At 40.7% G+C, this 72,089-nt stretch overlaps 2 long non-coding RNA genes across 2 annotated transcripts; both read left to right on the forward strand.

The window, feature by feature from the left end:
- Positions 1–8,875: 8,875 nt before the first annotated feature.
- LOC118912730 (uncharacterized) lies at positions 8,876–24,580 on the forward strand. The gene is made up of 3 exons (XR_005024889.2): positions 8,876–9,953; positions 11,072–11,164; positions 24,249–24,580. It is a non-coding gene; the product is annotated as an uncharacterized LOC118912730 (long non-coding RNA).
- A 23,629-nt stretch (positions 24,581–48,209) lies between these two features.
- LOC118912731 (uncharacterized) lies at positions 48,210–71,402 on the forward strand. Its single transcript, XR_005024891.2, has 4 exons — positions 48,210–48,296; positions 48,605–48,756; positions 54,149–54,226; positions 71,169–71,402. It is a non-coding gene; the product is annotated as an uncharacterized LOC118912731 (long non-coding RNA).
- The last annotated feature ends 687 nt before the right edge of the window (positions 71,403–72,089 follow it).

The raw sequence follows: 72,089 nt of genomic DNA on the forward strand, positions 1-72,089 counted from the left end.
TAAACGCTTGACGTCCAAAATATATAAAGAGCTCACATGCCTCAACAAACAAAAATCAAATAATCCAATGAAAAAATGGGCAGAGGAACTGAACAGACAGTTCTCCAAAAAAGAAATACAGATGGCCAACAGACACATGAAAAGATGCTCCACATCACTAATTATCAGAGAAATGCAAATTAAAACTACAATGAGGTATCACCTCACACCAGTAAGGATGGCTGCCATCCAAAAGACAAACAACGACAAATGTTGGCGAGGCTGCGGAGAAAGGGGAACCCTCCTACACTGCTGGTGGGAATGTAAACTAGTTCAACCATTGTGGAAAGCAGTATGGAGGTTCATCAAAATGTTCAAAACAGACTTACTATTTGACCCAGGAATTGCACTCCTAGGAATTTACCCTAAGAATGCAGCAATCAAGTTTGAGAAAGACCAATGCACCCCTATGTTTATCGCAGCACTATTTACAATAGCCAAGAATTGGAAACAACCTAAATGTCCATCGATAGATGAATGGATTAAGATGTGGTACATATACACAATGGAATACTACTCAGCTATAAGAAGTGGGCAAATCCTGCCATTTGCAACAACATGGATGGAGCTGGAGGGTATTATGCTCAGTGAAATAAGCCAAGCAGAGAAAGAGAAATACCAAATGATTTCACTCATCTGTGGAGTATAAGAACAAAGGAAAAACTGAAGGAACAAAACAGCAGCGGAATCACACAACTCAAGAATGTACTAACAGGTACCAAAGGGAAAGGGACTTGGGAGGATGGGTGGGTAGGGAAGGATAAGGCAGGGGAGGAAGAAGGGGGGTATTAAGATCAGCATGCATGGGGGGGTGGGAGAAAGGGGAGGGCTGTACAACACAGAGAAGACAAGTAGTGATTCTACAACATTTAGCTATGCTGATGGACAGTGACTGTAAAGGGGTTTATAGCGGGGACCTGGTATAGGGGAGAGCCTAGTAAACATAATATTCTTCATGTAAGTGTAGATTAAAGATAACAAAAAAAAAAAGAAAGAAAGAAAGAATAGGGGGATTACTCCATGATAGGATAAAACTAACTGTAAATTGATGATAAATGCATGCTTTAAATATCCTTAATTTTGATCACTTAAAGGGTGTCAGATGATCGGATATGGAGGTACACTTTTCTGATAATATTCCTTTCTCTTAAAAAAAATAAAAAGCAGTTCGTGTGTGGTGACCTCCAATGAGTTCTACACAATGGTATAAAGGTCAGATCAATGTGTGGGCAAAGGGTCTGTTTGTATTTATACAGAGGATGAAAGCCTAATTTGGCTGCCCAGAAAATGAACTAAGATACAATATGAAGAAGAACTTCCAACATCAGCACTCTCTGGAAGAGTCATACCAGAAGATGATCATCAAAAAACCTCAACAAAGATCCAGGCGATGCTGCAGTTGTAGCTGCATTCATCCCACAGGTTCCTGGACTTGCCATTGGAATGAAGAAGGAGATATCTAAGCTGGCCTGTGCATACAGTAAAACAACAAATTTGACTGGATCTATACTGTTGGAACTCAACCATGAATTAGGAGAAGTGCAAATTGTAGCGCTCCAAAATCTTACGACTACAGAGTATCTACTGTTAAAAGAACATATGGGATGTGAACAGTTCCCAGGAATGGGCTGTTTTAATCTGTCTGATTTCTCTCAGACTGTTCAAGTACAGTTGGACAATATCCATCATATCATAGACAAATTTTCACAAATGCCTAGGGTGCCTAACTGGTTTTCTTGGCCTCACTGGAGATGGCTGGTAATTATAGATCTGCTCTGGTTATGTATCTGTATTCCTATTATGTTAATGTGTGTGCGCAATTTAATTAGTAGTTTAAAACCTATACATGCTTAAATTACTCTACAGGAAGATATGTCAAAGAAATAATCAATCTTCCCATGTTTTCTTCCGTCTGCTACCTCTATAGCTTTTCTTCTTCCTTCCTAATTACAACCCTTAAATAGAATTCGTGCCTCATATCGAATTTACCGAGTATCATAATTCCTCCAAGTGCTAAAGATAACCTCAAGACAAATGCTGGGCATAGAAGCCACAGGGCATAAATCTGCAAAGAAGTAAAAAGCTAACCTTTTCAAACAATATGGCTTCTCTCTCACTTACCAACTTTACATCTCCTTGTATGGCCCCGGAAGAGGACTGGTTAGCCAGAGACGGGTAAGATTCCTCAAGGGAGGAACAACCTAAGACAGGCACAGTCACAGGGGGCCATCTGGTGAGAAAATGGGGATCAACAGAGGTGAGGCTTAGAACCTCACCCCCCCTGTTCTGAGAGAAATCTTCTGCATACGTGGATGTTTTATTGCCCTTGTCTAGCTTGGATTAACACATAGTCTACAGGCACACACCTGATCATCTACATTTGCTCTCTTACAACACTAAACTGTTTTCTACCTTTATCTTGTATCTACCTACCACTTCAGCATTTTATTAAAAATAATAATAATAATAAAGGGATAAATGTGGGATCCACATATAAATCAAGTATAAAAAATCAAACGAATATTCATTTTTGACCTGGTTGTTTATAGTTCATAATGCGTGATCAAAACCGAAAGTTTCTGTGATGACTGCCCTTGTACTGTTCACCATGTAAGAACTTATTCACTATTTAAGAATTTGTTCACCATGTAAGAACTTGTTCATTATACTTCAGAAGATTGGAGACTGTTGAGAATTAGGCTTGGGGTTGATTAATGATTGTGTATAGAGTCCCCTATACAGAATTTTATTGTTGTTAACAAGCATTTGATAAATAAATATAAGATATGCCCTCTCAAAAAACAAAACAAAACAAAACAAAAACACACCTATTTCCTAACTCTGTCCATTGAAATGATGTAAAAATAAAGATTGACCCAGTAGCAATGAAAAAAAAAAAATCAATGCCATGGGGTAGACAGCGCATTCTACTCTTTAAAACTCCTTTATATATGCACTCATCTTTCCTCTCACAATTGCTTGGTGAGAGCAGGCCATGTGTCCCCTGAATTCTAAGTCATGGGGGAAGGAGATCTCTCTGTATTTGATCTCCATCTGCAATGAGGAAACTGACACTTAGAAAAATAAGAAAATAATTTCCTCACCTATTAGTGAGAAAGTTCATTGAAAAGATTATGTTATGGTGACAGATCAAAAAAATTTTTATTTGAATTCTCCTCCCTGTGTTTTGTATACTAGTCAAAGTTCATTTTGATGAATAATAGAAACCATTTAGTTAAACTTAAACAGAAAGGAATTTGTCAAATGGGAACTGGGTTATTCATAGAATTCACAGAATGATGAAGAGCCGAGCTCTGACAGAAAGAGGAATACACTTATTTCAATCACACATGGCGCTGACTTGAGTTTTTATTGAGTTACCACAATAGAGAGGTTGACTTGGGAAAAGTAAATAAATGCAGAGTTATAGAAATAGTTCCATTTTACTGATTTCCTAAAAAGTTCCTTTATTAGAGAATCAGTTTTGACCTGCTACTCTTTTGTCTACTTTCATAAATGTGTAACCCTCACATTGTGTCCAATATGGGAACACCTCAGGGGTATGCACAGATATACACAAAACTAGAATAACGCTAAATACATTTGTTCTTACAAATATAATGTTGGAAAAAATTCCCATAATTTCTATGTGTATTTTTCAATCTTAACCTGAATAATTTACGTTTTCTTAAAAATGGGTGATACTTATCTTTGGACCAAACTCTACCAAAAAGTTTTTGTGGGGATGGCTCTGTCTCTTGGCACTTTCTGCTCTTTTATTGACTAAATTATACTGAGTTAATTAGTCAGATAAGTGACTGGAAGAAAAGCATTTGAGAAATGGGATACAGGATAAGTACATTTTGAAGGATGAGAGGTAGTGAGTCAGTATAGTGGGTCAAATCTAGTAGGTTTCCCATAGTGTTGGGAAACATCTTTAAGCAATCATCAATCACTGTCATTTATGGAAAAAATCCCCAGCGTTTTCCTTCGTTCTAAAGATAATCTGAAACCAATTTGGTTCAGAACCTGTGATGTCCAATATGGTAACTTTTAGCCATGGGTGGTTATTTAAACGTGTATTCAAATTAATTAAAACTTGAACAAAATAAAAAAATTTAGACGCTCATTACGTCAGCCGCATCTTAAGTGCTCAGGAACCACAGGTGGGGCTGCCACATGGGAAGTGTAGATATGGAACATTTCCAGCATTATGGCACTGGCATGGCAGGAAATGTGAAGAACTTCACGAGAGGGTAAATAAGTGCTAAAGGAGGAGCTGGACAGTCACTGAAAACAGCCAAGAACTGATTCACACTTGACCTTGACAGGGCCTGAGGTTTTATTAGACATGAACTTCTCTGCCCTTCCAGGATGCTCAGGACTGATCACAACACAGCCAGACTTCCCCAAATTAGTCATTTCCTTTTCCATTATTACCTGAACTCAACACTGAAGCCTCCACTGAAGCAATAGAGCTGTGCTATTACTACCTTTCATATAAATCACTTTTGTATATTTCTTTATGAGATGTCAATTCAGCCCATCTGTATGCTCTATAGACAATTCCCACTGAATATAGTCAAAAATATCAAGTAAGCATATTTTCCATATTCTCCAGAAGAAAATTCTTTCCACCAAACTCTGAACATCATTTGGGTTAACAGTTAATATATTACTATAGCCTAGCATTTTCATTTTAATGCTGAAATCTTTTAATTGTGTGTTTAAAGTAAATGGAAAATAGGGCATGGGATCCATGGGTCTTACTTCATTTTGTTTGCTGTTCTAGCTCATTCTTGATTTTCATATGTGACAACCATTAATATTACACTTTAATTGAATCTCACTTTTACTTCCCTTTTTATGCTCAGCATTACTGATTTTTAAAAACCTTCTGAATTAATTTGCCTTGGCATTCAAAGGTAGAATATTTTGGCTCTCATAGTAATTACAAGTATAAGAAATGAAGTCATCTGTTGGTTTTAAGGGCTTTTAAATTGAAAATAATTTCCATGTGGCTGAGTTAGGTAGGCATGATCTCCACACTCATAAAGATCCATGCGGCTGAAATTACGTGTACATGCCTTTAGATAAAATGGAGAGACATGAAAATTTTACTACCACCAACATGAAAATTAGCAAGGATGGATCACCTTTCCAGGACATCTGAAGGCAAATTTCCAATAATGAAGACATTAACAATCAAGATTTGGATTTAAAAGTAAAAAGAAAAACATCTAAAATTTATTAGCACTTACTATCTGCTAGATACCGTATTCAGTGCTTTATATATTATCAAATTAGGAGTTGGCAAGCTTTCTCTTTAAGGAACTGGTTAGTAAATGTGTCAGACTGTGTGATCACACGGTCTTTGTCACAGCTACTCAGCTCTGCACTGTAGCACTGAAATAGCCAGAGACAACACTGAACACATGCTGATGGTTGTATTTCAATGAGCCTTCATTTACAAGAACAGTCAGCACACCCCGAATTGGGGCGCAGATTCCCGACCTTTGATGTTCCTTACAAACTAGTTCCTCCTTACATTGGTGAATGAAACCACTCTCCGACATTTCATCGAAACCAGAAATCAGGGGCCTCCTTGATTCTTCCTTTTGCATGAAGTTGATCCTATAATAGCTTAATAATTAGATATCTTAAGTTAACACATTCCCTTGAAATAAAGACCACGTTTTTCTAGATTCATTTGTAGATGGGTAACCGTCACCATGTTCTGAGATCAAGTAAGAAGTAGGCAGAAGTCTCATGTGTGACTTCCAGGAAGTATTCGTAGAGGAGGGATGCACAACCCTGTTTTCTCCTTTTTCTTTCCCTGATGCGTGGAGATGAGTCAGGATGCCCACATCTGGAGGAGCCGTCCTGAATCTTGGAAGGGAATGCGCATGTCTGAGGATGGAGAAACAGCAGGATCCGATCAAGGAGTCTTGGTCATGGATGAGTTTGAGAATTTGCCTTACCAGCCTGCAGCGTGGGACTGGGCACAAACGGATTTCATTTGTAAGGAAAAGAAAACAAAGAAAGGAAGAAAAAGAAATATACACATACTGAAACACACATGCACCCATACTTCTTTTTCTCTTACTGTTTTTCTCTAACCTCAACAATTCTCTATCCACAAAAAATTCCTTCTGAAAAACAAATCTGACCATTTCCTTCTTCCCATTCAACCCTCCAGTGATTCTTGTTTGTCTCTGGAATGAAGTCCCAACTATTTAGCGAAGCATACAAGGCTCCTTCATTCTGACCTTAGTTATGTTGACCAGACCTCCTCGTTACGGATAGAACTAGTGACAATTAGGGTGGTATTTGCTCTTACTGGGCTGGCTTCCTGTCAGATTTCCCAGTAAAGAATTCAGCTAGCTCTGTGTCTCAAGACAACATCCAGAGAGGAATTTAAATTAAAGCTAATAGTTATTAAACTGGTTTTATTGTCTAGGTTTACAAGTTCTCTATAGATAAGCTCATTTACTGCTCAAAACAACTCCGCGAGATAAAATTATTGTCCGTACTCTATAGAAAGAGACTGCGGTACAGAGAGGCTAAGTTGAATTTCCCAGGGTTACCTGCTAGTATAGTATTAGGGCCAGGGTTTAACTCCACGCAGTCTAAAGCCAGAAGCTGCTTAACTGCTGTGTGGAATGCTGCCTACTAGAGCTGTAGAAGCTTCATTCTGAGAGACCCCAAGGTTTTCCAGGGCTCTATCTTTCCTTCCCCTAACTGTTCTCAGAGGCAGAACCCTGTGCAGTTCTCATCTTTCTCAACATAACTTCAGTAACAGTGGGAGAGGGGAGCTGTTTTGTGATTAACTTCTTTGCTCCTAAGTCATTAGAAGTATGAGCTCATTTCTGGTTGACTCAGATATTTTACACAGTTCTAGGAAACATCCAGAACTAATTATAATGTACCTTTATAGTTCATACCTACTACAAAATGCAAGTTCATCTATAGTGTAGTAACACTAAGCTTCAATATATTTTCAGTTAACTTTTACTTTTCCAAGGTGAACTAAATCATGGCAACCAACATTTATTAGGAATTTCCTCATCTAATAGCAAAGTGTTAACTCATGCATTTCAACCGGATGAAAGGGGGGAATTTGTTTTGTGTAAATGCTCAGAAAGCCAGAAATATTTTAATCAAATCTTGGGTTCTGTAACCTTCATATTATTTTTATGCCTAAGCATGCCTAAGCAAGCAAGATTAGGGACAAAGGAGAGAGAATTATGATTGGAGGACATTTTCTAAATTCCTTCCTCAATAATTCTTTGGAAATGCCCAGGGCCTCTTATTTTTTACTATGTCCACTGATGTGCCAAGTCACAGAATCTCGTTAGACTAGTTCTTGGTGTCAAAAGTTGAAATTCTATCAATTAATTGTTTGCAGCATTACTAGAATTACTTCACACAGTGTTCTGTGCAAAAGCACTTAAAATATACTGGCAGGGGGTTGCTTCTTTGCTGTTAAGATATTTCAAGGATATTTTAGATTTGTCCAGTGACCGTCTACTTGTTAATAATGTGAATACATTTGGTTATTTATATCTGGGCTTGTTCCAGAAAGGATTTGAGGTAACTTATTAAGATGTCTATGAAATAGCAAATAAATGAGAACAAAATGAAGTCAGGAAAGTCCAGTGAAAGCAGAGATGAGTCAGGACACAAAAATCACATAATGAAGTCATGCATATTTGCCAGAGGTGTGCCCACAACTTGATTCTAAGTTTCTGCAAACCAACAACAAGAAGAAGGAAACAATACAGGTGGGTGATTCATGTTATTTATAATATTAAAACTGTTTAGCTGCTGAAGAACAATGATTGATTCTGAGATCAGAATTTTCTCCCATGTGTCTTTCTAGAGAGGACACCATGTAATGTCATAAACATCACGTCAATGGTGAATGTAGACATGCGTTGTATAGAGGAGTTTCATGCAATACACTGTAGTTTTGGCTCCTGGCATCTGCCCTAAGCCCAATTAAGTAACAGAAGAGTTGCCAGGATGAAAGTGATGGACCACAAACTCATGACTCCCTCATGATCTGGCTCAAACTAGGGCAGATTAGAGAATTTATAATAATAGTTCTCCAACATTTATATCCGTAAGAACCACAAAACACAGAAGATGGATGGTTGTGCTCCTTCCTTAGGTGTTCGGGTTTAATTCATCTGGAATGGGACCTGCCAGTCTCTATTTTTAACTCTCACCTCTCCTCTGTTGCCATGATTTTGGTGTAGAAGGTAGATACACCATGGCAGAAGGGACAGGGACCAAAAGTAAGCAGCAGCATTGGTGTGAATTAATGAAAATCTGGGGATATCAGCAAGAAATCATTTCACTTGGAGAGTAACTTGCCTGTCACAACCCTTTGTGGAGTAATGTGAATGCAGACTTAGTGGGCTTCTCTGCTATAGAGGGTGTTCTGCTAGAAAATGAGCTTATATTTTTCCTCTTCACAAAATAAAAGTGCCTGATGCATCAACAAATGGAGGGGAATGGGAAATCATTCAGGATTAGTGAGTGTCGATTTCTTGTAGGTGATATTCCTTAGATGTGTGGGTGTGGAAAAAGGTCTTTTTGTTATTTCTTCTATGGGATCATGAGCACTTTTCAGAAAATTGTGGCCTAATGGAGTGGATCGTGTGGTGTGGCATCCGGATTCCCACTTCAGGATGGAGGCATTTGATTACCTAGCTGCCAGTAGTGTTGCCTTCTGATGGCTTATGATGAATCTCTCTGCAAGGGTTGTCTACCTCAATCAAGTACAGACCCTTGGGGCAGGCAGCATCCCATGGCTAGCTGGGGAGGACATTCAGGGATTGGACAATGCTGAGGGCCATACAGCCCCACAGCATCCTTCAGGACTGGTTGAGGGCTTTGTTGGGCTTCCGCCACAGTTCAACTTCTTCCTCCTCCAGCCCTTTGCTCCTCACCTCCTACACAGATGTGGGTCCTTAGGCAGATCTCCTGAAACTTCCTACCAACACATCTTCTCAGAATCTATTTCCTGGAAAACCTGACTTAGGACATGTGGGTACAAATCTTTCAGTTTTCACCTCACTGACATTATCCACATTACTTTGCAATTTAATTTTAGTTACCCACCCACCACTCCTTTCCGTATGGTCTTTTTGTTTTTCTCCTGTGCTGTCCTTGATATTTAAAGGCTCCCTCCTGTGGATTTCTTTTCTCTGTCCTCACCAGTATTAGGATGTATCTGCTTTTTACTCCATTCTCTTTCTCCATGAGCCAAAATGCAGACTTGCAAAGACAAAGCATGAGGTTTCTGTGATCCAAGGCATTTGAGAAATTCTGAATTCAACAAACAGAAGTTGTTACAGGAGTTCTCAGTTTAAAATGTTTCCACAACATACAATTAATCATTTCAAAGTGTACAATTTAATGGCATTTAGTACATTTATAATGTTGTACAAACACCACCTCTATCTTGTTCCACATCTCTAAGAGGAAATCCTGCACCCATTTCACAGTTACCTCCCATTACCCTTCCTTCCAGCTCCTCACAACCACCGATCTGCTTTTTGTCTCTACAGAGGTACCTAGTCTGGATATTTCAAATAAATGTTATTATATAGCATAATATGTGGCCTTCTTTCTGTGTCTGACCTCTTTCATTTAGTATTGTGTTTAGAGGCCTAACCCCATTACACATGTATCTGTACATCATTCCTTTTTTATGGCCAACTAATATTCCTCTGTAAGGATTTTCCATTTGTTTATCTGTTCATCAGCTGATGGACACAGGCAGTTTTCATCTTTTGGTTATTGTGAATAGGATTGAATGGTGAATATTTGTGTACAAATTTTTGTTTGAATACCTATTTTCATTTCTTCTGGGTGTATACCATGGAGTGGACTTGATACATCAGGTGATAATACTGTTTAATTTTTTGAGGAACCCAAGCCCTTTTTAAAAAGCATAGTGGTGCTAGTGTACTCAGGAATCATACACTTTGAAAAGCTTTCTGTACTAATTAATGTTAAGATGTTAGTGGTTAATTATGAGTTAATGTGTTTTGACCTTTAGAATTATTTGATGCTTCAGGAAACTTTAATGGAAAGCCTTGAATTTGCAGTCATGGACTCTCAGGACCCAGACCTACAAAGTGGAGATATTTGTGAGAAATGATGTCTTTTAGCAGTCCTGATCACATCACATCATGCTGTGGGCTCCTTATTCCTCTTAGGTTTTGTAATTCTTTTCCCTTAAGGAATTAAAGGGAGTTTAATGGTCATTTGAGGACAATGTGAATTTCATCTGTATTGTAAATACTTGTGGGTGTTCTATTGAATATGGGTTGACTGTTCTGATGTGACTAATTCAGCCTGAAAGTAGTTATGAAAACCAAATGGAAATAAAAGAATAAGAAATTAATATAAGTTGTTCCATTTTTGAACTCTTAATTTGTCTTTGTCTTACCCTTATTCTGAAAAAAATTTTAGAGGGGAAGAAAATAATTTTGGTTTTATATTTTTCTGTAGTGCTTAGAAAAAAAGTGCATTTCTTTAGTCTTGTGAGTACTTTGGGAAACCAAAATATAAATCTTGCAATGATACACAAAAATTAGCTCTAATAATATTTGTGTTTATTATTTAAATACCTATTTGCTTAAACATATACTATGTGATTTATGTTATATGTAATATGTGGATATGTATAATACATATAATATGTATACATTACATGTAATATACTGCATATTGCATATAGTATTTTCATATATACATATTTGGATCTAATATATGATATATATTTTATTTGTAAATATATCTTTTTAAATCTCAAGAAATAATTTTGCTCATTTAGAGGTCAGTCAGAAACAACTTGACTCCATTGTGATGTAGCATTATGTACCTTATAAAGCCTGGTCTGTGTATGAATCTCATCAAGTGTTGCATTTTTATGGCAGACCAGACAGATATGGAAGATTTCTTATTCTACTTTGAACATACAGAAATTCTGAATAAATACTTTTTTCCCCTAAAGGTAAATGGTCAATGCATGTGAATCTTTCAACCACATAATCAAAACAAAGAATGGCAAATCTCCAGGTACCAGAACTGAAGAGAGATGTCAAAGGTAGAGTGTGAGAGGGAGTGGAGGCCTTGCAGTCATGTGCATTTAGGGGATGGTGTTCTCATGTCCTCATGGGAACAGGGGTCAGGTGTTATGATCAGGAAATGACTTTGAAAGTACTGATGAACTGGGCTTAGAAACACTCTGCCCCACACTGATACATAGCACTGGTTTGTGATTCCTTCATTTGTACAGCCATACTTTGCAAATGTGTCTTAAATATTTTATCTAACATTTACAGGTATTGAATATTGGAAATTTTTCCCAGGATGTTCTAGGGTATTAATACACATTTGAAATAGCAGTAATAGCAAATATAAATGCATTAAACTTTCCTATTAGAAGACCAAGATTGTCACATTGCATAAATACACACAATTTATTGTGAATCAACTACATCTATATATCAACATGGATAGTTCTTCCTATCGTGTTATTAACATGTGAGCCAATCACAGCTCCAGGCATCAACATGAATCACTCTAAAACAGAATGCATTCTGTATAAGTTCATTTAGGTAATGTGAAAAGGCAAGTAGAAGTAATTAACATATTTGTAGAAATCTAGTCATATGTGATGCAAGGTTTAAGAGAAGTAGTAGAATTTCCAAGGTAGTTGTTATATCCAGGGGAAAGGAGAGGGATCAGAAATCAGTTAGTGGCACATAGGGAGCTTTTAATGGCTGGAAATATTCAGTAAGTTGAATTGTAGGCAGGTGGCTGGTCATTTCACTGATTTTCTTTAATTTTACTATTATGTATAACACATAATCCAAATTTTAAAAAAGGGTAAAAAAAAAGCCAATTACAGATTGATATGCAGGGTATGATGCCATTTATATAAATTTTAATTGCAGAGCATTCACTTTACATTTTTATTGGGTAAATAGATATGTAAGAAAAATATTTAAAAATGTACTGCAAAGATCAATGACAAACTCATGATAGTGGCTGTTTTAGAAACGAGGTTTTGGAAATAAGAATACAAAGGGGACTTTAATAGTTTCTGTAACATTTAACTTTCCTTACATTGAAAACAAAAATTGAAAGACGAAGTCAGAGTAAAAAATTCACATAATGGTGAAATAATGATGAGCCCTCAAAACAGTCATTGCTGTGGAGTAATTCCTTTGAATGACAGCTTAGAAAGTAGTTGGACCATCAAACTATGCCTCAAGGTTAATTTTCTATAATGTATCGGACTCCATATTGCCAGAGCAGCCTACATCTAAAAAGACTGCATTTCCGGAGGAGGCCAAATTGAGAGGATAAATAATCCCTCACAACTTGGGATATAAATAAATAATCAGAGCAGATATTTAGCCGGTGTGCATGGCAATGTGAGGATGAGCAGACCATGGAAGGTCACTTTTTCTTACTTGGGCAATAAGCCAGCAATGTCTGCTCCATGCCCTTCTCCCAGAGGGAGGGTTTGAACCCAAGCTCAGATTCCTTGGGCACCAGGGACTTCCTCCCATGCACAGGTGGAACGCAGCATCCCATTGTCCCCAAGATTTCCAGGTTCTGACAATGAACATTCTCAGACAACAGCTGCCATCTGACACTCTAAGGCCTGGCTCCCAGAAGCCTGTGTGTTCCCCATGGACCAAACTACTTTCACAGCAGCTTGTCTACACTGCAGAGACCCACAGGCAGAAGAGATTTGTGCACTGAATGCAGACTCCCCATGTTTTAGGTCTTGCTGTGCTCTGGTCTAGGCCAGTCTCCACCTACAGGATAATGTGAGGGTTAAGTGGACCCCAGATGACATGGTCCTGGGTCAACTTTCCAAGTCATGGCTAATCCTTAGCCTCTGTTGTACTTGTAGAATGTGGCTCAAACTCTATAATGTAGCATGTGAAGACTTGGATGTTCTCCAGTTTGCGTAATACAGAGAGGCACTCAAAGAGAGAGTACACATATCCTATAAATATACCATGTAGTAGTTTCAGTTTGTGAATAAATATAGGGAATTAGCAAACCAAGGAAAATGTTAGCATTTGGGCAGTATGCTTCAAAGAGAAATAAAATATTATTTGATGTTGATGATAGAACAGCAGCCCTCGTGACCTGGTCATTTTGTTTCTCTGCAGTGTTTCCATTTGCAGCCTATACTTTATTGTCTCTGTCATTCCCCTGACTCCCTCTGGTTTGGCTGTGACTGCTTGTGCTTCTCTACAGCGATTTCAGGCTCAGAACTCCTGGGAACAGGATCAATTAATCTCCATACAGTTAAAATCCTACTGGGAGGTGTTCTCTTAGCTCAGCAGTGGCGGATTCTCCAAGATTGATTTGTAGTCTAAAGAACTATTGTTAGGATTGTATGAACTCAAATATATCAATTTTCACACAAGGGGTAAGACTGGTTTCCCAGTCAAATCAGTGGTGTAGCAGCTCCTTCTAGTGCCCTCCATTCTGTTCCCGTATAGGCAGTGTGACAGTTACGATGCCATGTTATCCAAACTAGGATTCATATGAGAATGAAAGGAGGGAGATACTGATAACTCTAGTGAAGGGATAAACCAGCATTGTTTTGGCCAAACCAAAATGTACATCTCCTAATTAGAGAAAAAAACTAATAAATAGCTGATTGAGATTGAAGCCATAAACTGGTGGTGAGCCTGGAGTTAGCCATACTTTCTCTGTAAGCTGCGTTTTCCTTATATAAATGTGGGCATATGGTTTCCTAGTGTGTTCTATGATTCCCACATTTCTCTTGCTTTTTGTAATTATTTCTTCAGTGTCTGGCTTCCTCATCAGGAGCATGAGGGCAGAGTTTTTTCTGCCTTTCCCATTGCATGTTTTTGTATTTATCACAGGGGTTGGCATATAGTTGGCACTCAGTCACTCTTTCTTGGATGAGAGAAAATAAGTACACACCCAAGGATATCAGGTCATGCAAATATCTGCCTTCTCAGCTAGAAGATTCTGGAGAAAGTCATTCCACAACTTGCTTGCTAATATTGACAGCAGTATGAGTAGATGTTTATGCCATCCAGTTGATGTTTGGAAGATATACTTTCTCCAACTAATTATGTGAGTTAGTTGTAAATGTTGAGATCAATAATTTCCCTATGTTAGCTTGAATAGCACACACACACACTCACACACACACAGCTTAATTTACACAAATTGGAAATGAGGAGGCCTTGTTTCCTAGGTAGGTTAAATCTTGTAGATGCACTCATTTGTCAACTCACTCATCAAATGTTTAGTGCCTACTGTGTGTCCGGGGGCCTTTATAGGTATTGAAGATACATAGACAATACAAAAGAAACACAATTCCTATGAACATAGGGAGAAAGAAACAACAAAAATAGTAAACTAACAAAAATTGATGCATACAATTTCTGTATCAAGACAGTATTTTCAAGAAAAAATACAGCAGATTATAGAGAGCAAAAGGGTTGGGTATGAAAAAAGGCCCTTTGAGAATGTAACATTTAACTCGAAACCTGAGGGATGAGAACTGAGCTATGTAAATAACTGCAGGAAGAAAATTCCAAGGAGAGGAACAGTATGTGCAAAGGCCCTGCTGTAAGCAGTGCTGGGGTATGCAGGGCACCGTGAGGAAGTGTGGTCAGAGCAGAGCAAGAAGAGCACAGTGTCAGGAGATGAAATCCAAGAAGAAGGCAGATACCAGATCAAGTAGAAGGTCATGCAACAGAGTGTGCATTGTATTCTGAGAGGATCACATGATCCATTTAAATTTCAAAATAATACCTTTGTTGGGTGGAGGGATGATAGGCTTAGGGAGACAAGAGAGGAAGAGGGAGCAAGCTGGGAGCTGATTGCAATAACCTCTGCAAGAGTGATAGAGAGGCAACTGGCTTTGGGACGCATTGTGAAGGTGGAGCAGACAGGTTTGCTGATGGAGTGGATGTGAGATGATAGAGAAATAGACAATGAAGGTGATTCCTAGGGTTTTTCCCTAAACCCCTGAAGGAATAAAGATGTGGTGATGCTGCTTGAAATCATAGGGGAATGGGAAGAGGCATGAGCTTGGAGATAGGACTGAGTGGACATCAAGAGTGTGTCTTGACATGTTGAGTTTTAGATGCTGGTAAATACCTGAGTGGAGATGTCAGGTTGGCTATTAGTTGTACCAATATAGATTTTGTAGGAAACAACAGCTCTGGTGATGTAATTTTGGTATTCATTAGGCTAAAGAGGCTAACTAAAGCATGGGATTGCATAGAGTCACCAGAGGTAAGAATTAGAAAGTAAAGAGAGAGGGCGAAGCAGTGAGACTTGAGGCTGAGGTCAGGAAGAGGGGGACAAATGAAGGGCTTTTATTTTATGAGTGTGTCTGGGAGAAAGGAGCAAAGCAAGAGAGAAAGGTGTCCTGGGCACCAGGAGGAAACAAACATCTGAAGGAGGAGGAACCAGGGGTCAGTTGTGCCAAATGCTTTTACTTTTTCTGAACTCCATCACTTTTTAACTTCAGTTTGACACTAAAGGTGTACTGAATGGCAACATCTACTTCCAAGGCTAGACCTTGCTGTGCAAATAAGTCAAGGGTGTTTTCCTCTGTTCAGAGAAGAGAGGAATCATGATACCTTTTTTTCTCCACCTACTTAAATAATATGTGAAGAGACATTTCCCTCAATTGCAACCAATGAGCAAAGAGTATAGTAAGCCTAGGAGGAAGCTGAGGATCAGTAGAATTGACAGAAGAAAGCTAACATTGATACAGATGTTCCAACTGTATATGATTTTCTGAGCAGCTGCAAAGCACCTTCCTTGCATTCTTCACTCTTTAATTTATAGTAGAGCTTTTACTTTCTCATCCAGAGTCCTACCTAGAATAGTAGGAAAAATTGTCCTTTTCTAGGCAAGAAAAAGGTTGATATGCCTAATTTGGCATGCTTTTTGCAGGCTCACATCATTCTGTGTTTGTTTTGGAGCTAGATGAATTGAATGCCAAGGGTCAGTGTCTGTCATTTGACCTGAGGAAATATAGCAAGTTTTCTGGGTTTTGTTTCCCGTTTTCCATAGAAAGGAAAAGATGGCAGTATATTTGCCTATTCCTCTTCAGTTTCAGGTCTTACGATGATAAATGGGGTGGCTAGTACTTCAGAACCCTGTAAGATAATGGATCATTCAAGGTAATGGAATATCAAGCCTTCCTCGCCTAGACATAGTTTTAGGCAACTCAAATAAGACCTTAAATTTCCAGTGAGCGATGTAGAGACCCCCTGGAGAAACTGTCCCCAAATCCGGAAACTGGAGGTATCTTCACAGTGCCAATGGCAAAAATAATTCTAGAGGAAAAGGAAAATGAAGCTCTACAGGTGTTCAGTCTGTGCTTCTATCCCTGCACTAGGACTTAGATACATAATTTGGCTCTTTGCCTCACCTCCACTACAGCTGTGTGATCTTGAACATGCCTGTCAGTCACTCTGAATTCCATTTACTCTGTTTTCTAACACTGGTTTTATAGCTCCATCCTTTCTCCTCTCAGTGCATGTAAAAGTCAAAACCAAAGTGAGATAATGTATGTGTTTTGTAAATGAATAATTACTATGTGAATTCATGACATCATTTTTTTATCATATCTTAAATCCTGAATAACTCAAAGTATTTTATACAGTAATCCTTGTTGGTGTACTTTATTCTCTAAGTTCTGCTGGGTTTAGTTACCTTTCTTCCAATTCTGACCTTGTACTTGGGTCCCCTCTCTAATTGCTATTCAGTGAATACCTGCCTGAGACCTCACCCGCCACCAAGATACCTGGGAGGCAGCTTAAACCATTCCTTCACCTGCATCTCAGTGATGACAGAGTCCAGACAGTTCCATCTCCTTAACACGCCTGAGTTCCTTCCTGCTCGGTCTGTCCTTGTTACGACCCCAAGGTCCATAGTGTCATCACAACTCATAGCTCTGTTCTTCCAACTGCTCTCATCACCCCAGCTTCTGATCCTGTAATTCATTCCTCAGGCAGTAACCTTTGAGTGAGCCTTAAAAACAAAACAAAGCAAAACAAAACATAATCCAGAAAGAATCATATCACCACCAAGTTAAAAACACACAAATAGCTCTTTACTGATGACACCCTGGGGTGTTGTTTTTTGTTTTTGTTTTTTTACTTTGGTATCATTAATCTACAATTACATGAACAACATTATGATTGCTAGACTCCCCCCATTATCAAGTCCCCACCACATACCCCATTACAGTCACTGTCCATCAGCGAAGTAAGATGCTATAGAATCACTACTTGTCTTCTCTGTGTTGCACTATTCTCCTTGTGCCGCCCCCACACCATGTGTGCTGATTGTAATGCCCCTTTTTCCCACTTATCCCTCCCTTCCCACCCATCTGCCCCAGTCCCTCTCCCTTTGGCACCTGTTAGTCCATTCTAGGGTTCTGTGAGTCTGCTGCTGTTTTGTTCCTTCAGTCTATTCTTTGTTCTTGTACTCCACAAATCAGTGAAATCATCTGATATTTGTCTTTCTCTGCCTGGCTTATTTCACTGAGCATAATACCCTCTAGCTCTATCCATGTTGTTGCAAATGGTAGGATTTGTTTTCTTCTTATGGCTGAATAGCATTCCATTGTGTATATGTACCACATCTTCTTTATCCATTCATCTACTGATGGACACTTAGGTTGCTTCCATTTCTTTGCTATTGTAAATAGTGCTGTGATAAACATAGGGGTGCATCTGTCTTTTTCAAACTGGGCTGCTGCATTCTTAGGGTAAATTCCTAGGAGTGGAATTCCTGGGTCAAATGGTATTTCTATTTTGAGCTTTTTGAGGAACCCCCATACTGCTTTCCACAATGGTTGAACTAATTTACATTCCCAAGAGTGTAGGAGGGTTCCCCTTTCTCCACATCCTCACTAACATTTGTTGTTGCTTGTCTTTTGGATGTTGACCATCCTAACTGGTGTGAGGCGATATCTCATTGTGGTTTTAATTTGCGTTTCTCTGGTGATTAGTGATGTGGAGCATCTTTTCATGTGTCTGTTGGCCATCTGAATTTCTTCTTTGGAGAAGTGTCTGTTCAGATCCTCTTCCCATTTTCTAATTGGATTATTTGCTTTTTGTTTGTTGACGTGTGTGAGCTCTTTATATATTTTGGGTGTTATCAGATATGTCATTTATGAATATATTCTCCCATACTGTAGGATGCCATTTTGTTCTATTGATGCTGTCCTTTGCTGTACAGAAGCTTTTCAGCTTGATATAGTCCCACTTGTTCATTTTTGCTTTTGTTTCCTTTGCCTGGGGAGATATGTTCATGAAGAAGTTGCTCATGTTTATGTCCAAGAGATTTTTGCCTATTTTTTTTCTAAGAGTTTTATGTTTCATGACTTACATTCAGATCTTTGATCCATTTTGAGTTTACTTTTGTGTATGGGGTTAGACAATGATCTAGTTTCATTCTCTTACATATAGCTGTCCAGTTTTGCCAACACCAGTTGTTGAAGAGGCTGTCATTTCCTCATTGTATATCCATGGCTTCTTTATCATATATTAATTGACCATATATGTTTGGGTTAATATGTGGACTCTCTATTCTGTTCTACTGGTCTGTGGGTCTGTTCTTGTGCCAGTACCAAATTGTCTTGATTACTGTGGCTTTGTAGTAGAGCTGGAAGTTGGGAAGCGAGATCCCCCCAGCTTTATTCTTCCTTTTCAGGATTGCTTTGGCTATTCGGGGTCTTTTGTGGTTCCATATGAATTTTAAAACTATTTGATCAAGTTTGTTGAAGAATGCTGTTGGTACTTTGATAGGGATTGCATTGAATCTGTAGATTGCTTTAGGTAGGATGACCATTTTGACTATTTTAATTCTTCCTAGTCAAGAGCATGGAATGAATTTCCATTTATTAGTGTCCTCTTTAATTTCTTTTAGGAATGTCTTGTAGTTTTCAGGGTATAGGTCTTTCTCTGCCTTGGTTAGTTTTATTCCTAGGTATTTTATTCTTTTTGATGCAATTGTGAATGGAATTGTTTCCTGATTTCTCTTTCTACTAGTTCATTGTTAGTGTACAGGAAAGCAACAGATTTCTGTGTATTAATTTTGTATCCCAAAACTTTGCTGAATTCAGATTTTAGTTCTAGTAGTTTTTAGGTGGAGTCTTAGGCTTTTTTATGTACATTATCATGTCATCTGCAAATAGTGATAGTTTGACTTCTTCTTTACTAATCTGGATGCCTTTTATTTCTTTGTTTTTTTCTGATTGCTGAGGCTAGGACCTCCAGTACTATGATGAATAACAGTGGGGAGAGTGAGCATCCCTGCCTTGTTCCTGATCTTAGGTGAAAAGCTTTCAACTTCTCACTGTTAAGTATGATGTTGGCTGTGGGTTTGTCATATATGGCCTTTATTATGTTGAGGTACTTGCACTCTATACCCATTTTGTTGAGAGTTTTTATCATGAATGGATGTTGAATTTTGTCGAATGCTTTATCAGTGTTTATGAAGATGATCATGTGGCTTTTGTCCTTCTTTCTGTTGATATGGTGGATGATGTTGATGAATTTTCGAATGATGTACCATCCTTGCATCCTTGAAATGAATCCCACTTGATCATGGTGTATGGTCCTTTTGATGTATTTTTGAATTCGGTTTGCTAAAATTTTGTTGAGTATTTTTGCATCTATGTTCATCAGGGATATTGGTCTGTAATTTTCTTTTTTGGTGGGGTCTTTGCCTGGTTTTGGTATTAGGGTGATGCTGGCTTCATAGAATGAGTTTGAAAGTATTCCCTCCTCTTCTATTTTTTGGAAAACTTTAAGGAGAATGGGTATTATGTCTTCTCTATATGTCTGATAAAAATTAGCGATGAATCCATCTGGTCCGGGAAATTTTTTCTTGGGTAACTTTTTGATTACTAATTCAATTTCATTGCTGGTAATTGGTCTGCTTAGATTTTCTGTTTCTTCTTTGGTCAGTCTTGGAAGGTTGTATTTTTCTAGAAAGTTGCCCATTTCTTCTAGGTTATCTAGCTTGTTAGTGTATAGATTTTCATAGTATTCTCTAATAATTCTTTGTAATTCTGTGGTGTCCATCATGATTTTTCCTTTCCCATTTCTGATTCTGCTTATGTGTATAGATTCCCTTTTTACCTTAATAAGTCTAGCTAGGGTTTTATCTATTTTGTTTATTTTCTCAAAGAACCAGCTCTTAGTTTCATTGATTTTTTTCTATTGTTTTATTCTTCTCAATTTTATTTATTTCTTCTCTGATCTTTATTATGTTCCTCTGTCTTCTGACCTTAGGCCTCATTTGTTCTTCTTTTTCCAGCTTCAATAATTGTGACTTTAGATGATTCATTTGGGATTGTTTTTCCTTCTTTAAATAGGCCTGCATTGCTATATAGTTTCCTCTTAGAACTGCCTTCACTGCATCCTGCAGAAGTTGGGGCATTGTGCTGTTGTTATCATTTGTCCTCCATATATTGCTTGAACTCTGTTTTAATTTTGTCATTTGATCTACTGATTATTTAGAAGCATGTTGTTAAGCCTCCATGTATTTGTGGGCCTTTTTGTTTTCTTTGTACAATTTATTTCTAGTTTTATACCTTTGTTATCTGAGAGGGTAGAATTTCAATCTTTCTGAATTTACTGAGGCTCTTTTTGTGGCCTAGTATGTGTTCTCTTCTGGAAAATGTTCCATGTGCACTTGAGAAGAATGTGTACCCTGCTGCTTTTGGGTGTAGAGTTCTGTAGATGTCTATTAGGTCCATCTGTTCTAGAGTGTTGTTCAGTGCCTCTGTGTCTTTACTTATTTTCTGTCTGTTTGATCTGTCCTTTGGAGTGAGTGGTGTGTTGAAGTCTCCTAAAATGAATGCATTGCATTCTATTTCCTCCTTTAATTCTGTTAGTATTTGTTTCACATATGTTGGTGCTCCTATGTTGGATGCATAGATATTTATAATGGTTATTTCCTCTTGTTGGACTGGCCCCTTTATCATTATGCTATGTCCTTCTTTATCTCTTGTTACTTTCTTTGTTTTGAAGTCTATTTTGTCTGATACTAGTACTGCAACACCTGCTTTTTTCTCCCTATGGTTTGCATGGAATATCTTTTTCCATCCCTTGACTTTTAGTCTATGTATGTCTTTGGGTTTGAGGTGAGTCTCTTGTAAGCAGCATGTAGACAGGTCTTGCTTTTTTATCTATTCTATTACTCTGTGTCTTTTGATTGGTGTATTCAGTCCATTTACATTTAGGTTGATTATCAATAGGTATGTACTTATTGCCATTACAGGCTGTGGATTTGTGGCTACCAAAGGTTCAAGGGTAGCTTCTTTACTACATAACCATCTAACTTTAACTCACTTATTACACTATTATAAACACAGTCTGATGACTCTTTATTTCTCTCCCTTCTTATTCTTCCTCTTCCACTCTTTATATGTTAGGTGTTTTATTCTGTACTCTTTTGTGTTTCCCTTGACTGCTTTTGTGGATAGTTGATTTTGTTTTTTGCCTTTAGTTAGTATTTGGTTGGTCTGCTTCCTTTGCTGTGATTTTGTTTTCTCTGGTGACATTTATTTAGCCTTAGGAGTACTTCCATCTAGAGCAGTCCCTTCAAAATACCCTGTAGAGGTGGCTTCTGGGTGGCAAACTCCTTCAACTTTTACTTATCTGGAAATTGTTTAATCCCTCCTTGAAATTTAAATGATAATCTTGCTGGATACAGTATTCTTGGTTCAAGGCCCTTCTGTTTCATTGCATTAAATATATCATGCCATTCTCTTCTGGCTTGTAAGGTTTCTGTTGAGAAGTCTGATGATAGCCTAATGGGTTTTCCTTTGTAGGTGATCTTTTTTCTCTGTCTAGCTGCCTTTAATACCTTGTCCTTGTCTTTGATCTTTGCCATTTTAATTATTCTATGTCTTGGTGTTATTCTCTTTGGGTCCCTAGTGTTGGGAGATCTGTGAGCTTCCATGTTCTGAGAGACTATTTACTTCCCCAGCTTAGGGAAATTGTCAGCAATTATTTCTTCAAAGACACTTTACATCTCTTTTTCTCTCTCTTCTTCTTCTGGTACCCCTATAATGCAAATATTTTTCCTTTTGGATTGATCACACAGTTCTCTTAATATTCTTTCATCCAGGAAATCCTTTATCTCTCTGCCTTAGCTTCTCTCTATTCCTGTTCTCTGATTTCTATTCCATTAACAGTCTCTTGCACCTCATCCAGTCTGCTCTTAAGTCCTTCCAGAGATTGTTTCATTTTTGTAATCTCCCTCCAGACTTCATCTCTTAGCTCTTGCATATTTCTATGCAGCTCCATCAGCAAGGTTATAACTTTTATTTTGAATTCTTTTTCTTGAAGATTGGTTATATCTTTCTCACTAGGCCCTCTCTCTCGCATTGTTTGAGTGACTTTTGACTGGACCAGATTCTTCTGCCTTTTCATGGCGATAGAAGTGATCACTGGCAAGTGGCACGTGTGTCAGCTGGAAGAACAACGTCCCTTCCTGCTTCCTGGTTACCTTGTCCTTCTCCCCTGCCTGTGTCAGTTTCCGCACACAGTGAGCAGTCTCTGGGTTAATCCCCTTCACTGCTGTGGGCAGGGCAGCCCTCGGGGTAGCTTATCACACTTCTGGGGTTTGCAAGCACACAGCATGTGTTCTCCTTTGAGAGCGGAGCCCCTTCATGCCTTCCGGACTTTGCCCCCACTTGCTCTCCCTGGGCCAGGCAGCTGCACACTGGGCGCAGCCTGTTTGTCTGGACTGGGTAGCTGCCTTTTGGGAGAAGACTCTGTGTGGTTGCTGCGGGCAGGGCTATCCCCCCCCGCCACACCCCTCTTCTCCGGCTGATTGGCAGCAATGGCTCATCAGCTGGTTTGCTTGCAGTGCCAGTGGGTAGGGAATGAACAGCAGGCTGCTTATCACTGTGAGGGGCTTTGGAGCTGCGCTGCCACCCAGAGGGTTAGGGCACATGAAGCTCCATAAGATTCCCAGCCTGCTGGTCTGAGTGTGCCATGATGATCTTGTCCACTTGTTATACTGTTGTTTCTTTAAGACTTTTAAAGTGCCAGCTTTTCTTTTTTCCCCTGGGGAGCCAGTTGTGGGGACCTGCTCACAGTCTCCATCTTGGATTTTACTTTTCTGTTTCTCTAATATCCAGTACACCATGCGATGTGTGTCTGTGCTCCCGGTGCAGATCACCAGGGCTGGTTATTTAGCAGTCCTGTGCTTCCACTCCCTCCCCACTCTGTTTCTTTTCCTCCTACCAGGTCACGGCTTTGTATCTTACCCTTTTTGTGGGATGCTGAGTTCTTGCAGATGTAGATGTAGTGTTGTACTGTATCTTCTGGTCTCTCTTTTAGAAGTAATTGTACTTGCTGTATTTTCAAAATATATATGGTTTTGGGAGGCAATTTCTGCCACCCTACTCATGCCGCCATCTTCTCCCCACCCCCCAACCTGGGTTGTTTTTCAAGATTTTCCATAATAAGGTTTCTCCTGGTATCTGCACACAGAGCATCCTTTCCAGTTCTTGTCACCAAATCTCCAAACAGGCTGGAGTCCTTGCCTCACCTGGACCAACTCGTGGGCTTCCACCCGTGCCTTCTCACACTGCCCACACACTGCCCAACTCTTTCAGTCTTCAGGATTCTCATATTTTCAGTTTCTGGGTTATGACTTCACAAATTCTGCTCTGATTTTCCTTTTTTGTCCCTTTGTTCCAGCCACAATTTATACTCTTTCCATGACTTTTACCTAGCTTAGCCTGAAATATAGTACTTCTGGCAGGTGTCTGCATGAGTGCCTCCTTGACTGTGAACTCCTTCAATGTAGACTCCACATCCTATTTGTATTATTCATTATTTTACCCCAGAACCTAGTGTAGAACCTGTAATTACTCAATAGGTAGGAAGGAAGGAAGGGAGGGAGGGAGGGAGGAAGATAAGCCAAGTTTGCACATCAATTTCTTGAAAACATCTGTGGTGCAAGTTACACATACTCCTAAAATATAAATAAATGATGTCTACCCATCAATCAACCACAGTTTTGTGTTGGAAACATTTCTTTAATCACATTCTACCCAAAGTAAACTGTATTTTCTGCAGTCCGTGGTTGAAGGTGACAGAGTTCTTATTTTTTCTTTTCTCTAGGCTTGAGTTTCTTCTTGGGAAATCTCCACCTCTGCAGGCGGCAGCTGCTAATAGCAGAACTTGATGAGTAAGATGCCAGGATCCCATCTGGAATTCACCAAACCCTCGCCCACCCTACTCACCAGGGTCTGAATATTCTTTAATCCAGCAAAATTAACTCAAGAGCATGTGGGACCTGAATTCTGTGCTCTGCATGTTATTGCAGGTGCTGAAGGCCAAACAAAGCACCTGCTTTTTGCATTTGAGATGCACTGAAACAAAGCTCTGTTCTGGGAGCTCCACCCGGACACATCAAGCAGAAGGCGGAAAGTTTACATCTGGGAATCTCTCTCCCGGGGTGGATCTCACTGGGCTGTGGGAACTGGTGCCCATGTCTTCCCAACTCCGTGTTGCAGACATCAGAGCAATTGATTGAAATAAACCACAGAAGAGTGTGGTAGAAAACTGGTGCTGCAGAAATCGGCATATACATCAAGATTCTTCTTTTCTCTAGAGCCAGTCTAAAGTCCACACTCTCCCAACCCCTTCTTGCCCTGCTCCCCTTTCCCCTCCACTTCCCAGTCCCTCCTGGGAGAGCTGGGTTCCCAAAGAAACACTTGTGACAAACAGAGAGGTCGTGTCTCTCCAGGAAGATTTATTTGTCCATTTCCTTTAATTCAGGAAGTTCCTCAGCAGTGTTTTTTAGATAGAAGTGCTGAAAGACCACGTCCTCTCTGGCCATTCACAGCGGGTTTATGTGGCGATTGTTTGCTAAGAAGGTGCTGAAATCTTCCCAGAACACACTGTATAAAGACTGACCGAGAAAAGCCCCCCTTAGTGGACTGTGGTTTTAAGGGAACATATGCACAAACACGTTCCCATACCAGAAAAACAAATCTTTATTACTTTCCCCCTCTCCTTTTCCCTCTTCAAACTCCTAAGAGCACTCAAGTAGAGAAAGTTTTGAAATTAAGACAATAAGAAATTCAAGGCCTTCAGCCCGAGGTTTGTGTTACGCTGTTGTTAGTACTGTCTCTGAAATGGCGTCATTAGGCGGGGGTATGGATGCTCATCAGCGTTACACGGAAGGACCATTCATTTCCAAAAGACCGTTCCAGACTGCAGTGCCTTCCTGGAGTCCTATGTCTTTGAAGGAATTGCAAAAGAAAGATTTTTTTTTTTTTGCATAATTTTTTTTCTTAAAAAGCATCCTCCATTATATAAATGTCAAGTTGCAGAAAAACTGGACCGCCCTCCCCCTGGGTTATTTCACATTGCCTTTGCTCAGCTTATTGGAAGTCACGATCTCACTTCCACTCCTACCCCTCGCATTAACTGAACTCCTGCCCTCTTTCCCTCATTCTAACAAATTCTCAAGTTCTGTGTGATTACTAAGAAAAAGAAAATGAATATTCACTTAACTTCTAAGGGGAAAATATAATTTTATTGGCAAGAAAGTTTAGAGCTCAGTTGCCTTCCAACTCACTGAGTCAAAACACCTATCTTCCCTAAGCCCCCAGCCTACGGCCCACAAGTCAACTCTCTTTCTTAGCCTGGCTACGTTGGCCTTGTCCTTCAGGCTCAGCTTTCTTGTCTTGGATACCTAAATGAACAGAAGAATACTCTTCTAAATTGGGAGTCAGAATAGCCAAACTCTGGGTACATCTCTGCTACTAAGAAACTTGGGAATATTGAACAAGCCCATAAATTCCCTGAACCACATTTTCCACATACAGATGTTCACAGTGGGGATCCCAAGTGGGCCCCAAGCTAGGATTGTCTCTAGGGCCTCATACATCTGGAGCCAGTCTTCACAGGAAGGAGAGAGGCACCTCCTAAGAGAGATTTCTTCCTAACGGAGGACAAAGAGGGGCAGACAACTGGGTTTTAGAGAGGTGGGTTGGTGCGGAGGAAGGCCGGGTGCATCCACACACCTGGGCCTGTCACTCTGGTGGTTCTCTAGCCCAGGCCTCATGAGATGTGAATGAGTAAGCGAAATTTGTTTTCCATTTGTTTTGCCCCTGCTAATTGCTTCATTGGCTTTGGAATCTTAACCATTAGCAGCATTAGTATTGGGGCAGAGGCAGGGTATGACCTGGGGGCTCTGGGACATGATATGATGGCTTGGCAGTGTCAGCAGCAGTGAGGGACTGTCTGGTGCACCCTGGAGGTAGACAACCTCTCCTGATAAAATAAGGAGCCGAAGACACCACCACAGTGAGATGGAGCAGCAGAGAAGGAAAACAGCAGACATCTAGTGTGATAAGAAGAGAATTCACAGAGTGTGTATCATACACCTCGGACATGTACAAAACTCTAAAGAATGTAAGGAGGCTCTACATCTCTCAAAATTGGAGGTAGGTGGTTTTGCTATTATCATGCAAACCTCCTGTAACTCCAAGGTGTGGACTAGAGCGTGATTTGGGGGTTTATTTGGAATTCAAAATTATTAATCATGATCCTTATCCAAAGAATATAATGCATATTCATACCTCAGATATTAGGAAACTGGACAAAGAAACTTAAATCTCACCATGGCTGTGAAATTGTGGGGGTTAAGTTCAGAAGCTATTTTTCCTTTTCCCAATGCAGTGGAAAGCCTTCAGAACTGGTCTAGTATCCTAACTCTGATACTTAATAGATGGGTTAAATAGTCAAGTTATTTAGCTTATCAGAGACTTAGTTTCTTAACTGGAAGATAGGGATAATAATATCTACTTGATAGGGGTGATGGCAACATATATAAAATATCTAGGCAAGTTTCTGGCCTTTGGTGGTTGCTTGATAAACATTAGTTGCCACCCCCTGCCTTCATCTCCACCTAGTAATAAAGGTTCCCCACACCCACACTGATAGAAGGTCAATGGAGAAAGGGCATAAGGGTCAGAGGAAATAAGCTTCACGTGGTTCTAGAAGTTTCCTTTCTACATTCATTACATTTTTTAAGGAACCGAAAATTCTATGAAGTATAGAGAAAAGGGAAAGGTTTGGTTTTTACTCACCCCGGACAATTCTGTGTCATCTTTTCACTTCAACCTCATTCCCCCTCCCTCTCCCACCTGGTCCTGTGCTCACACTTCAGGTATTGGAGGTTTTAGCTGTGGGCATCTCCTCCACCACATCAAGGCAATAGGTCCTATAGGAATCATCACAAAGCCTGTTAAGAACCCACTGGTGTTTTTCTTTCTTTTTCAGATTATGCACATGTAACATTCATGTATATGTAGAGATGCTTGCTACCAGTGGATTTTATTAACTTATTAAAATGATTAACTTTTCCACACAGACGCTAGTAAAGTTCCTAATGGGAAGATAAGCCTAGGGCCATTGTGTTTCATTCCAAAAGAATCCCATGCAAAACATATTCCCCATTCAAACATTTCCTTAATTATACATACCTTCCTTATTGACACTTGCCTTGATTGTGTTCCAGTGAGTGGTATGGAGCATGTATGAGCACGTGTGTGTACACTCACAAGAGGTTTTACATGTTGTAATGAATAGAATGTGGTTTGGGGTTGTGGTAGGCGTGTGTCTAAACTCCATTTCCATCACTCACTCACTCACTGTGACCTTGAACAATTAATATCTCTAAGCTTCAGTTTTGTTAATTTTAAAATGGGATTTGGAGGAGTTATGCACAAAGCACCCCAAAAAATGGTAGCTATGCTATTAATATTCCTAATAAATGAAGCAATATGTTAAATATTACATATAGACATTATTAACAAACAAGTTTTAGGAAAGACTTTTTGAAAAAATAACTGTGCAAATATCAAATGACTTTGATAGTAAAGACCACAGAAATTACCAAAAAGTTTTTACAAATTTTTTGCTAATCAAGGCCAAAGGGAGGCAATTTATTAAAAAGTTATTGCTTTATCAGTCCTTTCCAATTCAGCCATTGGGAGGTAATAGTAAAAACAATATCGATTCCTTACACTTACTGAAAGTTACCAGTGCATATCCTCTAGAACCTGTTGTCTTTAGGAGAGAAACTCTGGCTTATCACAATTGCCTCTTCCAAAAATGATCTGGCAGAAAACAATCTCCTGCCCGGAATTCACAACATTTCTTCGTTTGTGAAAACAAACAAACAAAAAAGTTCATTTCCTCCAAAATATTCTCAGGACCCTTTCTTGGACTAATCTCCTAGAAATCAGTTTTCCCATAGTCTTCTTTATTCACTTTCACGAGCAAGAGCAGGAAGATATTCTTGAAGGTGGAAATGCAGCATTTGAGATACAAGGTAATGCCACCTGGATGTTTCGCTATTAAGTCTGAAAGGATTTAACTAAACTCTCTATAGTAATTATTTTTGGCAGATGGTTCTGTGAGTGATTAAGCACTTACTATCATTATTATTTACGTATCTATATTTTCCAGTTTTCCTACAATAAATATTTATTATTCGTGATATAAAAGAATAATGAAAGTTAAAACAAAAAGCATGGTGAGGTCAAATTTGCAAACAAATACCCTTTTCTCAAAGTTTGGGGCTGTTCTCGTCTTGAGTTGCCTTTATGGGCTCTGCCCTTGACTTGCATCACCTTCCTAAATTCTATTGACCGTATCTACTCAAGTTGACTATCTTACCCTCAAGGAAGCAAAGCCCAGAGTTTAATAAATTGATCAAAGTCTCATAGTTAGGATGACACAGTGCCAGGAAACTGTTATTAAATTAAGAGCCTCACTTTTAAACACCCTACAAGTAGCTGGCAAGTGGGGATTTGAACAGGTCTGTATTTTTAACCACTGTTATTTCTTTAGACATCTTCCTAAGGTGAAAAACTCAGTCTGACCAATGTGGTTTCTTTTTATAGCCCCAGTTAACATGATGGAAAACTACTAGTTTTCCCCTTGATAGTTGAATGGCTAGTTCTTTATTTTGAAACTGATGGATTTTCTTAGATAAAATCCTCCATTACATCCATGATCCAGGAACTCTGTTTTGCCAACTATCTTGAATTCAGTTCTAAGCATTCTCCCCATTCATAGCTGAAAAGGCCCTTCCTAAATCCAGACCATCCATAAAGGTCATCTTTGTTCTGAAATTTGTAAAGAAGCTTCCAAAGATCCTAAATGACAAGATAATATGAAGGAGATGGTGGCACAGGGAGATGCATAAAGTGAACTCCAAGATAAGGCCAATTAATACAAAGAAGAAAGAATGTAAATTTAATACACATTCACAATTTAATACACATACACCACTAGCAAGTAACTAAAGAAGAAATGACTTAAAATGATATTTAGTAAATGCCTAATATTCTAAAAAGTTTTGTAGGCAGAATTTGAAACTCTTAGTTTTCACTGAGTTGCAATTTAATGACCAGTAAGTACCTTTAAGAAACATTTTGACTTCCTTTGAGTTTTAAAAACTTGTCCCTCAATCCTTTCCCTTCCATGCTTATATTTCCTCTCCTCAGATTTTGGCCTTGCTTAAAAAAAAAAATCTTCAATTTGTTTTCATTCAGTTCAGGGTGAGAAACAAGAGGTTACTTCTCTCTTGCCTGTTTCCAGAACCAATATCAAGTTTAATTGAACAGCTAAGGAATGATTTTAATGGCAGCAAGGATAAATTCATCCAACTGCCAAGGAACAGGTTATAAAACTAGTCATGCTTTTAACGCAGTACCAGGTTTCAGTTTGGGAAGCTGGATTTAAGAGTAACTAAAATCAGTGCCTGGGGCTATGGGGTGGGGAGAAGAATCTCACGTGCTCTGCCTTCATCACACTCAATTTAAAACCCACCACCCCCAGCCTAAATTTCAAGCAGTGTTATCTGGACAGCTTGAGAATGAGACACTAAGGAATTTGAGGGAATTGGTAGAGAACGAAAAACTGAAAGTCATTGGGTCAAACTGCAGAGATGGCTGGGGAGCCACCAGTTTGATAACTGGCTCTGCTCCCCTCTGAAGACCATCTGAGTTCTGGACAGAGAGATGTGGGATTTTATTATTGTTTATTCCTTGACCTAGAGCCAAAATAAGCCCCTGAACTGAACATCCAGCTTTGCATCTAACGCATTTCGGTGTCTCCACTGTGGCATAGGAAAACACTTTTTTCCCCTTGTTGCTATGTATATTGGCAAATATCCTATCCAAAGAATTGTGCTCCAAGAACTCTGGAAACACCTGCCAGCAGAAAACTTGGGAGCTTTGTTTAAACAAATGTGCCTGCCAACTTTCCAGTACTGTCAACTTTGCAGGATTAAAAAACGTGGACTATTTTAAAACCCACTTGATGGATAACAGGAACTGAGCCATGGAGATGAGGCACGGAATGTGCCTACAATCATGTTTATCTTCTTTTTTTTTTTCAACATTCTGCAGCCTGAATCTTGTGCAAGGACACGGCCATGTTCATATCTCCCTTTAGCACCAATTCCACCATGTGGCTATGAATGGGGAGAATGCTTAGAACTGAATTCAAGATAGTTGCCAAAACAGAGTTTCCAAGGAATACTGTAGTAATCTGAAGCACTGGGCTCTGTGACATCAAAAAGACATCCTGTAGGTCATCATGAGAATATTCTTTTTGTAGTATCTTCTATAGCATACTGTCAATCATCTTGCGTGGATACTCTTGAGTCTTTGAGAGCAGTTCTAAGTCTGAGTACTAATTGGATTCTCATATAATGAATGATACCACTCTCATTTCCCCCTGTCAAATTAGCTACCATAGATAATTGCCCAACAGGCAGGGTGGTGTCTTGGGATATTAAATAAAGGCATTTGGATGCATACAGCCTAATAGTTGGCATTTTTAAAGTTACCATGTTCAAGTATTTAGAGGCATTTGTTTTTGTTCTGGTGAGCAGAGTGTGACTGTCGCAGTCACTGAACTGAGGTCAGCACAGGAGGTGGAAGGACTCCAAGTTCCCACCTTGCAGAGCGTAAGGGGTTCCCACTGAGCTCCAGTTGCGCCTTGGCTGAGCGTGATATGGTGATGTTTTCTGGAGAGGATCAATGCTGCTACTCCAAAATGAGGACAGTGGTCTGCTTTGTGTGGTCAGAAAGAATGTGTAAAACCTCTTTCTCAATGTGTTTGTCTTCTGGCCTGCCATAAAAGTCCCTCTATTTTGAGTTATTCCATTGTATTAGGCTCCTTTGGATAGTCGCTTGGCAACTTACATCCTCAATTTCTTCACCTATAAAATTGGGTGTTGGACTATGCATCATTTAGCTGTCACCGTGATACAATGCTGTATGCTGATGATTATAGGCTAACTGCCCTACCTGCCGTTGGCTACAGAAGCAAGTCACCTGATTAATCCCAAAGTCAGTGAGTGTGGAAATACACTCCATCTGTGAAGACGCCAAGGCAGGGGTGTGGTACGGGGAGAGACCTGGGTTCTAAACTTTGGGGTTCTTACAGCTATTATAGAGATTTCCTGATTACAGTCTGTTACGGAATCCCAAAATTAAAAATGCATATGTAAAGCTACCACCATTCTGTAGGTCCTCTGCACACTGGTTTTCAAATATTAACACAGGTAAGTATCCTAGTGTGAGTGAAGTCACTTAATTTACACGCTGTAATTATGGTACTGTGGCCCTCTGTAAGACATTCTGATTTAGTAGAACTGAGATGGCTGGGGGGAGATATTTTTAATAAAATCTCCAGAGGATGCTGGTGCAAAGGCTTTGTGAAATCCACCTACTTTAGGATCCCAGAATTCTAAGCAACACCTCTTTTTGGACAGCATCCATGGTACCAGGTACCAGCACTGTTTTGCTGAGTCAGGCTGCATATGTCTGCTAAAATCTATTCCTGTTCCTATCCCAGCTGAGGTGTCTGGCAGGGCCAGCAAGGCCACCAGCCAATTCAAACAGAGAAGGTGGAAGCAGAGAAGGAGTAAAACCACCTTATCAAGGTGTAAATACAAATATCTGAAATTTTGTTTATAGCATTACAACTAAACAAAGGCAAGTGCTGATTTTAAGCATTGTTTTTGGAAGGTCAGAGTTCATAAGTGATTATCCCAGGCAGTAAAAAACTCAAGCAAACCCGCAGTCATTTGATGTATAATTTAGTGTCCACCAGAGAAACAGAAGCAGTAGGATTATGTCTCTGTCTATCTATCATCTTTATATATCATCTCTCTCTATCTATGTCTTTATCTATATTTATACCTGTCATCTATATATAACCATCTATCACTACATCTATCTATCTATCTATCTATCTATGTATCATCATCATCGTCATCACCTACTTATATCTATCCATCACCTACATCTATCTATCACCTATTTGTCTGTTTATCATCCCTTTATACCTATCTACTTGTACAACTGTCAATCACGGGGGCTGGCTATACCTATTTAAAATCTGTAGGGCAGGCCCTCATGTCAGGAGGGGCAGGCTGGCCCTCGTAGGCAGGAGCTGGCACTGCAGTCCACAGGCAGAATACCTTCCCTGCCAGGGACACCTCAGTTCTGCCTTTAAAGCCCTTTAATTTAGTCAGACACAGCCAGATTAGAGGATAATCTCCTTTACTTAAAGTCAACTGTTTGTAGACATTAATCATATCTACAAAATACCTTGCCAGCAGCACCTGGATTAGTGTTTGGTTACAAAGCCAAACCAAACTGGCATTTAAAATTGACCATCATAACTGAGGATTCCTCTCCTTGATTTTTGCCACGTTTCTGTGTTATCTGTATTCTTCCTTACTATTTGCTATTAAATTAACTCATTTCCCCCCTAGTTTTAGCCCTCTCCTAAGTAGCAATAGCTGTGAAATTACTGACTTGATGTGCTAGTTATGCAGACTATAAATAGAAAATTAATTATAAGTATTAAAATGTCACGTTAAATAATTTTCCATACCCTCTTGGAAACATTAGATTCATCAAGTCAATTGCCAGAGAGCTGCGTTGAAGAGTTTGCTTCAAAGAAGGAAGGAATTCTAATGAGCAAAGGGAAGTCTTGAACCAGTTGGCCAACCTAGTCACGGCAAAATCCAGGAATATATTTTCTGTTAGAGAAAGCCTTGGAGAAGCCTGGTGTGTGAGGGTCTGGGGGTTGGGTGTGAGACCCCATTTCTGAGAATGGAGGATGGAGGAATCCTGTGGACTTTGTGGCAGTTTAATATATTTTTTGAGGAATGACTTTAGCTACTTGTGTTATAACTTGCAGTAGGCTAGGTTGCAAAGAACTTGAAATAACTGAGTTCATTCAGCCAAAGAGACAAAGATGAAAAAGAAATCATCTTTGCTCTTAAGACTCATAGTCTACTGGTAAATAGGAACATCAAAAGGTGACTGTGGACAAGTGTGGAATGTGTTTCTAGAAACCTGCAGTGGTGAGCGGTGAGGAAGCAAGGCACTCAGGAGAGGCTGCCTGGAAGAGAGGCTGTCTAGTTGAAGAATAGTAGGAATTGGCTGGCGAACAGGGTCTGGGTGCTAGGGGTCATGGGAGCATTCCACATAACATGAAAGCATGAGCAAGACCACAGGCTTGAACTTGCACAGTGTGTGTGTGTGTGTGTGTGTGTCTGTGCAGGAGATAGGGCTAGGAATGGATACAGTACAGTTAAGCCAGGCTGAAACAAGGTCCCGACACAGCACAACTCTGGGGCTTTCCATTCACAGAAACTCTAGTTCCTATTGCAGAGTTTGCAAAACCACAGGGCCCTGAAACACAGAGCATAGAGGGTGGAATGGTCGGAGATGATGAGGAAGAGGTAGGCAGAAACTAGATCCCCATGAATTCTTTATTCTGTGACAAGAGTTTGGCCTTGGGCTAGCAAGCTACTGGGCAATTTTGGATTTCCCAAGAGGCAGAGCAAGTATGTGCTTAACATACCAATGAATCAGAATAAGGGCACAAATTCTATTTTGAAAAAGTTTGTAGATTTTTAAAGTATAAAAGTAGTAGTTATGTTAGGGGGAAAAAACCCTCAAAATGTTGTTTTTTCTTATATTTGTTTTAACATTGCTTTTATTTTTGAATTACATATGGCAGGATGGGGGTAGGTTGGAGGCAACATAATTTTGTCAGTGTTTAGGGCAACTAAAGGTTTTCAGATTCTTCTCTTGGTGATGTGCAGCCTCTGAAGGGTGTTAACATGCACAGATAAAGGAGGGGGAGTCTGGTGACCAGGGTCAGGTGCCTTGAAGCATGAAGGGACAAGGGGTGGGAGCAGGAGCTGGACCTGAGAGAGTCCAGCTGTAGTTGTAAGAAGCCACCAGAACTGGAGCTGTGACCTTTTGGTTGAGGGACATGGCCAACGTGTATTAACCCAGCGTAGAGAAAGTCAGGAGAACATAAACTCCCCTGTTCTCATTCTTCTCCTGACTTCCAGTTTTCTAACAATGCCTTCTGTTGGCCAAACTCAAACAGAAGCCAGGGGTAAGGTTGTCCAGTGATGGGCCCATAGAAGTCACTTCCCTACAGAAAAGAAGATAATGGATGGCAAGTGGGTCTGGAGAGGTGAATGGAAAATAGTTAGCATAGGTATATATTGCAGGCAAACATCATGTAAATAAGGACTTATCTTCTAAACCTGGGGTCAGCAAACCATGGCCCATGGATCAAATCCACCCTACCACATATTTTTAGAAATAACGTTTTATTGGAATATGGCTATGCTCCTTTATACACCTATCTTCTATGTCTCTTTTTGTGCTAATACGGCAGAGTTCAGTAGCTGGGACACATACTATATGGTCCAAAATGTAAAAATATTTATTGTCTGGCCCTTTGCAGAAAACTTTTGCCAATGCCTGCTCTACACAATAGAAAAGTGGACCTTTGCCTTCAGCAAAAGTTGCATAGTGATAACAACACACACTCCAAAAGGTGCTCTCGTTTTTTCTTCTGTTGTCACCAAATGTGTATTATTTCCAGTATTGATTTTTCATAATCTGATGCTGTTTTAGATATATGTATTATATATATTATTTTACATATGTATGTGAACATATATATCATGTATCTGTGTGTGTGTATACACATATATATACACACACACATATATATATAAAAGAAGGGACTGGCTTTCACCAGAAGAGTATCTACAACTTGACATCAATAAAAGTTATCAGTAAATAATCTAGAGAGGCATATATATGGTAGCCTTCCTAATTTACCTGGTTTCTCAGATTGTATTTTTTACATGTGGAGCCCTGCTTTTAAAGTGACCAGACTCCAGCACATAATTCCCTAAGTGTGCATTGCCATGAGAGGAGAAGGAGAGAGAGGTGTTTACAATAAGGAGAAATCAAAGGAAATGTTGAAAACGTTCACTTAATCATAGTGAGGCTATTTGCAACCTTTATTTCCAAGTGATTTTACCCTGCTGTTTTAAAATCAATTATATCAAAACTCTCAGCATTGCTCCTGTAAATCTTGGCTTGGGTCTTTCTTGGGGCTGTACCATTCTACATTGCCACCAAATTTCTAACAGGATTTACTATGTGATCTGGTTTAGCAAAGACAAGGCTAAAGGTGAAGTTTTAGAAAGCCTGCAACATAGCTATTCTTAAATAATGGCTGGTGGAAGGGTGAAGGAACATTTCAAAGTGTAATTCTTTTCAGCTATGTGTTAAACCTTACATGTCACAAAACACCATAAACAGAGTCAAAGTACAAATCAACAACTGATATGTGTGGTTATGTGCATGTGTTTGCCACTCAAGTTACCAAATTTCTATAAATGAATGAAAATGAACAACTCAACAGATAAAAATAGACAGTTTAGGAAAAATGAAATACAAGTGGCACTTAAATTATGAGAAAACGCTTATTTTTATTTGTAATAAGAGAAATCTGAATTACAATGATGAGGTAATATTTTTCGTCTTTCCCACTAATGTGGTTTGATTATGCAAACCTTTGGGAAGGGTGTGGGATCAGGTATGCTCACACACAGCAATGTGTGAGTGTGAATGGCTACATCTTTAAAGGAGAAAAGTTTTGCAATTTTTTTTTTTGGGAATTACAAATGACATACAGTTTGAACCCATGATTCTACTTCCAGGAATTCTGGTATGCTTCTCTATGTGAGAAGTGACATGTTGCAATAATTAACAATAGGTGCATTATTCATTGTTCCATTGTGTGTCCCAGAAACAGATTGTTATCATTTAGTGGGATCTATAGGATTGGTTAACAAATTAGGAATGCAAAGAATAAATACATGAATCAACACACAGATCCACATTCTACTCCTAAAATGACACCCCAAAATAGGGGGTGTCTTCAACACACCATCGTCTGTTTGAATGTCACAAACCCTTCACTTAGTATGAGTTACAAAAAATGTGAAGAATGCAAAATTAGGGAACTGTTAAAAAGAAGGAGCAATTTCATATTTACCAAAATGGTGTAATCTCGAAGATGTATGCTACAAAACCCAGCAGGACACCACTGACTGAGGGTGCCTAGGTGGTACAGTCCTTAGGATTCAGCCTCCAGAAGGGTTTGAGCAGAACAGAGAAGGCTGGAAAATAGACCTAGTAGGGCAAAGGAAGAAAGACATCACATTAATATAGCACACACCTTTCACTGTATTGTCGCTATGAGGTTCAAATATGGCAAAATGCTCTGAAAAGCATAATGTGGGATGTGATGGAGAGACGTACCCATTAACACGTGCAATACTGCCTTTAAAGTGACTGAATTAGGTCATTGGGTCCCGTTGGATTCCCTCAGGGCTTAATCCTCATCAGTTCCAGGTGAGAAGTCCTTTTCCTCTATCAGTTACTTGGCTGATGACATGGCTTGAGGTGCTTGGAGAGGCGAGAGAGGCCAAGAGGTTTGAGTAAGAAGTAACCACGGAAGTCACCTGAGACCTGACAACCATCTTCCCATTTTCATGTGCCTTTAAAAAAATATATGAGCTTCAGTAACTCTGATCTCAACTCAGAAAGGGCAGGTAAAAGGTCACAGAATAAAAATATGAGTAAATCACGTGCTGTCCTGTTGTTTCTTTGGCTTTAGATTTTCACAGACAAAAATAATCTACCTTGACCTCTTCACCCTAGATCAAGTGATGGGTGGAAACTTTCTCAAATGCTAGATTTACCACGGAGCATGGTTGACCTGCCCTCTGAATGGGAAGTCACCTCTTATTTCCCCGAATTCCACCAGCACTTTATTTTGTGTTTCTTACCTGCCAGATTTCACTTTCTACTCTGTAATACTGTTATGTAAGAACTTGCAGGTTCATTGCAGAGAGGAAATAAGACCTGATTCATTCAGGGCTTTGTGGATTATCTTCCCAAATGCCATCACAGTCCCAGGCACTTAGAAGGTATTATGGCCTGAATAGTGTCCCTCTAAAAATGCTTATGTTGAAACCCTGAACACCAGCATCTCAGAATGTGGTTATACTTTTGGAGGTATGGGATTTAAAGAGGTAACTGAGATAAAATGAGGCCTTTTAGGGTGGGCCCTATGCAGTCTGACTTGTGTCCCTGTAAGAAGAGGGGGCTAGAACATACAGAGAGATGCCAGCGACGAGTATACACATAGGAAAAGCCATATAAAGACAAGCCAAGGAGAGAGGCCTGGGAGAAACTCCACCTGCTGACACTTTGATCTTAGACTTCCACCCTCTGAAACAATGCAAAAATCAGTATGTTTTGTTTTAAGCCACCTTGTCTGTGGTATTTTGTTATGGCAGCCCTAACACACTAATACAATTAGTATTCCAAGACATGTAACTCACACCACTCTATTTAGCTTGGTTGCCAAGTCATACTCCATGTCTAAACTTGATTGGACTCAATTTATTTAACTCCTAGAAAGTGGATATCTGAAACAAACAACTAGATCCTGAGAGTGTGCTTGCCTTGGAGGAGAAAGTCTGTGGAATTTTCTCACAACTGACACTCTGTAAAGGGAAGAGTGTTGAGATTTTAAGAGTTTGTCTGTCAGAATCAAATATCACCTTGATGAAATATCAGCTCCACTTCTTACTGTTTTATTAACTTTGGGCAAGTTATTTAACCTTCAACACCACAGCTTTCTCATCTGTAAAATATTATTTTCCTACCTTATAGTGTTATTGTGAAGATTAAATGAGTCCATGCATAGTGCTGAGAATAGTTCTGGGACAATAATAGTAAACAAACTTTTCTAAAGCTCTTACATTCTAAAAGTAATTATAAATGAGGGTGATAAAGGCAGCCTATGAAAAAAGAACAAGTGGATCAACATCTGTCTTAGATGAGCCTATCTATAACTGACAAACGCTGCCTCGTATTCTAATTCACATTCTCCAAATGAGAGGTGTGGGGCTCAGTTCATAGTTGCAGAACCAGAGCCTCAACAGCTTAAGGAAATGGAGTGACATGAAAGTAGAGCTCTCAGATGCCATTTTAGCCTAAGAACAGGTGTCTCTTTACTGTTGACTCCTCAAGACTGTTGGTAAATACATACTCAATGCTCATAAGCAGAGAAAGTTTTAGGTGAGACAAGTATCAGTTTCCAAATGACACATGAGGAGAGTCATCCTTGAAGTAAGTTCTGCTTGTATGGAGCATGAAGGGGATTCTGGGTCCTCTGTAAAGAAGCAATGACAAAACATCTGTCAGTTTTATGATGACTCATAACTGAAAGGCAGACAGCCTGATGTCTTAGCCTTCTGAGGGTTATTTACAGTTGCAAGCCCTGAATGCAGATGAGTCAGTATCGATATGGGGAGCTGGTATTATCCATCAATACTCCACACTAATGTAACCTTTCCCAGTAGATAGATGGTAAAGAAGATGATCGGCAAGGACCTCAGACACTGGCTTATCCCAGAATTTACACTGGTGGGCTTCCATTTAGCTTTGCAGGTCTCAGATGGAGTGAAGAGCCTCATTCATACTCATAACCCAGTCTCTACAGAGAAAAAAGCAAATGATGTGTTCCTCAGTCTCCTCTATTAAGTGGAAATGATCAGAACATCCCAATCACAAAATTGTCGTGTTTAATGAAATAACAGAGGTTCAGATACCTACATAAACACTGCATAGTATACACACACACACACAGACACACACACACACACACACACACACACACACACACACACTGTCTCTCTCCAAAAAAAGGAACATCTACTCCTTTCTAGCTCTTCTTTCTGTAGAGGGGGAGATAACTTCAGAAGGATGGCTTTCATATGTGTCAGGTGCTATTTAATTTTCCTAACAACTTTGCAATGTAGACACTGTCTCTGTTTTATAGAAGGGCCTCAGAAAACATGAGAAACTCGCCCCAGCTAGCACTGTTGGTGAGTTGTGGAGGTGGGATTCTAACCCGAGTATATCTCATGAAGGCACCATCCATCTTCTGTACTAGCACATCACTAGTTTGCATAAAAGCTTATATGAAGTTCATCTTCTTATCTATTAGGTCATGAGAACCTGGCCCCTTGGTCTAAGCAAGTGCTCACCACTCTCAGTTCTCCATGATGAACAGACTCTTCATGTAGCAGAGATCAGCAAGGAGGATGTAGCCCGTTTTTCTCCCTCCCAGCTAGAGTGGCTATTTTACTGGTGGCAGACATGACTTCATGCAATACAGGTACCTGGTAGCATCTGTGCTTTGTGGCTTTAACTGGGAGCAGATGATGGCAGCACCTCAGTATTTTCTCTCACTGTGCTTCTGACAGGAATGCAGTTGGGCTGTAAGGCTTACTTTTAACACCCACACACAGGTCTCTGTTGTCAGAGAATATGGGAGGGAAGCGTGGTGTAATAAGAAGAGATGGCTCGACTGGCCAGAAGTTCTCCAAACTTTCCCAGAAATAGTGCATTGGTTCAGGACTTTCAGCTGGAGAAGGTCATAAAGAGCCGTCAACAAAAAACAAAGGGCCTGTCACCCTACTCAGATCTCTGTATTCCTTTTAACATCCACTGTGGGTGCTGCTGCTAACAGCTTACAACTGCAATGCTTCCCAGAAGATGGCCCTTGGGCAATGGGAACCGCCCCCAGCCCCGAGGGGACTGGGATGTATCTCCTCACCCTCTGTCCCCACCTGGGGACATCCATGAGCCGATGACTGACAGTGTGAGACTCAAAAGACCTGCTCCCTCATCTCAAGGTAGAATGGACCCTATGGTACAGTTCACCCTCCAGAGCTCCCTGTGGGACGAGGATGAAATTAGATGTCACTTGAAACCCTTTCCTTGCCTAGATTCCTCCCCTTGCCTGTCCCACTTCCCTCTCCTGTACTGGTTTCACCTGGAAGCTCTCCTTCAATAAATCACTTGCACAAGAATCTCCACCTCTGGCTCTGCAGGAGCCAGGTGACAAAGCCAGCAGAGCAAAGATGTAAAAAATGTAGAGCAGGGACCAGAAGGTTGAGAGGAGGAGTGAATTAAGATGCTGTCTTGGTGAGCTCCCATGACAGCCCCTCGAGTATATTTGCAGGAAGGCCATGGCTACATACATGCTATGGGCGGTGAGTGCAGAGAGCCGGAAGCCCAAGAATCTTCTCCAAGATTCCATAAATCCCTAAAGGATTACTCCTTTCCCTGGATGTACTAGCTCTATAATGCCTCTATTCTTCCACGGAGTTCCATTCACCCCTAAACCTCCAGTGCCTGAAATGGTGGCTTAGAGGCCACAGCTCAGTGTCACCCAAGTCTAGGTCTTGAATCCTGTTGTATTTTCCAGTCTCTAAGGAGGTGGAGAGGAGGCATTGTTAGAAGAGGCTGTTCCAAGTGTGTGGGCCTTTTGCCTTTGCACACTCATTCTTTTCTTTTCAGTTGGGCACAGAGAGCAACTCTTGACTATGGAGGCCATGCAATACTGGGAAGACATGCAATCTGCAAGAGAGAGAGGGACCCCCAAGCTTTGGAGATACAGATATTTAGTGTCCTTATTCAACCCCAAGATATTTACTTAGCATCAGACATTATTCCAGACCCTGAGAACTCAAAGGTGGACATGACAGACTTGAGCTCTGTCCCCATGGAGCTGGTGGTCCAGTACAGGGGACAAAGACATAAGTGGCAAGCACAGTCCGGTGTGTATGTTGCAATTGGTGACCGAGTGTGCTGTGGGATCTCAGAGGAGTGGCAGCGCTTCCAGGTTGGGGGGATGGGGAAGCCTACCCAGAAACTTGACACTGAAGCCAAGTCCTGCAGGATATGCTGGAGCTAACTAGATAATAAAAAATAAAAATAAAAAACATGTAAGCAAATTTTAAAAGAAAATGAAAACTTTTTATCAGGAGGAGAGAAGGAACAAAGATTGGGAAGCTGGAGAGCAGCTGGGGATTTCTCGGAGCCAAAGGAAGCTGAGAATGGTTAGAGGGCAGAGGCAGAGGTCAGGCTGTGGAGGTGCACACATCATTCTCAAGGCAGTCAAAGAACTTGGTTTTTACTATATGAACAATGGCAGCCATCAATACATACTTAGCCTGAGTAATGCATATTATTCTATGAGTTTTAGAGAGATCAATGTAGCTTTTTCACGAAGGGTTAGATTAGAAGTGGGAAAAATATATTAGGAGGTTCTTAGGATAATTTAGAAGAAGAAGAAGAGAGAGAGAGAGAGGTGGCTGCCGATGGACTAAAGATAGTAGAACGATAAAGAGATCTTCAGAAGATTGAATAAACAGGACTTGATTTGGTATTGGAGCAGAGGGAAAGGAGTGAGGAAGGACAAGACACCAGTGGTGACTCTGAGGTTTTGAGATCGATGGTGAGGCTGTTTACCAACTAGGAAACAAAAAAGAAGAGAAAATTGGAGGAGGCAATGAACCTGGTTTTGGAATACTATCATTCTGGAGGATCTATAGACTATCCCAGAGGCATTGCACTGATGGTTGTAAAGCCTCAGAGAGAATTCTGGGCTGCATGTCTAAATTTCATGTCTCTGGGATAAAGACCATAGCTGGTGAGTGGCTTTAGGTGAGACTATCCAAAGAGAATGTGTAGAACAAGAAAATAAGAGGGCCTAGAATTAAATATGAGCTGTCACCAGACCTGCACAGCCATCTCTGCAGCACGACTGTCTAGAGGCTGATGTATTGGTGGCAGACAAGATGGTCATGGCAGTGGTAACGATAAGTTATCAAATGCTCACTTTTTGCCATTATGCCATATGCTTTATATATTTTTCTCTATTTAAACCTCCAACCATCTTCCAAGCTATGCATTATTGTTATTATTATTCCCACTTTGCAGATGAGGAATACAGACTCAGAGAGGTCGAGTAACTTGCTAGAGTTCACGTGGCTTGGAAAGAGCAGAGCTGGGGTCCCTATCCAGGCCTGTCCCCTCAGGGCTCCTGGTGGACGTCTAAAATATCACCTCAAGTCCTTCCAAATCTCAGCATGTGGATTAGATTAGACTCCTTGTCCTTTAGGGTAGATGTAAGTACAATTTAATTCTTTAAAAGTTGTTAGAGTTATTCATGCTACTGATAATAACTATCAGTCAGAAGATTTGCCTGACCAAGAGATCCATGTCCTCCTGAGTGTGAGGGACATGGAGAGTGAACCCCACAGAATTCGAGAAAAGAAACAAAGGGGACCTTAGAACATCTGACTGCCACCTGGACAATGACGGAGAAAGTTCAGGCTGCAGATCACTCCAGAGCACAAAATAAGCAGCAGAGTCTCTTGGGGCTTATTTCACGACTACCATATTTTTTCAGTTTCTCAGAGCAGAAATATGCCCTTTATGCCCTATTCCAGTGCCCTGGGGAAATGAGAAGCCACAAGTCAAGCCAGAGGGCAGCCTCGGTCCACCCAGCCCCAAATCCTGGATAGTGTCTCCCTGCCTCACTGTGTGCCCCCTGAGCACAAGCCACACACGTGCCAGAGGGCTTGTTTTATGAGCCTCCATGGCTCCGAGCAGCACATGCTCTGGCTTCCTCTCCCAGGTGCACTGGAAGTCACTCCACCTCATTTCTTTTTCTCTTGTGAACTGCTTGCACTTCCGTGTAAGACAGACTTTCTTGGAATCAATTGCAGCTGCCAGTTATGGGGACCTTGTGTGACACTTCCCTGTGGGAGAGCCATCTAAGACTGACCCCAGGGACAGCACTGCACAGTCTCCTGCCAACCTTGCTGAGCAAAGTACATTTGTGTGGCCTGGAAGGCCCCCCTCTGCTGTCCCTCCCTGTGCCCTTCTGAGGCGCGGGGTGGCCTCCATCAGTGGCCTGGGAACACAGCACATAATAACCCTTCAGGCACCAGCTCTTCCTGTCTTGAAGTTTCAAGTACTATCTCGGAGTTGGGAGGAAAAGGAAGGAAAAGGAAGAAGAAAATGAACATTTACTGCATCTACAATGCGTCAACCTGGGGCACCTCTTTGTATAAATAATCTCTTGGGACCCTCCCTATGAAGTGCATATTATTAATCTTCTTTTTCAGGTAAGAAAATGGAGGCTCAAAGAACTAATGTAATTGGCGTGAATCAAAAATGAGCAATGTCTCTTCCCTCCCCTTCTTATTTCACCTATGGGCCTTCCTGAATTTTGTGTGGCCCATGCTCCCTTACATGGGGGCTTTAGGATTTGCAAAGCACCACTATTTTTATTAATATTGGGTGGCATTTTCTCCATTTCATAAGCAAGGACACTGAGGGTTGTCGAGGTTAAGATTTCGTTCAAAGGCACACCTCTTAGAAACAAGGCCTCCAAATCAGAAATGGATCTTCTCACAGCTTTGGAGCAATCAATGCTCAGGGAAGAGTCTGTCTTCGTGAGTGGGATGTTCTCTCACCTGTTTTCTGATGCTTATCCTCCAGGTCTCAAATCACCTTGCAAAAAACATTAATAGAACTTGTGATGTGTTCTCTTCTATACAACAAGAGTACTATACTGAGCAGTAATAGTAGTGTGACTCTGTTGGGGTTCCCGGACCAGATTCCAATGTGTGTTAGTATGTGGGAGGGGGTCTGTCCACAAACACAAACCCGAGCAGTTCTCAAACACGGTGCAGGTCTGCCCTCCACCCCCTCACAGCTCCACACGCTGGTCACAGGCCCCAGACGGTTACCTGGGCTTCTGACTTACCGGCTGCAGATTGGAGGTCCCTTCCCCTTCGTTTTGATTAATGTGGTAGAGTGGCTCACAGAACGCAGGAAAACACTTACATTTGCCAATGTAATAAAGGACACCATAAAGGATACAAGTTAGCGTCTATCCTCATGGAGCCTGGGGCCTGGTTCGGTGGCACGTGGAGGCGTTCCAGATCCCCAGGGACAGAAGCGCTGTCCGACTGAGAGGCAGAATCCGAGAGAGCCATAAGCTCTTCTCAGGGGGTTTGTCACTGCATAGTCATGAATGACTTAACTATTGGCCATTGGCTGATTCAACCTCCAGCCCCCACCCTTGGGTGGGGGTCCAGAATTCTCTCATCTACAGGACGAGACACCCGTTTCATGTTTAAGACCCTGTAGTGTCTTCAGGAGCAGTGAATGAAAATCAGATGTACCCGGGAAATACATATTTGGTCATATGAATGGCCAAATATGTATTTCTATGACTCATTATATTGCAGGGCTCTCGTTCTACACCGGGGGCTGTGTGCTTGCACTCGTTTGCTCCTCAGACTCACCCTGTGAGACGGGGGCTTTCAGTTTCCCCATTTGACAGAGGAGGAAACTGAGGCTGGAGAGACGGAGGAGTTACCCCGGGCTGCCCAGCTGACCAGGGGCAGAGCTGGGCTTTGGACACAGGTGTGCCACATGCGTCACGCCACACACATGGCCTCTCAGGTGGGGTCTGCTCTGCCCTGGGAGCCCGTCCCCATCCTCCATCCTGCTCTCCCTTGGCCCTGCTCAGGTAGCCACGGTGGATAACACCTCATTGGGCATGCTTGTTTGCCTCTCCCTTTGCCCTTGGACTATGGTCTCCTTGAGAACAGGAGCCACACCTTACCTTTTGAATGCCTATTGTTCAGCACGGTGCCCGCCATGAGCCCTGGTGGCATAACTCAGGATTAGGGGGCCTCCCAGGCTTCTAATAGGTGGATGTGGTATTAAAAGTCACGACTGCAGTGTTACAACTTTCCAGGATGTGTTTTCTCATATACTGAGCAAAGCCATCCTGTTTTAACAACCTTTCCCGTTGTCTGATGGTTTTTGTTTGTTTGTTTACATTTAGTGGTTCTCTGCTGAGAGCATTAGGAAATATGTGTCGGTGTTTCAATTCGGCACAGTGGTTGGGGTCACTAATGGCTTTTAGTGGGTGCAGACCAGGGGGTGTTACTGTGGACTGAATTTTATCCACCACCCTCCCCATTCATAGGTTGAAGCCCTGTTCCCTAATGTGGTGGTACTGGAGATGGAGTATCTGGGACAGAATAAGGTTTAGATGAGCTCATGAGGGTAGCATCTCCAAGATGGGATTAGTGTCCTTATGACTAGAGAAAGAGACACGAGGACTCACGCTCGCCACCACACAAGGACCCAGCTGGTGCGCAGCTGTCTGCAAACCAGGAAGTGGACTCTCGTCAGATCCTGGTGCTTTGACTTTGCACCTCTCAGCCCCAGAACTGTGAAAAAGTAGTTTGTTCTTTAGGCCACATAGTCAGTAGCATTTTGTCATGCTGCCACCTGAGCAGACTAAGGTGGATGTTATAATCTTTCAGTGCAATGTGCAGGGCGGTCCCATGTGATGAACATTTTTTTGCCCCAAATGCCGAAAGTGTCCCCATTCTAAACACTGGTTTAGATTTGGCTGTTGGATCCACATATTTGAACTGGGGAGATGGTCACACAGGTCAAAGTATCTGGTAAGGCTGAGATCCTTCAGTACATATGGAAAACTTCAGAAAAATCCCAATGTTTTATGAGAAAGGAAAAGATGGGTAAGTACAGTCTGAGACAGAAGCCAAAGATCTCTGCATCTTGGTTGGTACTGGTCTTTACTCCCCTTGCAAACGGGATGGCTATGGGGTTGTGCTGGGAGGTGCTGATACTGTGAAGGGCTAGCCTGGGAAAGGTGATTCTTCTGGCTTCTGTAAGTTACAGCAAAAGAGAAACACAGCAAAAAGGAAATAAGATCAATATCGCCTGTAAACCTCACCAGGATCTCAAGGATACTAAAATCTTCCTAATTATAGTCAGCCACATTTCTCTCTCCTTTAAGAAACTCTGGGACCTCAGAATATTTCAAGTACTGAAAAGAGGGTCCCTGAAACGTGACAAAATGTCTGGGAAGTGAATAGATGGTCAAACGCACAGAGGCCAGCATCCCCCAGAGGACATGGATAAACCTGATGAACTCTGACCCCTACCTACCCTGGCCAGGCCTCCTAGTCCTGCAAATGCTGTGGACCTCATTGGACAGCAGCTGTTCTGATTTACTCAGGCATCTTCATGTGCTTTGAAGCAGGGGGATGGAGAAACTTCCCCTTCCTCACACAGGTCCCCTTTTGTGTTGATCCAATACATTACTGAGCCAGGATGGTGGAAAAGGTCACCAATATGTGTCCCCCAGGAGCATAGTGAGATCCTCCTTGTGGTTACAGTGCAGACTCACCCACAGTTCCTTTTCATCCCCAGCCCTAAAAAGAATTCCTGTTATGTACAAACCTAAAGAGACCAAAGAAAAGGGCAGAGAGCAATGCAGATTTCTTCTGATGTGCTTGTACCATGCATACGTTGGAGAAAACAGAAAAGTTTGCCAAGGTAGGAAGAGGGAAACAGAGACCGCAGATTATAAGGTGTGTTTGACAGACTCCAAGTGCTCTCTGCCATGACAGCCTTCATCATTCCTGACAAGATTTTAGTCCGTTTTATTTATTTGCTCAGATATCAGCAATTCAAGTCCCCAGAGTCACATCACATTTATCCTGGCAACGCTGAGCACTCCACAGAGACTTGGGGCAAAGAAACATAATTAAAGGCCTTTATCAAATCTTGCCCTAGTTTTACATAATGCTCTTGATGAAGGCAGAAAATGGCAGCAAGTAATTAGTTTTTTCTGATAAAGAACTATGTGGGAAGAGGAAATTGCACCAGAGTGAGTTTGAAGAGCAAGCTGTCCTGTGGTCCCAGCCAGTTCCTAAGAGGAGAGGGCAACTCAGTACTTGGCCTGGATGTCTGCGCATGTGGAGGGGGCGTGAATGAGCTAGTCATGCTGTAAAAGAGCCACATCATTTCTCGCCACCCTTTTCTGCTTCCAGCCCATGTGTACTTGGTGTGTTTCTTGGCTTTCTTATTCGGATGAGGTATCAGCATCCAAAGGAACTGAGGGTGTAGTTGTAAAAGCAGCCCTTTGAGACAGGGTGGTGGCCAAGCCCACAGGAAATGAAGAAAACTGATAGGCCAAGCATTTGAGCTCCACGCGGAGGCCTGGAATCAGGACACTTGCTCTTGTGGACAAGAGCTACTTTGTGAAGAATAACCCATGTACTGCAGCCCAGAAGGCTCTGGGCTCAAGCAAAGCCAAGCCTTGAAACTCATTTTCCATAAACAGGACTCAGCCTTAGACACAACTTGCTTTAGACTCTGTGGTGACTTCACTTACTAGGCACGCCGGGGTGCCCAGATCTATAGCTCGTTCAGCCCTGTTCAAAGGACAAGTGATCTTGTCCTTTGACTTGGTATTAGCAGAAATGTCATTTATCAAAGCTTTTCAAGGAGGTCGCTTATCCATGACTTGTCTCTTAGGACTCCAAAGTCATTTTGGGGATGACTGTCCTTCCCCTCCTCCCCTGCCACAGTCACACACACTCTCTTCCCAAAGTACCCAAACCTCCAGTTCTTTCTCATGGAGTGGGCATTTCTTTTCTAAAGACTGATTTGACCCTTTCAGTTTCTTGGATATTTCCATGCATAAATGGCCTGGTGTTTTTATGACTTGTTATTTTTTAAAAAAGGAAAAGACTTGTTGAATCTTTTTAATGCAAGATAATTCGCACGACAAACACCAGTGAAACAAGCTTATTTTCCTGCCTAACATGATTCAAGTTTGACAGGCATTTCTCTTCTTTTCCTCGCTTGTTCAAGTGAAAGTAGGTGGTCAGGAGAAAAGCCAAGTCAGGGAAGAAAGTGCTTCATTAACTCCAAGGCCAACAAGCTGGAGAAAATGAGATGCTTCTCTAAATTTTTATATGGCTCAGCTTATTTTGGAGGTGGTTTCAGACAGATGGCAGAGGTTAGTCTCGTCTTCCCCTCAGCTGTCAGTCACTGAGATAATTGTGAATTCCCCACTAGATGGTCCATGAAGTTTTCTCTAACTACAGACACCATATCTCTGGAATTTTCCAGGTCATCCTGATTTCAACTGCACTATCCTATCATTTCTATAAATATCTTGACTTCTTTTTATGTTTCAATTTTTGTCCAATTTTGATTCTTTATTAAGTACAGCATGTGTAAAGTACACACCTTTAAGTAGGCTTTACACAGACAGAACATTTCAAACACCCAGGGGTGTTCATTTGTGCTGTTTCCCCATTTCAGAAAAAGCTGCACTCTGACTTTGATCAACACTGCTTTGCTTTGCCTGGTGTTGACCTTACAAATGGCCATATAAATGGGACCACACAGCGTGGAGCCTGTGGATCTGGTTTCCTTCATTCAGCATCACACCTGTGAGATTCAGCCATCTCGTGGTATGTACTGGTAGCTTATTCCCTTTTACTTTTGTGTAGTTTTCTAACTTATAAATACGCCATGACTTTTGATGGAGGGACATTTGGTCACCACACGTGCAGGATATCAGATATCAGCAAAGAGTAGGGCAAAAGAAACAGGCTCCCAAATCTGATACTAGGGTTCAAATACCCATTAGCCCTGCCATATGTTAGTTTAAGGTCCCAGAAAAGTCACTTAATTGATCTGAGCTTGCCTTACATGGAAGTGTATATTTACTATCTGTTATTACAGAGAATAATCCCAGAATAGGGTTCTGGGGATTGGTTCCAAGGATAAGGGCTTCAAAGATCTCTTAATTCCAGAGACACATGCTGGTTAATGTCCATCCAATCAGTGACTGTGAAACAATGAAGTTCTTTCGGGCCCTGTTCTAACAGTGGGTCAGTTTGTTCGTGACTATTACAGGAGATAGATAGCAAAGAAGTAAACATCTAAGTGAACAAGATAGCTTTTATATCAGTATGTGCTGATGTAGAAAAGAAAGTTGGACGAGGAGATGGAGTAGTGGATGTTAGGTGCTGTTCTAGATCAAGAGGCTGAGGAAGACCATGTGGAAGAAACCGTATTTAGGAAAAGAGATAAATTATATGTATGATTCATTTATCTAAGTCTCTGGGGAAAGAATTCCAGGCAGAGGGAGGAGCAAGTGCAAAGGCTTTGAGGCAGCAATGAGTTTGGCACATTGAGGAACCTGAAATGTAGGGAATGGGTGAGAGTGGAGAGAATGATATTGGTTGAGATTAGAGACGTAGGCAGGGCCAGACCCTGTGATCCTCACTGTCAGTGTCAGAATCTTCCATATGCTTCCTACAGGCTGCTGAGGGGTTCAGAGACTTCTCGAAGATCACTCAGAACAAACATGGAGCAAGAATCCAGGTCGTCTATGTTTCTCATGTTAGCTAACCATAAATGATGCATCTCAGCCACATTAGCAAGGTTAGGGAAATGAATGATTGAATGCGAATGATATTTGGTAGCAACCACCTTAATGATTTCTGAGGTTTGGATTAGCATGGCATATTTTATATGGCAGGGGTAGCCTGCTGCCTCTTTTTATATGACACATGAGCTGAAATGGTTTTTACATATTTAAATGGTTGAAAAAATATCAAAGAAGCAACACTATTTTGGGACATGTAAAAGTGTATGAAATCTGAACTTGTGTCCATAAATAGAGTTTTATTGGAATGCAGCTATGCCTACATGTTTATTTTCTATGGCTGCTTTTGGTGCTATGATGGTGATTTGAGTAGTTCTGACAGACTAAATGACCCAAAAAGTCTAAAGTATTTTCTTTGTGGCCCTTTATACAAAGTTTCCTAATCTCTTCTCTGTAGTATAAAACCTCAAAGTTCAATAACTGAAATAACTACCCACAAAATATCCAACTTCCGGTAATACAATGCTTTGGGGTAATATCCAGGACAAATAAATTGTAAAATATACTTCTAGGTAACTGAGTTGACTTTCTGTTTAGATGGCTAAGTTTAAGCCATTATAGGCAAAATAGAGATTTTTATTTTAGAATAATTGATCTGCTTGCATTCCCTCCATTGACAATTAGATAACATGTCTAGACTCTTGCAGTTTGTTAAGGCTACTACTCATATATGGCAAATATTTCTGTTAGCCTGTATAATCATTCTGCGGTTTCTCTTTTCTACAACAATAGTATTTGGTAACTAAATGGATGTCAAGCATTGAGAAGGAATAAGCGTGGGGGCATGATGAGGAAGAAGGCAGGGTGTTATGGACAAAGTGTCCGTGTCCCCCTCAAATTCACATGTTGAAGCCCTAACCGCCCAGGGTGATGGCATTAAAGGGGGGTCTTTGGGAGGCAGTGAGGCTGAGATGAGGTCATGAAGGTAGAGCCCCACGAAGGGATTAGTGTCATTATGAGAAGAGACCAGAGCTCTCTCTTTCTTTTTGCCATGTGAAAACACAGTGACAAGGTGGCCCATCTGTAAGCCAGGCAGAGAACCCTCACTGAACCAAATCTGTTGACACCATGACCTTGGACTTCTAGCCTCCAGAACTGTGAGAAAAAATTCCTGTTGTTTAAATTACCCAGTGTACGGTATTTTGCTCAGCAGCCTGAGCAGACTAAGACAGAGGGAGGGTAGGAGGAAGAAGGTAAAGGGAAACAGGACACATTCACATTCAACTCTTTGTTAATTATTTCTAATCCTTCAAGAGACTTCTCACTAACTTTGATTCTTGGGCAGTATTAATACATACAGGTTTTATATAAACATTACCACCCTAAGTCCATGCTGACTCCTTATGGCTATCTGTTAAATAAAGGTCAATAAATCCCGAGAACCATTCCATGTCTTCCTGACAGATGTCACTCCAGAGAAGGTGATGAAGCAGGTGAGAAAAGAAGAAATAAACTATACTTTATTGGGAGCTTGAACTAGGCCTACCTTTTTCATACACTATCTTGTAATGTTATCAACAATATAAGGCAGGTATCATTATCATTTTCATTTTAATACCAAATGAAATTGGCAGAAGCCTTTCACCTTGAATATATTAAATAAGTGGTGATCGAGGTCACATCACTGAGAAGTAGTGGAACTGAATTTCCAGCTTGGCTTTTTCTGGTGACAAAATCCCCACTCTTTAAAAAGAAAGAGGCCACCTTCTAACAGTCCCTGGGTCCCCAAGAAAATCTTTTTAAGTGCCAGGGAAGAGACTTCCCTAAAATATGCTAGCTCATCTGCTGCAAGAAAGACCAAAAAACTTTAGACTGAGGGCAAGAAATCCCCTACAATAACAACTTTATTTTAGGACTGTAGAAAGTCCCTCTGTCTGGAACACTACTGGGTCAGAACACTCGTCAGTGGGTTGTCCGTGGTGGTCACTCTAAATGGGGGAGGCACAGAAGGGCCAAACTGTTCCCCTCACGTTCTCTCCACTGTCTGCCCTGCCCTGCTGGTGGGTGTGCTTTGGGGTCTCTAATACAACTGAAGGTCGGTATGAAAGAACCATTTTCTGATCTTTTATATGTCTTCTTTGGGGGACAGAATATGAAGAAGTGCATTATTCCCAAAGTCCTGAAACATTCCTTTGTAAGACCCTGGACAATTTATCAGTTTTTGACAATTCAGTTTAGCTAGAGAGCAAAATGTATTAAGTTTTGTTTTTAATCTCCCCCCTTAACTCCTGACCCTTGTATACTTTTCAACTGTTTTGAATTTTTTCTTGAGCATATGTTAAGGGCATGGCATGTACTTAGTGCATTGCTAAACATAGAAATGTGAACTAACAGACAGCCACCCCTACCGACCAACCACAGTCAAGAGTTTACAATGTAGTAAAATAATCTGACCATGGGATAAATGGTCAGATAAATAAATGGACTTACTAAAGTCCTCTCCTCTTCCTTAAACTCATTATCCATCTTGAACCCGCCTCCTTGCTTTCCAGGTTGGATAAGTTGCTGCATTAATCACCCAGTTTGGAGTTCAGCTGTCAAATCTAGCAGAAACCTGGAAATTACTTACAGGCATAGGGTCTGCCTGGCTATCCAGAGTTTGATGTGGCTTTTTTCTTTCTCTGCATATGGCTTACTTTAGCAGTTTAGTCTGTAGAGAGATGGTCTGTTTGATAATAATTTGCTCAAGATGCTCTTTATGGGAGATCTATTATATGGCCCCATAAAGAGCCCAGCTTCTGTTATGCCTCTATAGCTGGTGAAGGTGGGGATGGAAAGGGATTGCTTTTTAGCAATGAAAGGATTTTGCGTAATCAAGTGATTTTGCATAAAAGTATCTTAGGAGACACTTCAACTTCATGACTGGAGTATCTGGAGGCAAAACTATATTCTCTCCATTAAGGAGCTCACATGCCCTTGTTTTACAGAGCTTTAGAAGTTTATCAGGGGATAAACGACAGCTTTGGAGAAGCCCTGACTAGGGTTCAAATGATAACATTTATTACTGTGCCACTTTGCACAGGCATTTAAATTCCCTAAGTCTAAGACCTCTCTTTTTAAATGGATATATGGAATGCTGGGCGCTGCGCCCCGTGTGGAGTGTTGGCTAACTGTTGTCCACAGTCTGTCCTTTCACATCCTGAACGGAGTTAATTAACTCCTCAAATAGAGCTCGTGTATTCTTCAGTGAAAGACCAGTTTTCTATTATTTCTCTCTTGTCCTTCTTTTGTGGAGACAGGTCTTAAAAATGGTACAGAGGAGTTTCAGAAATGCAAGATTAAACAGTGAAATAGTTTCCTTTATTAAAGAACCACTCACAGCCTTTAATATGTTAATAAACACTTATGTACTACGAAGTAACAAGAAGAGAAACAGCGTGCAGTGTTTGAACTGATTTAACCATAGGATTCTTTGATTTTCTTCAAGAAGAAGACATTCGTAAATTGAATATTTCAAACAAACTTTGGTTTTGGTGAAAGGTAGTTGTTATTCAGGAAATACAATTAATTTGTGTCCTCCGCATACCACATATACTGAATAGTTTAATGCAAGAAAATGAAAACATATTCAGACCAGAATGAAATATAGAAGAATATTTATAAGTATTTGCACATCAAAGACTTTGAATGCCTAGAATGAATGGAAAAGTTACAAAGGGAATATGGATGAATTTGATTATGTAAGTGCGCAGATATTTCTTAGGCCCAAAAAAATCTTAAATTTGAAAGGCAAAAGTCAGATAAATCACTTATTAAAATTGGCAGACTGTAGGCAACAAAAAATGAGTGAAAAGCACTATATAAATAAATGGTCAAAGGTATGTACAGATACATAGACATAGATAATATATGTAGACAGAAATAGTATAAGAAGCAATTAAGATGGCTGATAAATACATAAGATATAACATTTAAAGGAGTAGAAATTAAATTAAGAACATGGCATGTGTTATATAAAATTTGTCAATGCTCAATACTCATGAAGGGGTTTTTCTGAGGGCCACTTACACAAACTGCGGGAATATTAATTGGTATTATCTTTCTAAAGGAAAATTTGATATATATATATATATCTCAAGGCAATAGCAAGTAACATAAATATTTAAAAAGTGATGTGATTAGGAGAATGATGGAAAATGCGTAAGAACCAGTATGTTGTAAATATTTATTAAGTATTAAATATTAATTTATGTATTCATATTAAAATATTTATGAATATGTTTAACACTTGGATAAAGGCAGTGTATAATATTACAGACTCAATATGGGCCCAACTAAAATAAATTTATTAATAAATAGAACTGAAAGAAAATAAAACAAAATGTTAACACTGATCATCTCTGATGGGTGGAGTTATGGGTATTGTTTTTTTTTTGTTCCTTAATCTTTCTTGTATTTTCTATAAAAAGGAATACAACCCAGCAAACCTTTGGAAAAACATGGAGACAGACTGGATGGCCATTTCTGAACAGATGATGTCCGTGAAGGTAGGGAAGGACACAGGAGTATTTCAAATGCTCCCTAAATGCCTGCTCATCCATATTGGACTTTTTTGATGAGGTAAATAAGTGTCATATCCAAGCTCAGCTAGTCAAGTGATAAACAAGTTTTTATCCTAGGTTGTGAGAGCTATCTACAAAGGAAAGGGGCATAAAAGACAGAGGCAAGAAAAGGGAAGTAGTGGTTCTGGGTACCCAAAGAGAGAGGGTCCCCACTGAGGCTGGAGACTGGTGGTGAGCATACCTGCCATAAATTCAAAGAACCAGCCTCCCACTATTTTTTTTAAAGAGATACAAACTTCAAATTACAACATAAACTAGTCATAGGGATGCAAGTAGAGCATAGGGAATATAGTCAATAGCATTGTCGTATCTTTGCTTGGTGACAGATGGTAACTACACATATCACGGTGAGCATTTTGTAATATACATAATGGTCAAATCGCTACATTATACACCTGGAACAAATATAATCTTGTATATCAACTATATTTCAATAAAATCATCTACAATAATTATCCCTGAAAAAATAAAAGTTAGGTTAAGTCACAATGTACTGATACATTTTGGACTGTGCTCATGAATTTTATAAATAATGAGCTTAAAATTGTAATGATACTTAATCTTATTAATCCCATGATACTTGTCAAGTGCCTAGTCTACTCACAGGTCTGTATTCTGGATCCTATCTAAATGACAAACATTTGCAAACACTTTTTGTGTTCCTTTTATGGGCACAGGGCATGAAGGGAGACACCAAAAAGCCTGTCCTTCAGTGTTTTGAATTTGTGTTTGTTTGCTTTTTGTTTTTTGTTTGGAATGCATTCTGCCAAGACATGAGTACTCCATTAGAATAAAAGAAATAAGGTAAATTGAGTCATCATTAAACAGACAACGTCCCAATAGGTTTCTTAGCTTTTTCCTCTCCTGGATGTAGAAAGGAATGGATGTCTTTATAGCAGCCAGTATCTCCAGAGCCTATTCATAGTGCGTTTCGGGGCTTCTGGGTCCCATCAAGGTTACAGCACTTCTGGCAGACATTTATTTGGCTGTCTCTCCAGTCCATGAGCCATTCTCCTCTCTGCAAACTACCTCCAGACATTTGCATGTGGCCCAGTGGGCCGTGATCATGCTGGGTCCCCAGCCCTTTCTGGTGACTTACTGGGCTGGGGTTGTGGGGAGAGATCTGGCCCAAAGCCAGCCAATGAGAGTCTCCCTCCTAGCAAACTGGAACTAAGACCTGAGGCAGGAAATCTATTTCTACATGTGCCTGGAGCAGTAACAGGGAAACTCAGAAACTCGGAGGCCACACGGACAAGAGAACAGAGAAGGCCAATTTGCCAAGAGAGACTAGAATGAAGTTTGTGAGGAAAAAGGCAGAAATAAGAAACTTTCTGGGTTTTTGCAGCAATCCCTCTTCTAATTTCTCAGTTCCTCCTTAAAACCCAGCTGCAGTCTGACTTTTAGGTTCTGCGGAGCACCCCTGTCTATTTCTGAGAGATTATCCTATCCTTCCTCCCCCACCTTTTTTTTAATTAAGGGAATTTAAATTGACTCCAGTTACTCGCCAGCCAGGAGGCTTAACTAACATAAACTCTTACCGGAAGCACATATTTCATTCGTCTTATCTCCTGCAGGCCATACAAACCTGTCCTCTTTTGGAGCTCCTTCACTTGATTAACTTAAACTTACCCTGTATTTACATCATTTGTAAAATGCTCTTGTATCAGATTGTTTGAGCTCCTCTGGAGCAGTTATAGTCTATTGTGTAAACAAAGCATCAATGTGATTTATACAAGTTGCATTATTTACCCAACAGACTGTGTAACTGCTCCAAATGAACCATTATGACTGTCATGTGGTGTAAATCCATCTTCAGGCACTTTTGAAAGCATGACTCACTGTAGTCTTTTGTGTAAGGGAGTTTATGAAATGCGCATTATCCATTCAATAAACTCTAATGTTGGCCTGGTAAGGTTTAGAGCTATATTAATCGACTGGAAAAAATTGAAACCTATGAATAAAGAAGAAATAATTCCTTCTACCAACTAACCTAGCACTCCTACACTGAGAAAGGGTGAACACACAAATCTTAACATTTGTCCACCTCTTTAAACCAATACTTGAGCAGGTGTTCATGAATCATCTAGTCAAAAGATCTTGTTTCTCTATTTCCTTCACTAGACTGAAAACTGGGACCATGTTTGTTCTCCTTGCCATTTTATCTGTGGCCCTCCACAAAGCATCGATAGACATACATAGGTGATCAATACACGTTCCTGAATGATTGCCTGAGTAAACCCATACAAATTATCTCATTTAATTCTAGCAATAACCCCATTATACAGATGGGGAACTATGACTCAGGGATGCTAAGTAATTTCTGCCAAGGTGCATCAATTTGTAAGTGGTGCAACCGGAATCCAATCTATCCTACTTCAAAGTCATTTTTTTGACTAAGCCAAAAAGCAGAAAAAAATGCAGAGATAATAAAGCATTACTGCAATCACCAACATGACACAAAATTTGGCTTCCATACAATTCAAAAACAAGCAAGCAATGCACTCCAGACTGGAAGTGAGGAGATCTGAGCTTTCCACCATCTATCTTTTCACTTGGCTGCATGCAATGGGCAAATTGCTTCATTTTTCTTATCTTTCCTTTCCTTCTTGCTGTACCCACTCATTTTCTAAAATGAGCTGTGTTGGATACTCTTGTTTCAGTTTCTTTATTGCTCCTTCCTCAGCTGGCACCAGAGAATGACTCCTTCTTAAATTTTACTTCCTGGGCATCTGGCTCGCGTCCCACAAGTCCTGGCCTGCTCCCTCCAGAAGCCCAGGCATCTCCTATCTCTGACTCTAGTTGAGCAAATCAGTCATTGACAACTGTCGCAAGAAGCCCTAGACCTGCCTGTCCAAGGAGGCTAAGAATTGGAAGGAATATGTTCTTATTAATGAAATTTTAGGGTCTTAAAATAACCCCTAGGTAGATAGGTGGGGTTCTCTCTCTTGCCCCGTCTCTCTTCAACTTTGCTGCATGTGGGACTCTTCCTAGACCATTGCCATTGTATCAGGTGATACCCATCATGATGCCCTCGAGTGGAACATGGTTAAGACCAGACCCACCATGTGTCTGCTCAGCTGACATTATCAGGCATGACCGTTTTCGCCCTTTGTTAATGTTGCACCCATGAGCAGTCCCCGTGATCCAGCTTTTTCAGTTTCTCAAGTGATGCTCATGTAATCTGTGGTTCATATCACCTTCTCCTAAGAACAAATGTGTGTCATAGCCATGCTTGGGGGAAGTTTGGGCCTGTGCCATGCAGAGGCCATAGCCCTGTGATACATGTCTTTTGTTCTCAAATCCACCCAGGTCTTTGGATAGCATAAGTGACTGACTGCTCGTAACCCCTTGATACAAGAGTCAGGGAAACACACAGCTGCCAGATAGAGGCTCTGTGGTGTAAGCTGGGACCAGGTCTGGGCTGAGCTCAGAGCCTTGCTTGGGGCTCATAAGAAATATCTCCATGTTTTTTGTACTGCCCTTCAGAGAGCCTTAGAGTGCTCAAGTGGAAAAACTCTGGGTGAGAAAAATGGGACAAGCCCATTAGTTTTTCCTTCTTGCAGCGATGATGGGTTCCATGATTAGCTCTCAGGGTTTTGGATTTCAGGACTGAAAATTCAGTATATGTGCTGCTTCATAAAGTCAACTGTCTGGAGACCGGGCAGTTACTGAGGGGTGTGAGTTATTTTACCATGAATGCAAACACTGGGTGATTTTATTGTTTAGGGGAAAGAAAAATTAAGGAAGATTAAATTGAAAAAAAACAAAAACAACCAGACAAACAAAAAAATAACAACAGCAGCTAGACATAACCCCACACAAAGAAAACCAGAAAGAAAACAAAATTAAAACCCCTGAATGGCATTTGAGAAATGGTGAAAGACTGAATCAACACATTGCCTTACCCTGATAATTCGCTGCAATAGCAGAGAATGATGAATAATACACATGCAAGGAGGGAAATAAAAATCTCCTGCATTTCCATGCTCTCTAGAGGTTGACTGCGATAAGTGCCATTTCGATTTAGATGTGGTCTTGCAAGGCTTTGAAGTCAGAAAACAATCCCCACGTGAGGAATCGGAGGCTCACTAACTAGCGTTTGAGAGTAGGAAATGAAAATGAGTGACAAACTAGAACACTGGAGAAGAGAGAAAAAGAAATAATCACTTTCCTCTCCTTCTGCTCCTTTGCAATCCGTTCTGTCCCACAGGCATAGAGGAAATTGCTTTGCCCGGGCTGGCAATGGGTTTTCACCGTGAGTTATTGAAAAGTCAAATCGAGCTTTTTAGATGCCTGTAATTACAAAGCAATTGGAAAATACGATCAGCACCTTCAGAGTGTTTGATGTGACTTCCCAGCGACACAGCGCAGGGGCATGCTGGTGAGAAAGGATTTTCCTATTTAATTCCTCAGCCTTTTCTGGAAGAAAAAGATTGCTTAGTACCATCTTTCCATTAAGTGAATTCAGCTAATTAGCTTCACAAACAGAGCACATGCATTATTCAGCAGCAGACATTCATCAGAAGTAATCTTTCCATGGAAAGCCCTTCCCCTCTTCTCCCTGGCTATGAAGGGGTGAGGATCCTCTGTTAGGGTCAGCATTTGAGTCAAACCTGAGATTGGGAGTTGGGTGGAAAGACAAGAACATACAGACCTGTATTAGTGTGTCTAAGTTGGGGGTGGGTGAGTGAATAAATACCTCTGTGGTGTGTGTCCTGGAGAGATTTTTCCCTGCCTCATCATATTCCTTGAGATCCAGTAACCCTGATTCATGATGTTATCACAAATGGGGCTGAGCAACTGGCCACATGCGTGACTAGAGAACAGACGCTCTAACCACTACCAGGAAATTCCACATGTACCTGGGGAGGCAAGCCTGGCAGGAGTCGCAAGACATAGCCTCCAAGTCACCTAGGGATGCCACTCAAGGAAAAGGAGGATAATCCCAGCCACCCACCTGGGTTTTGGGATGCAGTTGAACACATGGCATAACAGATTTTAGGAATGTCTGAGCTTATCTTGTCAGTTTTCTTATTTATTTGCTTATTTATTGAAATACTAGTTGGTATACAATATTACATTGGTTTCAGGTATACACCATAGGGATTTGACAATTATTCACATTGCAAAATGCTCACTGTAAGTGTAATTACCAACTGTCGCCATAGAAAGACATTACAGTATTATTGACTATAATTTTCATCCCTGTGATTTATTTATTTTATAATTAGAAATTGGTGCTCATTATCCCCTTTGCCTATTTTGGTTTCTTGATAGTGAGGAAGCAGTCTAAAATGCGCAAGCAGTTTTGTGAGACGCCACAGCTGGCCAACAGCAGACGCCCTAAACCCCAGCTGCTTGACCAGTGTGCCAGGCAGCCCTGGAAAGCAGCTTCTCTGCCCTTGTCTGCCCAGTGATTTCTTACTCTCTATTCTCACTGAGAGTGCTTGTACACGTGGGCTCTACAGACAGTCATGGGTTTGAATTCTCCTTCTGTCGCTTAGTAGCTCTGATTCTGGACAAGTTGTTTAACTTCTTTGGGCTTCAGTATCCTCTCCCATAAAAAAGGAGGGTTTAAGGATTTAGATGACTTAGTACCTGTGACATGACCCAGTTCCCCTTCCACCCTTCCCCCACCTCCACACCCCACACTGTCTTTAAATAACAGGCTTCATCCACCTTTGGTAAATGTGGAGACAGTGGTTCATGAGGCTGATGGCCCAAAAGGTACAGTTCGGGCTCAGCTTTGAGATGGACAGCTGTTGTCCTTCCTGTCTGGCATTCTCCCCTGCTTCTCTGAATAGAGAGATTGACCACTGCCTGGCCCCTTGTTCTTGTACTGTCCCAGTGATCACAATTAACTTGCCTAGTAGTGGGCACCTATACCCACTTTAGCCAACAGGTCATACATCTGGATTTTTCACATTGGATCTGTGGAAAAAGAGCTCTGTATCATGGTGAAGCTAGGGTAAAGATTCAGAGGACTTGGACATCCATCATGTGGAAGAAGAAGGACTTCAATGACCAAAAATGAAACCATCACAGAAAGACACAGAAATGAGCTAGAGAATGTCTTTGTGACATTCAGGTCCCTGGATGTAGCTTGCCTGGGACCTAACTCCATTCCTACCTTTGATGCATTCAGTTTTTTCTCTCTTTCTTTGATTAGGTGGATGCCCTAATCCCATCCACTGAATGCTGCCTTTATCTAAGTGTTTCTGTGCAGTAGGCATGTATCATGAGCATGTTACCTTCCTTACACATTTCACTTGAGGAATAAATATTATATGTGAGGCCCCTGACTCTTGGTAGATACATGTGTTTTATCTTTACATGAGTTTAAATATAGGATCTGCCATGTATTAGATGAGACATATATCCATCTTCCTGTGGATAAATCATTAATCTGTAAGATAGCTCTAATAATAACTCTGTTACAGAGCAATTATTGGTATGGTATTAAGTAAAATAAACCTCAGCATGTGAGAGTACATTTTATATTAAGAGATGCTATGCAAAGATGTGATAAAGGGGCCCGGAAGCAGTTGATCATACTATGGTACACCTTCAACAATTCTGAGGCTTGTTTAAGGAAATCATTGCATCACACTCTTCCTCAGCATATGCCTGTGACTGGACTGGCCCTTCTCAGGAATCCTGTCTTCTTTCAGCACTAAACATTTAGCCTTTAAGTGGTATACTCACTTTGGAAAACTATCTGGCAGTATGCACTAAAACTGAACATAGATGTCCCCCTTGACCTGGAAATTCCACTCACAGGTGTGTGCCCACAGAAACGCAAACTTTACTCACCAAAAAGCATGTGCAAGAATGTTCACAGCAGTCCTCTGATAACAGCCCCAAGTCGGCAACAACCCAATGCTCATCAACAATGATAAACATATTGAAGAATACTCAAGCAGTGGAGTGCTATGCAAGCTGTTGCTACAGATGCAGGCCATGGAAGGTTCTCATAAACATAAGGTTGCATCAAGTGAGACACAAAAGAGAGCACACTGTCCTATTTGCACACTGATTCCATTTGTATAATGTTCAAAACCAGGGGCAAGAGGGGGATTCCTCCCAATGAAGTAGCGATTAGAACAAGGCGTAAGGGAAGATGCTGAGGCTGGTTATACAATGTGTTCAGTTTGTGAAAAATCAGAGAACCGTATTGAAAAACTTACAAGTTGTGTACTTTTCTGTGTGTTATTTTTATCTGAAAGTTTACTAAACAGTACGAATAAATGCAAACCATGTTTCTAGGCCTTGAATCACTAGCTTCTCACTTACTAACAGCAGACACATTTCTTCCTGCTGCCCCATATGTTTCAAAGGGAGCCCTTGTAATGGGATCTTACTTGGAATTCTGTTTCCCTGTATTGTATCCCTTTCCTTTTGGTATGGTTCACTTCAGTTTTTAACATTTTAACTGTATTTTAAAGCCATTTCCTTTCCTTCTCTCTGGCCCACAGGAGTAGCACTGTTTTCAGAATCTGAAGCCCTTCTTTACTTCTATTCTTGTTTTTTAAAGGCTCATACTCTAGCATACCCTTCAAGAATTTTTCTTGCAGGGCTGACTCTTATGAGAGATGTGGAAGGCATTGAGAATCCATCAGCCAAATACATTCGTTGTTCAACAAACACTGTCTTGTTTTACCTTGATTAAGGAAATCCCACCCAGGAAGACACTCCATTCAGCTAACCTCCAAGCTAGACCTGGGCTTGTTCCATCATTGTTCTGTCATGTTTCCCTTAACAGATCTCATCTTTCTCGTGATTTCTCTTTAGATTAATCAAATACCCTGGTTTGCCCAGGATAGTCCTGGTTTAATCCTATTGGTCTGGTAAAATTGTCTGTAGCAGGTTGACTAGTGGTCCCCTCTAGAGAGATATGTCCCCCGGGAATCTTCATAATGGGATCTTATTTGGAAAAAAAGGTATTTGCAGATGCAATTCAGGTAGAGTTCTCAAGGTGAGATTGGTTTGGATAGGGTGGGATAAGCCCTAAATTCAGTGATTGGTGTCCTTATAAGAGACGAAAAGAAGAAGACATACAGATGTAAAGAAGACAATAGGAAGAGTAAGGCAGAAACTGGAGGGACACAGTGACAAGCCAAGAAACACCAAGGACGGCTGAGAGCCACAGACGCTAGGAAGAGGCAAGTAGTTTCCTTCCCCAAATCCCACAGAGACTTCTAGCCTTGCAAACTATAGAAGGACAAACTCCTGTTGTTTTAAGCCACCAAGTCTGTGGTAATTTGTTATGACAGTGCTACGAAACTAACAAGTTATTAATAGCACCCCTTTTGGTCTCAAAAGTGTCCCACTTTGCATGATAAATTATATGGTTACCTTGCTTCTCTAGGAGTCTTTATTCTGTAAATTTCCCAAGAATTTCTTTCAGGCATCAAAGGCCTATAATCCCACCAAAACATACTTCTTTTATATATATATATATATATATATATATATATATATATATATGTTTACTTATACATACTTGTCAAAATATAATTTCTCATAAGCTTGTATAGATGCTCTATCTGTAGCTTTAAAAAGATACCTGTTTGTACTTTCTTGTATCTCAAATTCCTGTGGGGAAGTAATGTTATTTACTCTCTGCAACTGACTTCTTCTGGCAAAGTCTTGATATTTTCCCAGTTTCCACTCTCAGAGTAGAACCTTCTCAAAGCAAAACTCTTCTCTATTTCTTGGGCCAAAGTTCTCCAATTAACTAACTATTCAGAGATTTCTCTTGCTCTGTTTCTGCTCCTCTCTGTTTTCAAAGACCCAAGTATTCTGTGCACAAGCTTTCTTTAAGGCATTTTAGCTCGTTGTGTTTGTGTTTTTGTCTTTCAAATTTCCTTCCATTGCAGTCCCAATAAAAGTTATATTTCCAATGGATTAATAGGCTACAGGCCATTGCGTTGACTGTCTTGTTTCATAACATTGCACATCACTGTCTGGTTAAAGTCACAGTCTGTGGCTCCAAAATGTTAAAAAAAAAAAGCTAACATGAAACCACATGTGATGGTAGATGACTCTAGAAATTGGGGAAACCACCCCATTTCCCCACAGTCTTATGATCTTCATGTAACCTAAGACAATATGAAGAGGAATTAGGGTGGCCAATCTACATTGCCTAAGTATGACTGGTGTAACAACTTAAGGTTAGATCATCTTCTGGTTTATAGCTCTTGCCGTGAACCAACACAAATGGGATAAAACTATTTCACCTACTCACAGATCTGTGAGCAGATGCTTTGCCTTTTATGGTGTAAGTTTCACTTTAGACTAAAAAGTCACTTCCCTCCCCAAAATATGAAAGTTAATTAGTCTTTGGGACATTCCCCCCAACCCCCGTATACTTTCTCCTCCCTCCTTGTGTAATCTCATTCAGTCTCATGGTTTGATGTCCGTCAAGAAACTGCTGATCCCCACATTTGCATTTCCTTCTCCAACCTTCCTCTTGAACTCTAGAACCAACTGCCCACTACACTCAACACCTCAACTTAGATCTCCAAGAAACTTCTCAAACTTAACGCATTCAAAACTAAGCTTATGATCTTCCTCCCCAAACCTACTCTACCTCATGAAGTAGCAAGTCTATTCTTCTAGTTTCCTAAGCTACAAAACTTAGAGTTATCTGTAACTCTTCTCTTTCTCCCTTCACTTACATCCTAGTGATTAGGAAATCCTACTGACTTCCATTTAAAGCATATTCCCACATTGACCACCCTTTATTACCTCTATTTTGATGACCTTGGTCCCAGGGAGCATCATCTCTCATCTATGATAATGTAGCAGTGCTCTAACCAGTCTCCCTACTTTCACATTTGCCCCTATGTTCTATTCTTAACACAAAAGATAGAGATTTTTTGCAAACATAATTCAGATTGTGAAACCTTCAGATGACTTCCTGTCTAACTCAGGCAAATCTGCACAATTGTAACAAATCCCTGTATTATTTTTTCTATCTCATACCTCCCTGACCTGTCCATTTCTCTCCTCTTTGCTTATTGTCCCAGCCTCAGTGGCCCCCTTGCCATACTTTTTTTTTTTAATAAACAAACTGTTTCCTATGCCTGCAATGTTCTTCTACTCCCCTTTCCTGATAGCTGTATGGCTCAATCCATCATCTCCCTTAAGTTATTGCTCTCATATAATCTTTTCAATGTGACCTAGTTTTACCAAGTCATTTTATATTGGAAACCTTCCTCCAACCTCTGGAATTTCTAATCTCCCTTTATTTTTTGTTCACTGGTGTATTCTAAGAAATTAGAGCAGTGCCTGACACTCAGTAAGTCCATATGAAATGTTTGTGTACTTCAATGAATGGATGTTGATATAATTCTTGCTAAAGCCAATCTGTACCCATAAGAACAGTTTAGGGTAATTGGCAGAGGCTTCCACAACCCATGCTTGTTAAAAATGACTGCATAACTGCCATAGAAGCTGCTACAAATTAAGAAGATAAAAAACCAGAGAGGTTTGAGTTTATGGAACACTGAAGCTTAAAGTCTAATCTTCCCGCCCTAACTGAACTAATAACCTTCATGTCTCCGTGGACTCCCTGGTTATTTCAGTCTCTGGATATCAGGGCTTACAACTATCTATCAAGGTTCCCAGTTGGCTCACTAATTGGGAGTTTTATGAAACAGCAAATAGCACTGCTCTCTTGCCTTTCTGAGCTCAAAAATAGTAGGTGTTTTTTAATAGGACTAGGTAAATGAATTAGACAGACATCAAAATATCAGCGTTATTTGCAGTAGAGAAGTCAGCTTGGATGTATGACTACAAGCAGGTTTCCCAATATATCTTCCATTCTATTTTATTTCTCCATGAATAAAATATACCACAACTCTGCAGGTCGCTTTAAGAGTTTAAAGTACTGAGTCCTGAGGCTTTATGTCCTGCTATGTGGGGAGGGAGGGAGAGTTGTTAGGAATAAAGATCCATTTTTATCTATTGCCAGCTTTCACTATGGGGGCAATTGTAAGTAAAGAATAAGTCTTTCAGAATGAACATTTCCGTAGTTTCCCAGGCTGACATAGCCCAGCACATTCCATCAAATAAGAGAACCTTGTAAACTCTCTATGATCCTCATTTCTTTATTATCCTACTTTTATATAACTTCCAAAAGGAAGAAGAGGGAAGGAATAAAACAACTGCCAGTTCGTCCAGCTCATTATGTTGCCTTCCTCTTGTCCTGCCTTCTCTCTTCAGCTACCTTGTTTATTCCCCTTCCTGATTGCAGTCTTCTTCTATGATCTAAGAAAAAGGGAGCTGAAACTTTTGGCTTCTTGAATTTCTCTACTTTCCTCTCCCCTCCCCTCCTCCCTTATTCCATCCCACTCCCTTCTGTTTACTCCCCTCCTTCTCCGTTCCTCCTTCTCTCTTCTTCTCCCCTCTGCATCCCTATTTAGAATTTGGGTAGCTTTTATTTATACAACACCCCTTGTTCCCAGATGTTTTAAAGTCAGTTGCAAATGATTGTGTCTTCTTGTTCCCCATCATCTTTTCCGAGGATGCTAAATCCCCAAATTCTTGAGTCAACAAGTCACTAATGTATATAAACAAAGGCTGTGAAAAGGCCACCATGAGTGAGGCATTTTAATAGCTATGATTATTTTAGCAGCAAATGCCTTCTGTCACCTTCTCTCCAGCTGACTGAGCCTCAGATGCCATTGGTCCATGAAGTCCTTTAGGATTCAGTTCCAAAGCAGAAGTGCAGTCCATGTCTCTAGACGTGTACCTGCTATAAAAACATTCCGAATTTTTCACTTCAAAATTCATGATGAAAGATCCCAGATGTGTCAACACATTTGTGGTATCAGTGGTGATATTTATGATGTTACTAATATTCACAGATTGAGAAAATGTTTATCATGAAATGTAAAGTGCACTATGGAGTTATATGTATGGGTAAGCATCTGAGAGCAAGAGAAATAACTCTCACACCTCCTTCCACCCCATCCTCACCTTGTACTTAAATCCCCACTCCCCACTGTGGGCTTAAAACTATGCCTTCATCCACCCTTTTCCCACTGACTTTTTAAAGCTGTGGAAATGAGATGACAAACCCAAATACCTAAAGAAATCAGAGGGTAGTATAAATGAGAGAGCTGTCTGAAAATCTCTAACGAGTCTATTGCTTTGTCATGGACTCCAAAGTCATCAGTTAGCTGGAGAAGAAGGAGTAGAACAGGAAGGAAATAAGATTTAATGGGAACCTACTATGGTTCAGGCAGAGTGAAAATTACTTCAGTACTCTTAACAAATATTGGTTGAATACCCTAGTACTTCATGCTAGACACTAGGTAAAATGCTTGGGATATACCAGCAAACAAAACAGACAATATAACTAACCTCCAAAACTTATTCTACCTGCAGTCCTCTTATTGAATATTAACTGCTACCCTGCAAGGAAGAAGCATTATTACCACCAATTTCTAGATGAGTCAAAAATGATAGGAACATCTTTGAACCCAAGTCTGGGGGACTGTGAGTCCTCATCCATTCCCACTGTGCCAAATTCCATGCTATGTGCTTTCTGCACTGGGTAATTACAGAAGGAGGGCATCAAAAGTACCTTCCAGTGCTAGCTCTTCATGCCCCACCTACCACTGGTTTCAGAAGGACTGAATCATGGACCACAGAATAGGGCTGGGCTTTTGAGCACAAGCTCTGGACCAGGTCAGATCTGACCTTGAATTGGATGCTACCTGGTGACCTGCTCAGATATGAAAAGTGTTACAGCAGGAAAACAAAACCCTTCTTCCCTGGACTCCTAGTTCTTAGCTCAAGGCTCTCTCAGTGCATTTGGCTGTTGTCCATCACTGGGCATTCTCTTACTAATAGAGCCAGCTGTCTCAGGAAATTCAGTAGGCCATGTGAATACCAGAATAAGCGACCCACTAAGCCAAAATAGGCCAGGCAGAGAAAGACAAGTACCAAATGATTCACTCATCTGTGGAGTATAACAACAAGGCAAAAACTGAAGGAACAAAACAGCAGCAGACTCACAGAACCCAAGAATGGATGAGAGGTTACCAAAGGGAAAGGGGTTGGGGAGGGTGGGTGGGAAGGAAAGGAGAAGGGGATTAAAGCGTATTAGAATTAACGCACATAATATAGGGGGAGCCCGGGGAAGGCAGTATAGCACAGAGAAGACAAGTAGTGACTCTATAGCATCTTACTATGCTGTTGGACAGTGACTGCTATGGGGTATGTGGTGGGGACTTGATAATAGGGGGATGTAGTAACCACAGTGTTGCTCATGTGAAACCTAAGAAAAGATCGTACATCAATGATATTTTAATAAAAAGGAAAAGAGAGAGACTGACTAAGCCTGTTCTAAGTAGGAGAAGTCATGATGTAGACTAGCTGCATTAGAGCCATCTGTGTTCTTGGTATATGCACAGATCTAATAATTATTAACAAGTATTTCACCTCTCTAATATGAGAGAAGTTGGGAAAATATTTGGGCCATTTACAGACAAATGTCTTCCACTCTTCAAGTATTTATGAACAAGTATTGAATTCTATAGATGACAGAGTGAGCTCTTTATTTTTTCCCACAGATCAGTCCCTTGTTTTCTGTTTTATCCCTCGTCAACTCACTTAGTCACCCAAGCTAGAAATCTGAATTTTTAAAACTTTTCTCTCTACTTCTGTCTTTATATTTGTCACCAAGGCCTATCTATGACACCTCTGAAATTTCTCAGAATCTCTTGTTCTTCATTTCTGCTGTCTTTGCTGTAGATTCAACTTGTAACCAATCAATGGCTTGGACAATTATGACAGCCTCCATACTGGTTTCCCTGCTTCCATTTGTTTAGATATTGCTGATTTGAAAACATCTTGGAATACAATTCTGTTCCATCAAGACCCTTCAAGGGAACCTTATGATCTTCCGAATAAGTTCAATCTCTTTTGGCAGTTATAATGTTTAAGGCTATGTTTTCATTCAAATTTTCATCAAGCTTCTACTGTTTACTCTCTGGGGGAAAAATAATAAACAAGGACCATTTCCTGCCATTGAAGGAAACTAGGGAGTTTAGTGGAGAATTGTATATATATAAAGACAAATGGACTCGGATGGTCAAACAAAAATGAGTTGAGACTTGTGCAGGGGGGTCTGGGTCACAGATGCTCTGTTTCTCTCTTTTAGCCATTTGGGAAACAAGAGAAAGCTAACTAAGGTCAGGATGAAGCCAATGCTATGAAAAGCAGAGCAAACAGAGCGATAAATATATAGACGTTAGAACTTTGTTTGAGATGGTATAAGAGTTCAGTGAGGGAGTGGCTAATTCCTGTAGGGAATATCTGTTGGTTGATCGTCTAGCCTCCATTCTATACTTTCCTATAAGCCCAGATTATGCTGTACTTTTAGGCACAGAAAATGTGACATACGCCAAGCCAGTTAGTGTTTCCTTGTCCCTGCTCTTAGTCAATGGTTCAGGGATGGACTTGTGGACTAGGATGGTCAAACAAAAATGAGCTGGAACTTGTGCAGGGAGGTCTGGGTCAGAGATGCTCTGTTTCTCTCTTTCAGTATGATAGCCCAGAAGTTGCTGAAAGCTATTTGGGAAATAAGAGAAAGCTAAGGTCAGGATGAAGCCAAAGCTATGAAAAGCAGAGCAAATGGATGACAGGGAATGTGTCCTTGATGGTACTGTTCAGCTGAGGATTTAGTATTGCTTAGATTCTGCTTTAACTCTGAACTTTTCAGTTAGATGAGTCAATGCATCCTCTTTATAGTTTGTTTAATCGAGATTATATATGGTGTTGGTCCCAGTCTTTAATTCTTCTTCTTCTAGAAACTGACTTCTGGGGGCTAAAGAAAGGCCTCTTACCTGGTCTAGATTCTTCCTTATGAGGTCTACATTACTCCTGTGCAACTGTGCTCTTAAATGCTACAATGGCTGCTTTTTGCCTCAGGACTCGCATCATTCAGGCTCTCTCTCTTCTGCTCAAGCACACGCTCTTTCACATGGACTGTCCTGTTTGTCCCTCCTCAAAATCAATTCCTCACAATTTATTTTTGGGAAACTATCCCTCTTTTAATCTCAGTCAATATGGCATGAGTGCCTCTGACTGTATCTGATGGCTTTAGGAAAGGGCAGTGACCATGCTTGACTACTGATCTCACTGTTTCTCTCTGGTTACAAATATTAGGTTAGCAGGGGATCTGTGGCCAAGGCTGGTCAATCTGGGTGAATAAACACCATCTCTGGTATATCAAACAGGGTCCAATCACGAAATAGATACACTTTGTAATTTGAACAGGTAGATTTACTATAAAGGATTATGAATGATTTACAGGGAATTAACTTAAAAGGGATACAAGAAAAATCTAAAGAATGTCCTAGGGCTGAGGGAGCGCACCCAAGGAAGGAAACAAATTGCTAAATGGGAAATTCTTTCCAAGGCCAGGATCCAGAGCCCAGCGGACAGAGTATGGTTGTAGCCGCTGGATGGTGGAGAGGACTGTTAAGCTACTCAGACCAGAGCTGGTCCAAAGATGGTGGGACATGGCCAGCAAGCAAGAGGTGCCCTGAAATTCACTTATAGGAGATACTCAGGGACTTTCTGGGCGTCAGGCTGGAGTAGAATGAGGGTGGGGTTTTGGGACCCAGGGGAATGCTGGGAGGCTGCCACCAGGAAGCTGATAGTAAGTGAGTGGGGGCACCGGAGGACCTCGGAGGCAGCCTGCTGCGGCACTCTCAGAGCTGGCCGGAAGCTGCCACAGGAGTTTGCTCTGTGGGTCTCGCTGCTGGGAAACCTCCTGAGGTGGTGAGCTCCACTGCGTCCTGCACGCCAGCCCAGCACAACAGGAGCATGAAGAAGGCCAGCATGCTGGAGCCAGGAGGAAAAGCCCTTACTTTTCTAGGATCCCACCAGCACTTTCTACTGACAAAGCTTGACGTCAGTCCAAATGGCAAGGGGTAAAATCTCCCAGCATCCCAAGAAGGACTGTGAAGCCGAGATTTGTAGCTGAAAGACAACAAACTGGTGACCCGAACACCTGGGATTTCTATGTCAGTGCTGGGGAAGAGCTGAGGAACACTCAACAAGATGGTGGCCATCTTGCCACCAGGAGGGGAAAGCTGATCTTAGTGTAAAGCCAGCAAAAAAAAGCAGAACGGAGAGATGAAGAGAGGCGGGTGGATGACAACAGTATCTGGGCACCTGAATTCAGCGCGTGCCTTCAATCTGATGCCTTGTGGCAGAGCAAAATCCATGACCCCAAAATATGCCACTTTGACACATGGATTATTTTGAGCTTAAGTTGATCAAGACCCAGCAGACGCCAGAAAAACTTTTACCTCTCACTCAACTATCTAAAAAAAATTAGATAGGGATCCTAGCCCAGAAAGATTGCTATTACCAGAGGTCATTTTTATTTGAGAGATCTCTCTCTCTGTGGCATGGTAAATATCTAATAACCAAACGTCTGCTCTTCTTACTGTCCTGTGAATTACTCTCCTGTCTTGAAGCCTCAGCTCCCTGTCCCATTCCTTGGCTCAGGAGGGCACATAAGCCTCAACTGCCAACTGGCCCTGGGGCCTCAGATCTTTGGGGTTCCCATATGCACATAATTAAAGATGATTTTCCTGTTAATCTGTCTTATGTCAATTTAATTCATAGGTCAACCAAAAGAACCCATAAGAGGAGAGGGGAAAATACAGAGAAACTTCTATTGGACTTCTTAGTTTTAAGCCAATAAATTCCTTATTTTTCCCTGACTAAGCCAGTTTGAGCTGGATTTATGTGTCCTCCGTTCTAATGACTGCTGATCAAATCTGTAATAAACCTTTAAGCATTAAGCTCAGGTGAGTGTTGTCTCTCTAATCTTCAGGTACTGTTCCTCATTCTTTGACTCTGGTTCCTGGATGCATCATCCCAAATGCTGACATCATCTAGCACCTGGAAGCTCCATTAGTGTGGGTTTTCCTCTTGAATGGAAAGTGGTTGCCACACTTGCATGCAGTACCATGAAAATTCTTCTGTAACATCCTGTGTAATGTGCTTTGCAGATCTATCTCAGCCCTGTATAGTTTAATCATTTCATTCACAGTATATTAATTACAATGGAACACAGAGACTGAGGTTCCCAGCTCTGGGGTGATCCTTGGCTGGATGAAATCATTAGAGTGAACTAAGATACTAAACAAAACCCAAGGTAATCCCCGCCCTTTTTCAAACTGAATGATTTTAATCTGAAAGAAGAATGAATAGCTGTAATACAGTTGCATAAACTTAAATGGTCACAATTTAAGAAACCGAATTGGTTTTGATGGGTATTTTTTCCTACTGCTGTTGAAAGGTAATTTGCCTGAAAGTCAAAGACAAGGGGAGAGAATTTTGTTGAGCATATGGTGGAATAGTTTCCAGGTGAGCCATTAGCTCTGTTCCATGGTCTCAAAGTGCCCTTCGCCAGGGCCGGGTCATATCAACAGCAGTAACTCATGCAATGTGACAGTGGAGGGAGTGCCTGATTGAGAACATTTCCTAAACGTGATAGCCCCGAAACTGCTCTCAAGTCACCTGGAGCTGTTCCCGGAGATGACAGCCTCTGTTACATGTATTTCCTTCTAGGGAAAGATTTCTTCGTTTCTCATATTACCACAAATTTAACCTAAGTTAAAATATTTGCAGCAGAACAGAAATTAATGTTAGAAGAGACAAACCCGTCTCACTGATCACAACAATTTTCAACCTTCTTCAGCTTATTCTACATGACCCTTGAGTTTGAAGTAGGGCTTAAATGTGAAAAAGG

The sequence above is a fragment of the Manis pentadactyla genome, chromosome 14, assembly GCF_030020395.1.
Source record: "Manis pentadactyla isolate mManPen7 chromosome 14, mManPen7.hap1, whole genome shotgun sequence".
Taxonomy (NCBI): domain Eukaryota; kingdom Metazoa; phylum Chordata; class Mammalia; order Pholidota; family Manidae; genus Manis; species Manis pentadactyla.